We start from the raw sequence: 70705 nt of genomic DNA, 5'->3' as shown, positions 1-70705 counted from the left end.
GCATGTCTCAATTAGAAATGGGCGTGCCCCATGCAAAACTTCAAATTTCAACTCTTTGCCTCCTCAAAACACACTGACACGATCATGTCTCTGTGTGACAAGGGCATGTCTAGCTGGAGATTGGCTTTAAATGACTTCAACTTCAAACATTGGCCTTCTAAGTGAAATTACAAGCTATTATCAAGATCCGCAACTTCGTAAAACCTTCATATAGCCTCGTTAAATCCTGAAATACATTAAAAAAAAAAAAAACAACGAATCTATCCATAAAAGCATCATGTGATCACAACCAAACCAAATCAAGCCAAAATAAGCTATGAACAACTAATCTAGACTCGAAAACTACCTAAAAAGACTTTAAAAACACGCACAATACATGACTTATCAACATCCTTCCATGACCACACATGATCATAAAAGGTATCTTTTTAAATACACACATCTAAGTTCAGAATTTGTTCAAAATATTACACTAACAGATACTTGTTCACAAATATAATAGGCAAACTAATATAGCTTAAGGCAGCTGTAACATTACCACTACTTTTTGTTCTTCTTATTGGAGTTGGATGCTCTTGGCTTGTGAGCTGTTGTATGCAATGGTTGATGCTTGGCTGCAAAGGTTAGCTTCTGCTGTTTCTTGTGTAGCTCTCTCTGTAGTCGGCTTTATAGTAGCTACCTTTTTTTTATCTGCCTCTTCTTATGAGAATTTTTTGTTTCCAATGCTCCAAGGACCTGCACCTTCTGCAGTCTATTTGAGGGAAAAAACAAGTTAGATAATCACAAAACAAGTTAGATAATGACCAAACTGATACTCACCTTTCTCATAGCCCTCTCTTCCTTTTTCCTTCTTTATTCAATCTTCCATGGAATGTTTAGAATTGGCTTTCCTGATTTTTTGGGTTAGGAGGAAGGTTCTGGTACTTGAATTGCTTCATTGCCATAAGTCTTGGCATAATGACCAAACTGAGCACATCTCTTGCATCTTTTCTGATTCTTCTGGGGTTTAGACTACCTGTCATTGGGTTCTGGAGGTTCTACTGCACCCTCACCCCTTTCCAACTTCCTCCTTTTGGACTTAGGCCTCCCAGGAATAACTCTCACTGGTGGAGGTAGTGGCTCCCCCATCTGAATCTTCTCCCAGTGCTTAGGACCTGGCATAGGCTGCACTGTACTGCAAGTTTATATGCTTGTACATATTTCTTCCTTGTGTAATAAGAGTGTACATACTTATCTGGGTCCACTCTCTTGTCAAGTATGCATGCAAACCCATGAACACAAAGGATCCTTGTTAGCTGCCAATGAAAGCATGTACAAGTCTTGTTCTTGAGGTCCACATGTACTTGATCAGCATTAAGCTGGACCTCATATGAATCCCCCCTTGAGACTTGCATGATGTAGTGCCTAGCAACCTTCTCTATTCTGTCAAACACCTTTGTGACATAAGGCACTAACTTTCCTTCCATTTTTTGCACAGCTTCCCACTTGTCATTATTTCATTTTTATTAAATACCTTCTCATCCATTCCATTTGGGTTAGAATGGGTTTGTCCCTTGCATCCCTAATATCAGCATTGAATGTCTCACATATATTGTTTAAAATGATGTTTGACCTTTACTCAGTGGAGAAGGCATGTCTTGACCAATGCTTTGCAAGGATGTTAGCTAAATACTCAAATGCATCCTCAGACAGAAACTTAATGGACTCCATTGCAACTTCAAAATCAAACTACATAACATAGGACAACAATAATACATATTATGTCAATATACCAACTTGCACCAAGTACAATAGAAAACTAATACCATAATCACAACTAACTTATACACTAAGTTCAACATACAGAAAGATCAAGTTCATGTTTAACCATAACAACAACATTTACATAGCGAATTGCAGTAAGTTGAAGGTGACATACCAAAGTAGTGGCTCTAGCAGCATTCTAGAACAAGTCTTTAAAGGTTGAGCCACTAAACTGTAGCTTGAAATTGGCCCATATATGCCTCACACAAAACCTCTTTTCAGCAAGGGGCACCATCAACTCAAAAGCTTCAAGCAGCTAGACCCTAACAAGACAACATCATGCACACAGAAAGAAATGACACTAACCACTACAGAACATAGCATACCATATCATAATTAAATAGTTTACCTTTTGTTTGTCAGACATATAAGTACCCAACACCCTCAGCTAAATCATCAAGATCTTTCTTCAAGTATTATAGGAACTAGCACCAAGTTTCCTTATTTTCAACTTCAACAGTTGCCCAAGAAAATGGATAGATATTATTGTTTCCATCTTTCCCAACAGCAACAAAAATCTGCCTAGGGTAAGAACCGTTGAGATGACATCCATAAACCCATATAAGTGGTCTGCACCCATTCAAGAAAACTCTCTTCAGTAGGGCAAGGCAAATGTACATTCTCATGAACAGAGGTGGTTTTGGCCTGTCCATCTTGTCAACCACCACACAAACCCCACTCCCTGGGTTGTATTTGATCACTGTCTTGCCATAATCCCATACTCTGGCATACTGCTCATAGGCTGATCCATATATCATTAGCTTAGCCCTTGCTTTAGCTAGCCATGCTTTAAAATACCCAATATTAATCCCCAAATCACTCAAAACTCAATCCCTAAAACTCTTGATCTTCCAACTTGGGTTTCTTCTCCACTCCTCTACATATTTCTCAGCTAGAAACTCAGAATTCACCTTAGAATTCATCTTAGTCCTCATACACTTGTGCATCAGAATCAAATCCTAGATTTGCTAAGCATCACTGTTGAAAAGCTTCTTGGCAATCACCTTGAAGTTACACCTCTTCACTGCATCACTGCATTTACATATTAGCAATTTGCTTCTCTTTGGATCCTATGCACAGCCACGCCTCCTCTTACAGAAAGTGATAATTCTCTCCCCACCATTGTGCAAATAATAATATTTATTTCTATTCTCTATTGCATGAGTTCTTAAGGCTTTCCTAAGGACTATATTATTACTAAACTTGAGCTTGTTCACTAGCACAATTGGCTTCTTGAAATCTGTTTCTTCTTTGAACCATGGACTATCATCTTCCTCTTTATCAGACCCATGCAAACTCCTCAACTCATTTTCATCACTACCTTCTTCTTTAAGTTCAAGCTCCTTACAACCTAGATCTTTCACCAGTTGTTTCAACTTATCCTCACTCTTAACAAACCCCTGTTCTGAAACACCAGGATGTTGCATAACTGCCGCAAAATTTCTTTTAATTGCCCCTAGAATGTTGGTTTTTTGCACATCTCATACTTCATCTTCAGTAGCACACTCCTCCTCTTCTCTAGGCACTCAATCTATGTCTAAATCACTTAAATCTTCACTTGAAGACCTTGATCCAGACTCATCATCACTAAAAAGATTCCTTGTACACTTACCCTGTCCCTTTCCTTTTCCTTTAACTCTTCTCTTTCTCTTTCCAGCCTCTTAAATCAGTTCATCCAGACTCATCTTTATCTCTTCCAACTGATTGCAGCCTCACACAGTAAGAATCCAAGTACTTGTCTACCTGAGGCCTTTGATTTTATGGAGCTCATAATGCTTTAGCTATTATGTGTATTAAATTATTACAATTAATCAAAGTTAGGTAAATTCATGGTTAATTCCAAAGCTATATGTTATCTATTGTCAAATTGTATGACAATTGCCATTCTACTATGGATATTTATATAAAATATGAGTACATCTATATTCATGAGAAAGTATTTCTTCCGTTTGTTTTTATTTTCATTGTGCTTTTTTTCATTAGTTTGCTTTTTTTTCAAGGTTATGATGAGTACTAGATTCGGGTACCCTATCACCCAACCTAAGAAAATCGGGTACCCTAAACCAAGGTACCCGACTTTCTCAGGTCGGGACATGGGCCGATGTTTCAACTACCCGAAGATCTGGGTACCTGCTTTTTAGGGTACCCAAAAACCCGAGTACCCGGATCTAAACACCCTTACTAATGCCTGACTACATATTTCAGCAGGGTTAGTCGGAGTGGCTAAACTTAACCTAGGGCTCTTCCTTACTATTGCAGAACTGGGCTTTTCTAGAGTGTGTTTAGAATCTGATTTTTTTTTTTGTAGAGATGGGCTGATTCATGTGGTGGATTGGATCCAGTTTCAGAGACTGTTGTATGGGGTGGGTTGGACTTGGATCCAGTTTTAGTATTGTTGGGTTTAGATAGGTTTGATGTTGTGTTTGGGGCATCGACTTGAATTGATGTTTTATCAGCTTGGCTAGGAGGGTCTTCCCCTACTGTACAAAACAACTCTTGGTAGCCATCTTTGTGTTTGGCCTCAATAAACCCCCTAACTTCCTCTTCATTAACAATCTCCCTTTCCCTAGTCATCCAACTCATTCCCTTCTTCTTGTACCATATGTTAAATGTGTAGAGAACATCCCACTTTAAGCACATAAAAATCTTAAGTACTCTACTGTTATATATGACAGTGGTACTCCCATTCTCCAATACACAAAGCGAGCCTCATAAACTTGGCACCGACTCTCCCTTCTGTTCATAAACACAAAACCACCAAACAATCTTAGCTTAACATCAACATTATCATCACCTTCATCCATTTCTTAAATCTACAATGAATATAAAATACACAAATCAACCAATTAACCTACGCTAATAAGCATGTAACACAATCAAAGCAATTTCAAAAACCCAATCCCAGACCCTACCACTTGACTAATCTGAGTGCAGCTGGACAAAACAACAATTAATTAACAACACACAACCCTACCACATACTTTGTATAACTGTAGGGAATTTTTCAAACTCAACCTTTTGAGCCCCATTGTGTTCATGCTTTTAGGCATGGCGGAGCTCCAAGGGAAGGAAGCTAGAGATAAAAGAGTCACCAACAAGTTTTAGGAACTTGTAAACCGTTCATGGGTGCGAAGGTTACACCCCATTCACGATCACAAAGATCGCTAACTCCATAGTGGTCCGGAACCATGACTGGATGTTCGGGGATGATGGTACAAATCCAACCTAAAAAAGATTGAACTCGCCCTAAATAGGCCTCTACCCAATTCTTATGATATTCATGTGTGCTTTTCGATCAACATATATACATCAAGTTAATCCTAAACCTGTTTAATCTAAGTTGGTTGATTATTAATGCAGAATCAAATCAATTATTGGTGATCACTTGAATTAAAATCATATTAGCCTAAAATCAAATTATTATAAATTATCTTATTAAGCGTGATTTCAAGTACAAATTCCCTTTAAACCTGCAAAAAGGGCGTGATCAAGCAATAACAATCAATTATGAATAATCAAGCAACATATAATTAATTGACACAACAATCATCATCATAATCAAAATCATCAAAACATCAGTAGTAAGATCCTAGGCATGATACTAAACGCATTAATAACAAATCCTAACATGTCACTAATAATAATCATAATCAAAGCATTATCCTAAATATGATACTAGAAATTAAAATAACATCCTAACATGATACTGGGAATTAAATAACATCCTAACATGATAATAGGAATTAAAATAATATCCTAACATGATATTAGGAATTAAAATAACATCCTAACATGATACTAGGAATTAAAATAATATTAAGGGTAATTGAATTACTCACGTTGATGTTCCTCCCTTCTTGCTATTAAAACAATAAACACGTTAGTAACTTCAAGAAAGATTAATTCAACAAAGTAAATAAATCAAATAATAATTGAAATATAGATTTGGGACCAAACCCTCAGAACTATCAACCTTTCACGTCGAGGTCGAAGGCAACGTCGAGGAGCGCAAGGAGTATTCAAATTTTGCAAAGGAAGTATTGTGTTTGATTGAGGAGAGTATCAAGGATGTGTTTAAGCTAGGCTAAGAATATGAGAAATCGAGATAGAGAAAAAGAATATTAAAGAGGGGTATTGATGATGATTGTTGGTGATTGAAAACGAGGTGATACGACCTCTATTTATAGGGAAAAAAGAGAGTTGAAGCATCAGAAAAGAGTCATAATTCAAATCGGACTAAAACAAGTCTCATCGCGGTGCGATGGAACTATCGTGGCACGATGGTTCTGTCGCTCTACGATGATTTTGAAAAGATAGAATTTGTGCGAAATCCGATTTCCAATTGGATTGGGTCAATCAAATTTCCGTACGTACTCTATTTTGACCAGGATTAGGATCATCAAAAAAGAGATGTTTTATTCGATATCAAATTCTCAGATCTTTATCTTTAGAAAAACAGGATAGATTAGAACCTTCTAGAGAATTTTAGAATCTTATAACAAATCCTAATGGATTTAGGATGAAAACAACCTTCTAGAGGTCTCTAGAGCTTGTAATAAATCCTAATTAGTTTAGGAATGAGATTAAGGTAATTGGACCCTCCACATGATCATTGGACCGCAGGTAAGGCTTGGTTCGGGCTCGGATTAGTATTTTGGCCATAATTCCTTTGTTATAAGTCGGATTTGGACTTATAATATATCGTTGGAAAGCTCTTTTCAAAGCCCATCCATCTAAACAATAGTTGGACCAGAAATATGGACTAAAATAGACTGTTTTGGACGTTTTTATGAATTTGACATGAAATGAATGATTTTAGGGGACACGAAACGAATGATTTTGGTTTAAAACACTTAAGGAAAGGTTAGAAATGGTTATGGCTTGAAGGAAATTCACGAGACTTTTCAACCCTTCACCTAACTCGATAATCAAAGACGTTAAAGGTACTCATCACTGGGTTTGGTATTTGGGGAGACACAATCAGGTGTCTACAATAATATCCATCAGTTATTAATTAATTTTGTAAATATGCGTAAATTAAACCAAACACGGTAACCTAGGGTTTACTTCATTTTCTCCAAAAATACCCAAACTTGGCTATACAATAGCAAAAATATCAACATTTTAGGACCATTACAAATAGTTCAAGGAATCGTACCTTGTTGTTGTCAAAAGAATCTCCTACTTTTAACAATGGAGATGACGACTTAAAGCTCCTGGATTTTACTCTGCTGCTGCGTTGTTCCAATCAAAAGCTTCCACGCTCAAGTCAATTGCAGAAAAGTTGAGTGAAAAAAGAAAGATTAAGAGAGAGAAAAATTATGGTTCAAATTCAACAATGGAGTAAATGAATATGGTTGGGAGAATTGATAATGGAGGAAGAATGGAGTCAATGAGTTGAAATCGTGGAGAGAGAAGAGGTAAAAGGTGGGTAGTTAAGTGTATGGGACCTACTAACGGAAACAGTAATAGAAGTTGGACGGAGGTACCAAAACCTATATTTTTTAGATTTGATAGGTAGTAAAATAAAATAAAATTTTAGATGGGTACCAAAAGTCAGCAGAGACCATTTTCGAGGTACCAAAAGTCAAAATTTCCTCATCCTTATTTTTGTTTCCAAATCGCTTTAATATTTAAATACATGCTTCAAACTTTTCAAATCAATTTAAAAAAAAAATGGAAACCACTCATCAGATCAACCAACTCCTCCCTTATTAATGTTAGTCTTTTCTTATATTCAGCCATGTTTCATGCTTCAACCCTATCCATTCCCTATTCCACTTGTAGTCTCAAAAATTTCACGATCTCGATCAATTTCTTACTTTCCCTCTTGTTATATATTTTGTTCGTGGTCGCCCTATAAATCAAGTGACAGGGCGAACAAGGGAAGCTTCATAATATGGTCATATCATATTTGCTGGTTGGAATGCCTGGTCGGGCAAAGTCGCCCAGTGAGACCGGGTAGACAGGGTTATTCAATTCTCCGGGGGGGGTTCTCTTTCTCTACATGACAACTATTTGAATCATCGCCTCTCCTCTCCTCTTCTCTCCTCCTCTCTTCTAGGGTTTCTCCAAAATCTTGGCCGTTTAGGCCGGAAATAGTCTAATTTCTTTGGAAATTAATCTATTTCCGACCTTTTTCCCTTGATTTTCTTTAGTTTTGTAATTTAGGTTTCAATAAATCTACACGAGTAGTGTAGATATTCGTTTGTCTCCCTATGGTGGAGTGTCTCCCTATGTTGAGTCGTTAGTTTTTGTTAGTTTAGTTGTTTGTTTATGTTTAGGGTTTGTTTGTGTGTTAGGGTTTATCAAAAAGGTAATCATCTTTTGCCCTATTGTCAGTTCGTTGGTAAAGATTTGTTCGGGATCGCAGGTTGTCAAGTTTTCAAATGCGTTCAAGTGAATCAGATGAAAATCTTCCTTAAAGCTACAACAAATCGTTAAACCGTCTCTCCAAAAAGGTTATATATTCCAGCGATGTGTGCGAGAGATGTACCATAGTGCAAGATATTTTCAACGATTGTAGCTTTGATGAAGGAAACCCTAATTTGATTCAATTTTATGTATTTGTTAATTTAGATTTCATATATATATATATATATATATATATATATATATATATATATATATATATATATATATATATATATATATATATATATATATATATATATATATGTATTTAAGATACGCCTGGGGCCTACTCTATGGTTTTATTTGGGTATTCTTGTGTTATAAAAGGACCATTAGGTGATCAATTAGAGATCACACCTTTTGACACCTTTTTGAGCCATTAGGATTTAGGGCTACTTGTATATTCTCTCGTTCTTTCTCCATTATAATGAAAAAGCTCTCGAATCCCCCTCCCGTGGTAGTAGGTCTAATTTTATCAAACCACATAAATCTTTATGTTCCTTATTTATTTTCATCATTGTTTTTCTCGTTGAGGCAAACTAAACACAACTTTAATCTATAATGATTAGTAACTTAACGAGGCGAACTATACATAGCCTTAATCTTCTATGGCCAATAACTTTTTTTTGGTTTGGCCGTTTGGGGTGATGGAACAGCATACGAACTACATTAGTCTATAGTCTTTAGTCCTTATAACCTTTAAGTAAGCAATTAGTATATGGATCATATTCATAGCATCTTTGATAACAATGATTGAAAATCAAATCAACTCAACAAATTACAAACTGAAATGCGCGTGTAATAAAAAGGGGCGTGATATTAGGATTATGCTTAGACCAACACGTGGTAGGACCTAAAGCTTACCTTTTTATTTATTTTTTTTATTAACTTAAAATCCTAAATTCCTCAGATACTATATAAATCAGTTTTTTTAGTGGGGTCCACTTTTCTTTTTCTTTTTTTTAGAAGTTTGCAAATTAACCCACTCGCGCCTAACTCCCTCACTCTCTCTCTATCTTTCTCTCTCCTCCTCATCAAACAAACTGCAACTCCCCTTTAACTTTCTCTCTCCTTTTTTTTTTCTCTCTCTTTTTCGTGCTCAGCTGAAGTTCATCGTCAAATGTTGGGCGGAGGATAATCATTTTTTTTTGCCCTAAGTTTAACTGGTAATCTTGGTACTAATTTTGTGTGTTTTTTGTTTGATTTTTATTTAGTCGATGATTTTTAGGTTTTTTTTTTATCCGATGATGATTTTTGAATTTTTTTTTTATTGTGAAATTAGGGTTTTGCTGGTTTGTTTGTGGTTTTTGTTTTGTTTTATTGGGAGATGAACAACGAACGGCCGCCTGAGCCTTTAGATTTCTTCATCTGGACTGTTGAGGTATTGATTTCTGTGTTCAATTTCGCCAAATTTGGAGTTGGATCTTGATTTATATTTTTGTGTAATTTTTACTGTTCATAAAATTTCTCATGTTAATTCTTTATTTTATTGTGTATTTTGTTGCTAATTTCATTGCTTCATGAATCATGAGTACTACTTTGGACTCTGGCAAAATGTGACATGAAGTGTTGATTATGTTATATTTGATCATTTGGCTGATTTGCCTTTCTAAAGTAAAGATAATTCGAAGTTTTCCGAAGGAATTGGATGAAGAGTGCTATGAACTGTTCAGTAGTTGTTAGAATTTAGATTATGGAACATCTGGGTTGAGAATTGTATTATTGGTTAAGGGAGGCAATTGTTAAGCTTCAGTATGATCCGAGAAGGGAAATGAGGAACGTTAGTTGGCGCTTTCATGATTATGGCTCCATTAGGTGGAATGGAAGACTTGTTCAAAAATGAGAAGGGTTAAGTCATCCTTCCTAATGATGAAAACTAGCGGCAGTTCTTTGTCCTAGTAAATTACTTCTATTAGCTTTATTTCCTTCTGAGTATGGTCTATTCAGCTTGGACTTTTGGAGTAAAGGATATTACATTTGCAACTTGGAAGTCTCTTTCTGATTGGAGATGATCATTGGTTAGATAATGTCTATGTGCTATCATAGTTGCTGCTTTAATTCTTTGAATATTATTAGAGGTTTTTTTGGCTCTTCAAACTGGTGGTGTACTAGGCATATGTTGGATTGACTTTCCCAAGTTCAAATTTAGTTCAATTCTAGATCTTTCACCTCCCGAAATCATTTGGTAGACCTCCACTTGCTTGAATTTTTGCCAAGAGCATCGATGACTAACTCCAGAGCATGGAGCCATGGACACCCGTTAACTATTTACCAACCATCTTGCCTCTCCTTCCTTTGCTCAATTCGCCTTAGACTTTTAGGTCAATTTCATACATTTCCTTGTTTTTTAGCAACACGCTTCTGATTTCTTAGTTCTTTAAAGAGATTGTAGACCTGGAAACTTAATAACTGAATATGACTCATGACACACTTGCCCCACCTTTTTTATAAAAGAAAATCATTTCTTAACTTTTGGTGATTGTTGTGGATTTTGAGTGTCTGGTAAATCTACTGCATCAGAAATTGAGCTATCGGTTTTATCTCCTTCCATTATGGCTTTTGTTGTCATTAGTTTTTGTGGATGGGTTCACCCAGATAATCTTTTGGTAATATTTACTACTTTTTGTATGGGGTTTCACTCCGTGTTTGATTTCAGCTTTGCTAGGCATTGGTCTCATTGTATGTAATGTTATTACTTTTTGGGAAAAAAGGCTTATGTTTCTTTGACTAAATCATTGCACCATTTTACAAAAGCAGTATTATTTGTGTAGTCAATAGCATTTATGATTCTCATCATTGAACCGAAATTCTGATAATATTCACTATATTCATAAAACCTGTAAAAATGACATGTCCTGGTAACACCTGGTCAAAGTTTTGATTTTGGTTTGGCTTGATCCATTATCATTTGTTAAGCTGTGCTTTGTCTTTGTTCTTCATTGGAGTGTCATTGGTTTGATCACTTTAAGGATTTTTTGTGGCATGGTTTGATATTTGTGCTAATTCTTTATCGTTTTAATGCATGATTTCCTCTCCTTTGTTTGATTTTCTTGGAGTGTTCTCTTTTATTACGCACTGCTCTTTCACAGAGCTTCAATTGATAAGCTTTAGGAAATGCAAGGAATAAAGATAGTTTGAAGTATTTTGATGATTTACTGAGTTTGTTTCTAATGCTTACTCCCAATGTGCTGAATTTTGATGATGATTTCAACTGTGCACACCAAGTTGCTCTCAATATATATTTTTCTTTTTACTGGAGAGTATCTCAGTACTTCTTATACAGCTTATGTTTTCCTTTGCAGGATGTTGGTATGTGGTTGGAAGAAATAAATCTTGGTAGCTACCGCCAAATTTTCAAGGAAAATGGTGTTAATGGCGAGTACTTGGAGAGTATGTCCATGTTTACAACAGAACAAATACTTAGGTTTATTAGGCGCTGCCATATGAAATGGGGGGACTTCATCACACTTTGCAAGGAATTGAGGCGAATAAAAGGTTCAAACATCTTTTATCTTCCGTTTTTGTAAAGCACCTATTTTATTTCAGAGTGGGTAGGGGGGAGAGAGAGAGAGAGAGAGAGAGAGAGAGAGAGAGAAGCAACACAAAATGGTAACAATATCTTGCTTTTATGCATCAGAAGTCTGAAAACCAATCATGCGTTGGCTTCATGGTTTGAGGCAAAGAAGGCAAAAAAAAAAAGCATTTGCTAGTTGCCTGAGTAATTGAGGACAGCTCATCATAATTATAAAGTGGATATCTTTTAACTCTAGTTAAGTAAAGAATGCCTTCTCAGATATTCATAGTTTCCGTCAAAAAAAGGTCTCAACTTTTTAGAACTTTCTTTAAATTTTGACTAGCAGAAAACTGTAATGACAGTTTTCGTCATACTTGTCATCAAGTATAAATTATGATTATTTTTGCTTTACTCGATTTTTATCAGGTGCATGTTTTTCAAACCACATCATTAGATGTCTTGCACTTGCAAATTTAGGGTCAGTTGAATAATTACATCAGAAGATGTTTTGCACCTCTGCTTTGTCTTGGGGTTTTGGTACTGATGTTGAGAAGTAACTGTAGATCCATATGTGAGGAACAACATTAGTTGCTTTCTTCAGTTTGATTTAAAAGCATGTGAATCTAGATTATCATGTATGCTGTGAATTAGAGCACGTTTTTGGAACATTTCATGATTTAAATGCTGAAGCTCTATAATTATTACAAGAATACAAAATTCTTTTTAATATTAACTTAATATAGGATAACTAATTCATTATCAATGCTTTAAGTACAGGTTTATGTGCTGACTGCATGACGTTTTATATATTGTTCAGTGGCTTGCTTGAAAGGGGAGCAAAAGGTTCGTCGGCCATGGTGGGCCCCTTCCTGCTTGTCTGTAGTCTTTGTCAAGGCGGCTAAACGCAACAGACAGTCGCGTGTTGTATCACTAAAGCTCGAACCATGATAGTAGATGGTACATCTTGTACGTATATTTTACACATTTTGCTTAGTGAAAAAAGGATGAAGAACAAGGAAAATATCACCTTGATGTCTTCAAGTTGAGCATAGTGTTGCATCAGTTCTTCTTTGGGAATCACTTTCAAGGAAGTTCTCTATAAATGTTGGTGATTTGTAGATGTATCATTTGTATGTAACTAAAGAAGTATGATAATGGTTGCGAGGCTTCTCGATAAATCAAATGTAAACTCTCTGACGGAAGAAACCCATACTAGTTGGCCATACTATGGTGATTGTATTCCTTGCACTTGTGCCTTGGTCTATTGTTTTTTCTTTTGGTTCTATTTTTTGGATAAGATTGCATCTAGTTTCGTTGTCACATACCTAGGTGCATACTGCATAGCTTGAACCATGAGTCCATGCACCAAAGAATAAATTTAAGTACAAACTAATCATAAATCAAAATGACTGGTTATAGGTGTTAAAATAGCAATAAGTCGGCAAAGTGTTGTCTATTTGTACCTAATATATGTATGAGCAGTTGTCTTTTGTTTAGAAAAGTGAAGTTGTGATCGTGCTTTTGAAGCTTGCTGATACTCATGGTACTTTTGATTTGGTGTGTTGCTATGGAGGACTGATGATAGACTAATGCTTGCTGATATTCATGGTACTTTTGATTTGGTGTGTTACTATGGAGGACTGATGATAGACTAATACTCCCTAAGTTTTATATGCACCGTGCAGTGTTTAATGTCTGTGGTACAACACTAACTGTGAACTCAGACAAAACAAATCGCAAATCCTCATGATCAGGAAACCAGTTGGTTGATTCTGCAGTGTTGGACACCGTCAGCTGCACGAGCAAGTAACCACAATCGAAGATGCTCCAGTGCTTGATCTGGTGGTTGAGGTCTCTTCGTCCAAGTTTTTGGAAAGTCAATGTATTCACATGTCTAACTGGGATGCACCAGCTTGAAGATGACATTGTTACAATTGATTACTCTCTAACGCAATTGATGCGTTCATTTTTCCGACTCGTTAACACACGGGAAGTGATATTGACCTATCATAGTTTTCCTACTGTGTAGATGTATGCTGACTTAACTTATGTAGCCTGTTTATCTACCTCACATTCTACGCCCTAGAAACACCGCAATTTTTCTTCGTTCTTCAGGATTTTTAAGCTTCAACCATCTCAAAACACTAAGGCACATGAACTAGATTGGCTTTTTATATACTTCGTGTATCATACACTCCTACACATTTCACCTTCTTTCAAGTTTAGGGTGAAATATGACACAATAGCACAACCTAATGTTCAAAAGTACATGTTAAAACTCTTAATCAAACTCGCCTATCAACTGGTAGATAATTCTGCTCAAATATTACAATATTTGGTTAAAAATCAAACGTTCAACAACCAAGCAAGCACGCTCAGATTCCTCACAAACTATTCAAATACTTCGTCGTATCATACAGACAAACATTGTAAACAATTTTTAAGAGTGGAAAGAGCTACAATCACATAAAGCATATTATGACGTCAAAAACAGTAAATCAATGATTTTAGCTAGCCGCCAATTAACCACTTTGCTCAGCAGCTAACCATACAGATTACAGACACTAGTGGCTCAGTTGACTAGAATTTTCATTTTCAAGTCTCAAAGTTAAAAGCTGTTTTACAAGAACACACACTAAGGAATCCGATTGAAGACATCAATCAGCATGCAATATTGGGACTTTTTTCCTTCAATATTTCCATATCAAGAGCAGACATAATTAAACTATGTACTGAATTATAAGGCCATTCAGGTTCTTTTGTTTCAGGACGCCCAACTTGTTAAGAAGGGGTGTCCTAAACAAGTAGGTTCAACTAGAAATAGGTCCCTTCTGGAGGTTGAACAAGTTTCCGATTGTGGGGTGCAGCCATTTCTTTCCTCAGCTGAGTCAGAATGTCCTCCATAGTGTACTCTCTCTGCCAATTAACCAGCATTCCAAACTTCTTTGGTTCAACCTGCCACCCACAACATTACACATAAATGAATCCCCACAACTACAGGGCACAGGATAAATAATGGAGAAAATAACGAAATGTTATGGAGTAACAGAAATGACTCCATCTCATATTAACAGAAAGTCAGCCATCTACATGACAGATCATATGCATACATACTTTGGTTGAATGTACATACTTCTGATTTTTAAGAGGAGAACAACAAAAACTTCATATTGTTATGCTTATGCTTCTATAGCCTAAATATATTGGTTTCACAGTTTCACAAGGTGTCATAGGCTTGCAAAGACTACAGGTCCAATTATCTAAAACTAACGTTGAAGATTTATACCTTGATCTAATGAATAACATAAAACAAGCAATATGATAAAAGGCTTGGCTTGAGCAATTCGTTTCACCAAAGACCCAAGTCAGGTACATAAGGTACATGATATAAAAGGCAAAAGGTGGGAAATTAAGACATTTCCATTATTATTATAGAGATCGTATTGAGTGGTGATTAGGGGGGGGGGGGGGGGGAATTGGTGGTTGAGGAGGGTGTGTGAACACATGGAGATAGAGTCACATTATAATATGATTCCCAAGGTACAGACAATCAAACCAAAATTACAAGAGACCAGCTTCACTTTCCCCTGCTGCAAAGGACCTCATGATCTAGAAATATTATTTATCATAGAGAATACATAATCTTCAAAGGGACATCCTTGACAGGCAGTAAAAAGGAAAAAAGATATACATATTTCCACATAATCAGGTAGAACACTATAAACAGTTAAACATTACCATTCCACTCTCAGGATTCACACAAGTCATGTTGACCCTTGTGTGGAAGCGAACAGTTGGAGGTTTCTCTGGATAATCTTTGTCACAGAAAAGCTTCAACTGATAGATGCGGCCTTCATGTACACTCTGATAGAAAAATCAACACAAATCTCAAATAAACTACAACCACCAAAAATAAAAAAAAATAAATAAAAAGGCAAATGAACCATGAAGCACAGGCAATGCACATCCAACGGTTCACCACTAACTAAAACTCCTTTGATCAAGTGGTCAACAATACAAATCCAGCAATCCAAGGCCAAATGAACCCAAGAAAAGGGAAATGAATAAAGTTCGGAAAGTAAATAGCTCGAAACTAAACTGACTGCAGAACAAAACTGGTATGTAATAGCTAATTCTCACACCTGATGGGAATGGGGTTTAGGACTAGTAGTCTTTTTTTTTTTTTTAAATTAGGACTAGTAGTCTAGTAGAGCTTGAAAGAGAGAAAATTGAAGCTCATGGACAAGAGACTAAATTTCTTCCACAAGGAAGTTGAAAGCGCACATGAAACAATCTGGATTTCTCAATTAAATTAAATGACTTTAGAGAAATTATGAACACAATATTCGATCTTGACAGCTTAATTATATTACCCCAGCACTATAACTAAAGGAAAATTTGTTCTAGGTTCTATGCACAAAGCCAATCAGAAAAATTCTGTTCAACTATACTAAAGAAGAATAAAAGCGAGCTGAAATATTAGTCAATTATCCTAAAACAAAGTATCACTAGCAATAATGACGGGCTGCATCATACAAAATATTGATGTTATAAAGATGTACTCTTGTCCAAAAGCAGCAAAATAAACCAAGTAAAACACAACTCACATTGTGAGGGCCAATGATAGTTCCCGTCCAAGAGCGCATGTAAATATCATCACTGTCATCCATCCCATAGCTGACACTCCCATCTCCAATCCCTTTCTCACCACGTTCAAGTTCTTCCAGCAACCTGAAGTTTCTGGGAACTGCATAGCCAAATCAACAGAGTATAATTAGATATAAAAGCTTTTGCAGCTTTAAATGAAACATCAATTGATGTCTAAAAGCAACTTAAACCAGAATACTAGAAGACGAATCAATTGGAAATTGCAGGCTAACAAAAGATTAATATACAAAGTACTAAAATTCGAAAAAAGGACACATGCTCCCATTAAGATTCACTATCAGACTTGCCGGTAAAATTCACTATTGCCACTTTAGGCCTTCTTAGAGAAATGCAGAGTTCCCCGGCTCCTGGCCGCCTAGTAACCTGGTCTAGATATAGAAAGATTCATCTTCTGTTAAAAGAATTGATAAACTCCCCTAAACACTAACATTTCTAAGAGATTGACGAAGTCCAAAACATCGCGTTCATATTAAGCTTCTGTAATTCTATGCTACAGAAAGCTGGTTTCAAATGACCTAAATTCTCAAACCCATGGCTTCTCAAAAAAACAACAACAATCTATATAGTAAAGTCAACAAAGATTGCAAAACTTTAAAACCAATCTCCAATTCCATAAAGTCATCTCTTATAGTCTTATCCAAAACAAAACAACTCTACAAAATTTCAATACCCAAACATGAAGGGAAAAAAATGCCAATGATTGAATCATTCAAAATTGAACCAACCAATAATCTACGAACCCTAAATTGGATCCAAGAAAGCAAAACCGATGATATGATTAGATCCTTTAATATTTGAATCAATCAGAATAACAAAAAACCCACATGACAAATCAATCGATCAAGCATAAAAATAACATTCGAATACATGAAATCTTAAAAAACAAACATGAACCCTAAATGAAACAAGAAATACCCAATACAAAACCAAAAAAAATAATTGAAATTTCAACATGAAAAAAGGAAGGGAAGTAGAATCTACCAACGACGCTAGATCCTGCAGAACCAATCGTCATAATTGGAGAATAAAATCGAAAGGAAAAAAGGGTACTGAGAATTGACGCAAAGTGTGTGAGAAAGAGAGAGAAAATGGTGAAGACTGAAGAGGTGTTTTGTTTGGGGACAAAAGAGAGAGAAAGAGAAGAAATGGGGTGTTATAGGAAAGGCCACAGCCCACGGTCACGACTCACGAGATACGAGTAAAGAATCCCAGTATGTCACCGACCCATTTTCTTGCCCGAAGGCCCCGAATGACCAAATTGGTAAAAAAAAATAGTCGAGGACTCGAACATTTCTAATGACAAGCTAATTGTGCCATTTTGTAGCAAATAATTAACTAACCAATGATCAAGAACGGAGTTTATACTATTACATAAAACATATAGTGAGTGATATCTTGAAAGGATTATGAATAGAGTTGGTGTTGTTAAGAAATGAATGAGATCGAGGCAGATTCACAAACATAACTAATAGGGGAACTATTGCTCCACTATTAGAAAACTCCTCAACATGTTTTTAAAAGTAATGGTGTTCTTTGTAGCTAACAATTTTTAGTCAATGATCTATTAAAAGGATCGCGAACGTTTAAGAAGAAGCTAGTAAAAAATAAGGATTAATTATTGTAGCTATTGCAACTCCACTCTTAGAGTAATATTACAAATAAAGTTGTGATGCTATTTGATCTGGAGCAAGTGATCCCTAAACGCTTTCTATTTTATAAATATTAAAAGTGTGAATTATACATAATGAAATTTTCCAACATGTCAATGGACACACAATAAGACTAAGAAGATTCCTTTTAAATAAAATTATTCTAACTAAAAAGTGAGAATCTTTCCATAGTTAAGTATTCTAAGTTGATGGAACTTAAAATGTTTCCGATCCTTAATTACGGGTTACCACTCTCACACATGTCAAAATGTTAACCATCAATATTTTAATTTATACACAAGTACAAATAATTTATACAATTCAAATTTTAAAAGTGTATACCACATAACTATATTTTTCTTTACGTATAAATCATTTAAAGAGAAATTTATTTATAATTGCAAATGGTGCAATTGTATATGTATATGTACATGTATACAAAGAAATTAAAGTATGTAGTAAATAGCTTAATAACCACTACCATAAATCACTTCAAGTGGAGGTGATCAAATATTTGAGTCGGGTCGGACTTCAATATCAAATCTCATGGCCAAACCCGAAAAAAAAGTGGCAGACTTGTTGGATCAAAGCGTGCTTTTCGAGTTTTTTTTAAAATGCGGGTTTATAATAATTAAAAAAAACGTTTTTTGGCTTGTCCAAACCTGCCTTTTTTTCGGGCCGGGCCGTACATCAACTTTAACTTTAAGAAACACTTCTAATTCACAATAATCTACTCTTGAAAAATTATAGCTTTGTTAAGAAATCAAACAACCAGAATTTTTTGTTGTTTACGGTGGTTAATACTAAAATTAGGAAGCCAAGAAAAAATAATTAATAATTATATTACTAGTGTTATTATTTTGCAAAGTTCTTTTTTTTTTCTAATCTTGAAAATTGTTACTCATCAATCTAAAAAGTATTAAATATTTCTAGCCAGTAATCAGAGAAATAAATTTTTAATAATAATAATAATAATAATAATAATAATAATAATAATAAAAAGAGAAATCTAATGGACCTATGAAGGAGAAAAAAAAAAGGACATTTGTAGTAGTGCTAGAGGGAACTGAGTTATTTTGCAAAGTTTTTTTTTTCACAATGTTTGCCTCTCAATCTTGCATGCACCATTTAGGCCCTGTTCTTTTGAGCTTCTAGGCACAACAAAGTAGGGGTTAGCAGAGCAGATTTCAGCAGAGTAGAGCAGAGCAGAGCTTCCAACAATGCAGAGCAGAGCATAGTAGAGCAAAACAGCTCAAAAGAACAAGGCCTTAATGTTTAATTTGCTCCTATTTGTTTTCTCATTAAACGTGTAGGTTTCCATTGTGGAAATACATGGCTTCACAAAGCTACAACTCATTTAGCTCCACATTGATTAAACAACGAGCCCCATGCCCATCTACTAAAAAAAGTGCAAACAAAAGAGAAAATACAAGTTTCTCAACTTGGAAAAAAATTATATGTTTAATTTGGCATTTTCAATCAATAAGTTAGGTTAATGTTGTAATTTTGTCTAAAACATCTCTGTTTTCAAGCAAAATCAGAAGTATTCAATGGAGAACCGAACAACGTTAATGGAGAAACTAAGAAACTTCAATGGTAAATCAAACATGGCGAAGGTTTTCGATGGAGGCAACCCTGCCCTTCAGAGGTTAATCATACCCTTCTTTTCTCCTATTTTTGTCAGGGTAATAAGGTGATGAAAGTAGTGGTTCACGAGCTACTACAATGGAGGTGGAGGAAAACATGAAGAAGATGGAGGATGAAGAAAATGAAGCAAGCAAGAAGAAAAGGACAAAAAAAAGTACAAAAAAATATTTAAAACTTCATACAATTCCTCTTATTTACAAAAATATCGTTTCTCAAGTTGAAAATTTGAGGCTTCCTCTAAACAAAAACCTGAACCAACCAATAATTGTACAAAGGTTCTTTATTCACATTGCCAAAAGAAAAAAATAATAATGAAGTGTTATGAAATATATAAGAGAGGAAGGTAAGAGTAATATTAGACAAGATGTAGAATTACTACTTGTAAGCTTATGAGGGAGCCTTGGTATCTCAAATAGAGATTCGTTTTTTGTATCTCGAAATAACATTTTTGTAAATCAGAAGAAAAGTATGAATATTTTTTTGGTACTTCTTTTTTTTGTCCTTTTCTTCTTCTTCCTGCTCATCTTCTCCATCCTCCATCTTTTTCATGCTTTCTTCCATCTCCATTGTAGTTGCTTGTGAACCCACTACTTTCACCACCATATTTCGGCGACTTCATCGCCAAACTAAACTAAAACCCTAACATACTTGGGGGAAAAGAAGAGTGCGTCTAGGCGCATAGAGCCCATTTATTTAGCATGCACATAGGAGGGCAATCTGGGATTTTTCATTTGATGTTTCTCTTTTTTAATGGTACAGTGGTACATTTTTGTGTATTATTATGCATGCGTAATATACGATTAAAGTATAAGTTGTCTTTATAGTACTTTTTGTGTACTATTAGAGCATCAACACTCATAAGGATACATATATTTAAACCTGGGCACGGGCCGGGGTGGTCCGCGTGCCGCCCGGCACAACCCGACCCCAGGCCCGACACGACCACCGGATTGCGTGCCACGGACACGATCCTGGTTTTTCAGGCACGGCCCCGCACGAGCACGGTTGTGGCCCGGCGTGCTGGCCCGGCACGTGGCACGCTCACCAGGCACAGCCCGCCAAGCACGAGGCACGGCCCAGCACGGCACGGCCCGCGTGCCTAGCCTTAAAAACGGTAATATTACTGTTTGAAGCAACGACTATTAAAAAAAAACGGCTAGTTTTTTTTGCAAATCACTCCCGAAATTTCCTATAAATACCCACTTTCATCCACTTCCCAAATCACAAAATCACAATCTATTCTTCTTATCTCTTAATCTCTTATATTCTCTAAATCTCTAATAATCCTTAATCTCTTATATTCTCTAATAATTCTCTAATTATTCTCTTAAATTCTCTAATTATTTTCCTAATATCGAAAAAAATTAAAAAGTTCGTAATCGTAATTAGTGGAGCGTTGAAGCACGGTTGTAAGATCTAAACTAATCTTTAATTTATTATTGTTTTATTGTTATTATTAGAATAATCTTGTTTAATAATTATTGTTGTTAATTGTTATTGTTGTTGTTATAATTGTTGTTATTAATTATTATTATTGTTACAATTATTGTTATTATTTATTATTGTTACAATTATTGTTATTATTTATTATTGTTGTTATTGTTATTGTTATTGTTATAATTGTTGTTATTAATTATTATTATTGTTATTTTTATTGTTAAAATTGTTGTTATTAATTATTATTATTGTTAATCAGTTTTTATTAAAAATCTAATTGTTAATTATGGCATCGAACAACCCATCATCTAGGGGGTAAGGCCGACTTGGCCGTAGTAGTAGTTCTAGGGAACCACCTAATACAACGAGCCCCCAAATTCCGAGTCCAATCAATGACCCCGGTTACTTCCCCCCGGGCTACGAGCCATTTAGGCACGATAGTAGTTCCGGTTTTCAACCCTATAATATGTCGGGATTTCCACCACCACCACCACCACTAAACCAATTTTCACCATTAAACCAATTTCAAAATCCACAGCAATTCCCACAATTCGGTCAATTCCCACCTAATTATTTTGGTGATCAACAAAATTATTATTCTGGCCAAAGTAGCCAAGAAAGTACCCAAATTCCCTCCGGTTCTACCCCTTCTACTACTACTAACCAAAACACACATCATGAATGGTTAACCGAAACTGAGATGCTACTTTTGAAAAACCGAAAGAGTGATGTATGACGTTGTTTCCTCCTAAATAAACCCCAAACACATGCAAAATAAAACATGTAATGGTGTATTCTCGGCAATATCCAAATCCGGGACGGGACACTTAAGTAGACACATGAAAGCTTGTGCACAACCAGCTAGTGATCCAACCCAGCCAAAAATTTCCCAGTTCCATCCATACGGCTTTACCTACAACTATGAGAGGGATAGGGATGAACTAGGAAAAATGATAGTACACGCCGAACAACCTTTTCTTTTCTCGGAAAGTGACCCATTTAACACTTACATTAACAAAGCACTACAACCCCAACATAAAAGAATCTCTAGGAAAACCGTTCGTTCCGCCGCCATGAAAACCTTCCTAGAGTACAAATTGCGGTTACAAGCCGAATTGAGGGACCTTAACTGTAGAGTGTCTTTGACAGCCGATGCTTGGGATAGTGGTTATAAATATCACTATTTATGTGTGACTTGCCATTGGGTAGATGATCAATGGTTGTTACAAAAAAGAATAATACATTTCAAAATGCTTGAATACCCACACACCGGCATTAACATTGCTCACTATTTAATGCAAGCAATAGACGAATACAACCTTCAAGATAAAATGATGTCTATGACTTTTGATAATGCAACCTCTATGACATACACAACTAATCTAGTCAAACAAAATTTAACCGATGTAATATTAGACGGTGATGCTCTTCATACTAGATGTGTTTGCCATGTACTTAACTTATGTGTACAGGATGGAGTTCGGGAAATTGGCCCATACTACAACAAAATCAGAGATGCTATTATGTCTATTAATAGCTCAAACATGAGGTACCAAGAATGGAAGAGTTTTCTAAGACAACAAAAGATAAGGGCAATAAAAATCAAAACCGATTGCCCAACTAGGTGGAATTCCACCTATGACATGTTAACCAAGGCAATTGAGTACAAGGGCCCGTTAACAATATTTTACAACCAAAAATTTCCACAACTGCTTTATATGGTGATGATTGGTATAACTGTGAAAGATATATGCAATTTTTACAGTTATTATATAACATGACGTATTGTTTTTCTTCTGTTTACAATCCTTGTGCTCAAAACTTTCTTTCTAATGCATGTTTACTCGCCCAACTTTTCGCTGATCATCGCAACCAAAGTGATTATGATCAGTATCTTCCAGCAATGAAAACAAAGTGGCGTAAATATTATAGTGAAATTCCTTTGATTTATATTTTTGCATCCATATTAGATCCTAGGCAAAAGTATGAAAACACATTTATGTTAGTTGACATTTATTTTCAATGCATGCTTCTTGACGATAATGTAGAAATGTATAAAAGTAATGTGAAGGATCAGTATTTTGCTTTATATAGAGTCTATGAAGCCAAATATGGCACCGTTCCTTGCTCAGGGCCTTCCCAACCATCCAAAAACGTAAGTAAGAAGGCCAAACATTTATTTTCACAAGCTACTAACTTGATTTCAAGGTTTTCAGGTGATTCATCAATAAGGAGAACGCAAAGCGATGTCTCGGAGTTGCAGATGTACCTGAGTTACGACTTCACCAAAGGCATGGACGACGATGAGATAAACAGTCTCGACCTCCTTGCATGGTGGAAACAACAAAGCAGGAAGCATCCAACTTTGGCGGCAATGGCACGAGACATTCTTGGTATCCAAGTCTCCTCTGTTGCCTCCGAACGAGCTTTCAGCGCATCCGGAAGGGTTCTGGACGATAGAAGAACAAGTCCAAAACCCGAAACACTAGAAATGTGCGTGTGTTTCAAAGATTGGTTGGATGCGGAAAATCGCTCACAAGACCGTTCTTACGAGGACAACGACAACGATGAAGGAACCTCCGCTTCCGACCGTTCGGGTTCGGCTAGTTCCCAATCTTTCCAACTAGCCGATGAAGCCGAAGCCGAAGCCGACGACGAAGACGAGCAAGAAGAAGAAGAAGAATAAACAATTTTTGTATATTGTACGATTTTAATCATTATCAATATTATCATTTTCCAATTTTTGTTTAATACCATCATTGTACGACTTTTATCATTGTACAATTTTCTCAACTCAAGTAATAATAATATGAAGTACGCATTATTCACATCCAAAGTCCAATTTGCCTTTTTTCCCCATTTTGTTATAATTTGTAAATTCATATTAAAAAAAAAAATTATACCAATTACTAATACAAAATTATATTTAATAAATCATAAACATTAAATTTTAAAGTAATAGTATAAAGTAAATATATAAATATAAATATTGAATATACAAAATTATAAAACATAAATATTCAACTTAATTTATTTTATACCTTATAATTTTATAACTTATAACTTATAAAACTTATAATTATAATTTTATAATTTATAAGTTATAATTATAATTTTATAACTTATTAGTTATAAATTTTTATAACTTATAAGTTATAAATTTTTATAACTTATAAATTATAATTATAATTTTATATTTTTATAAATTATATACATTATAATATAAGTTATAATTTTATAACTTATTAAAAAAATAAAAATAAATAAATCTGGAAACTGCCCAGCCCGCAGCCAGCCTGCCAGGCCAGCACGCAGGCCGGCACGTGGTAGGCACGGCACGAGCCCGCCAGACACGAGGGCCGTGCCAGGTTGTGGGCTAGCCTGTGAAAATGGTCGGCATGGCACGACACGAGGTTTTGGGCACGACGACACGACCAGCACGACACGGCGTTGACTGTGGCCCGCCAGGCACGACACGATGCCCACCTTTACATATATTCTTTCCCATTTTCTCTCTTATTTCCCCCACTTGACACATCACACTCTCTTTCCTCCACATCACTTCCCACTATCTTCATCCTCTTATTCATCATCTTTCTTAAATATTTCTAACATCAATGAATATCCTTTCTCATTTTCTCTCTCCTACACCATATATTCCCTTTTTTATTAATACACTCAATTATTATTAAAGTATGTAAAAGATGTTAATAATAATAATAATAATAATAATAATAATAATAATAATAATAATTATTATTATTATTAAATGAACATAAAACACGTCAACTAATACTTTATCACATTAGCACATTAATATAAAATATTAGTAAAAAGATGAAATGCATGAATTAAAAACATGAAATACACGGATGAAAATGAGCAACGAAAATAACATACATAATTAAAAATTATTGAAATGCTAATTTTCAACCGAGCTCCTAGACCTTGCCTATAAACGCTCAACAAGTCGTTTCTTACTGTCACATGGACTTGTCTATTGCGAATCTCCCCTCTTGAAGCTATCAATCTATCGAAATTATCAGGATCATAATGCCCGGGAGTTATGGTAAATATTTTGCATTTCTAGTTGAGGACGACCCTAACATATTTTCAGGTTGTTCTTGGGCGACCTCAAGTGGATTTTTTTTTTTAATTTTTTTTTTAAATAAGTTACCGTTTAAAAGTTATAACCATTATAAAATTTATAACGACAAAAATTATTGCACCACCCAGCTTGTGACAAGTGGCACAACTTAACCCTTGCTTTTGCTTCCACTTGTTGCTACACGCTGCTTTTCATCAAGTTTCCCCCCCTTTTATTAATTAATTTGACACTTGGGACGAGGAGGTTACTTTTTTCCACAAAAAGGATTCCATGCAATCCTTATGGTAAAAGGATCCTCTTAGGATTTTCCTCATCCATGAGGATCCTTTTACCATAGCAAAAGTTGCTCTAAAAGGATGTATATCCTTACTGATGCTGGTGCTTTTATGCAAGTAGTGATACTTTTTACATCATATTTTTCCCCAAAATACTTTTCATCTAGCAATTTATTGACGGTCCACTTTCATGTGACAAACTTTAACTTAATTTCAACGAGGTCATCCTATATGTTAGTAACATATAGCACCTATGCGCTTATAGTTACTCGGAAAAGAAGCGTATGGTTAACCCATTGGAGTTTTTAAAATTCTCCGTTAACGTTCTTTATTTCTTTATTGAAAACTTCTGATTTTGCTTGAAAATAGAGATTTTAAAGACAAAATTACAACATTAACCCCACCATTACCACTCAAAAAGACCTCTATGTCCTATTGAGATGGTTCAGTGTATCTCTAGTTGAAATATATGAATTTTCTCATTAGCCTATTACTTTTTTGTGTTTGTGTACTTACTGGTATTGCATTATGAGCTACTATTTTAGGGGGTGACAAGGAGATTGACTAAACATTAATTACAAAGAAGAAATTGCATGGGCATTCACAATACATTGATAAATTAATCTACACCTTTAAGCACCATTCTTTAAAAAAAAAAAAAAAACAGGGTTTATGATACTCCGTAATGGACTTAAGCAGAAGTTGACGGAAAATTGCAAAAGATTCAAAAATCTTACTCCCATAGTCCCATTTTGAAATTACGCTCCATTACACAAAACATAAACCCTAAAAACCTCCAATAAACCCCTTTTACTCCCCTCAATTTCTCTGTAATTCAACCTTCCCCAAAAATGTTCTCCCCTGCTACTTCTACCAGGAAGAAATCCAGTTACAGAACTTCCAAAGATCATAATGTCGCCCAGATTAAGCCGCTTTCCTTCGATTCTTCGCCAATTACTCCGAATCGTACTTCGATTGCCGACGGTTCGATCCCTAATCGCCCCAATACCGGCACTCCTGCTCCTTGGGCTTCTCGCCTTTCTGTTCTTGCCAGGTTCCTTCTATTATCTTTAATTTCTGATTTTTAGTAGATTTTGTTATATTGTTAGTATCTGGTTTGATTATTGGAAAATTGGTAGATTTTTAACTCGCAAATAAGTGTGCTTTTGGTTGTTTTGTTGGTTATGGTAATGGAAATGTTATGGTATAGGTAATGACAGTAGATTACTATAGTTGGTGTTATAATGTCTAGTAACTGGTGCTTATAGACGATTCATGTTGGAATTGGTTAAGGGCATTGCGTTTCGTTTGGGCGCGATAGAGCAAAATAGTATATTGATGCTTTGGAAATGAGCATGGGCTTATTAGTATATTACAATTTGGAAAAGTTGAACTATGTGTTTGGGGAATGGGGTGCAATGGGATTGGGGTCTTGATAGAAATTCCGTATGAGACAAGTGCGTTATGTTTTGGTTGTAGATATGCTGAATTAGTTTGCAACTCGGCATGTCATGAATCGTTCAACTTTCAAACTTTTTTACGCTGTTACTTAAGCTGCACATTAGAGAAAGGCGATGCAATCGGTTGACAATCCGGTCACCATAGGAAATTGTGGATGTTGAATTTCACATCTCATACAGTTTGCATTTTCTTTTATCTTGGATTATATTTAATGCACCCTATCTATGTTGGAAGCCTTTTGCTTCCTATTGTGCTGTTAACAATCGTAGAATGTATTGTGCAAACACATGTACTCAATGGTGACTGGATTCTGAACAAAGATCAGAGTTAGTAATATTGTCTGATAATTTCTCTCCTATTATATTTTAAATCTTTGCATTTGTTTTGGGAGTATTCTTCTGTTCATGCTGAATTGTATCCTGTTTGAAATAAGCTGTATGATTGAGAATCCCTGATGACTTTTAGGTATGATGCTCGGATTCAGAATTGGACTTGAGAGTCACATGTTGAAAATTTTCAATTTAAATATTGGGATTAGGGACAGCATTTACGAGATAGACACAAGAGTAATGATACTTAAAATTCAACTCTCAATACCTGTGCATCACAAAAGTTGGTATAGGTGCTTACCTTTGAAAAGCATATTCTGTTCCTTAGCAGCAAACAAGCAATAATTTCAGCCTCTCTTTTTCTAACCCTAGTAATCCTTTTGATCCTTGAAATAGGGATCCGTTTGGGACTTTGGGTTGATTATCTTTGTGGCTTGCTAACTGCGTAGAGTTGTGCATCTTTAGAAATTCTAGTGAAGAAGTGACCACTTGCTAAAAAAAAAAAAACAATAATTGATGTCATGGAAGCAGGTCTAATGAAGGGGCTTGTATCTTGAAGCAGTTATTATAGCTGGACTCACTTTAGATAATACGCTTTACTAAATGTAGAATAATCATTTAGCTTATAGAAGGGAAACTTATTTGTTTAATGGCTCGTATGTTGAGGCTTTTTGAATTCAATCCTTCTTCATCATCATCTCTTATCTACCTCCTCCGTTTTTTTAGATGCATCACTTTTCTTTTTAGTTAATAACTTCTCTCTATTTCTCTCCTATCACATGAGTCCCCCCTTTCCTTTCTCTCAATCTCTCTCATCTCCGAAAATTGTCTAGGAGTCCGTGATTCCTAAAGTGATGCATCTAAAAAAAAAAAGGCAGTAAAAATTCTCTGCCGTTGTATTAATCTGCCATTTTCATTGCCTGTTTGAAGTTAGGAGACAGAGGTAGTGTTGCAAGTTCTTATTTGCTATTCCACTGAATTAATGTTATGTGTCTTTTTTTTTGGCCAGAATCCCCCCAGCAAAGAAAAGTGAAGACAATAGAGAACCATCAGAACCTGTGTATGTTGGAGACTTTCCACAAGCTGTTCATGATGAACAAGCTACTTTTCTGCGGAAGACTGTCCCAGGTTAAAGTTACTATTATTATTATTATTTTCATTTTTCTATACAACAACCTTGACCTTTTTCTGGCTACCTGTTGGGAAATTGAACCCTGTTTTTTTTTCCTGAACGGGACACTGTTGGAATTGTTGTGGCAGGTGAAGCGTGCATTGCTGGTGGGATGGACAAGGAAACTGGTTTGTCATGGATGATTTGTGGAAGTAAACTTTTTATATGGAGTTACCTATCACCTGCTGCTTCGAAGAAATGTGTGGTTCTTGATCTTCCTGCAGATATTTCTGAAATTAGCAGTAGAAATGCATACCTTGGTGATACTTGGTTGCTTTGTATCATAAATTGGGACAATGTTCATCAGAGTAGCAGTATAGTAAAGCAGTTGAACTCAGCTGGAGTTGTTTTATGCAATCAAAGAAGTCGAGCTATTGTATATTGGCCTGATATATATTCAAATGACAGGGCTACTTCTGGAATCAGCCTTGCTTCTTCTGAAGAGCTAGGGATCATTTCTTCAATGGAAAATGTTAAGAGTCCTCCAAGTCGACTGCAATCAGACAATAGGCTAGAACGCCTTTCAGCTAATTCTAATTCTTTTACCTCCTTTATCGCCTCTGCCATCCCTTCCTATCACCATGCTTGTGTTGCACTTGCCACTAGCTCCAATGGTGAACTCTGGCAGTTTATCTGCAGACCTGCTGGAATTCTGCGTCAGAATGTTAGTAATATCTTGTCAACTTCTGTTAGTGGCTATAGTCAACCGTCAGGGAGCAAGGGGTATCCTAGATCTCTTTTATGGCGATTTCCATCCCTCCTGACTGGAGAAGCTTCTAGACAGTTTTTCTTGTTGACTGATCATGAAATACAATGTTTCAGCATTCAACTGTCACCTAATCCAACTTTGTTGAAAGTCTGGTCCCATGAAATCATCGGCACTGATACTGATCTAGGAATTAAGGACTTGGCTGGTCAGAAGAGAATATGGCCTTTGGATATTCAGGTAGATGAACGTGGTAAAGAAATAACCATTCTTGTTGCTATATTCTGTAAGGATCGTTTAAGCAGTTCAAGCTACACACAATATTCTCTTTTGACTATGCAATATAAATCTGGTTTAGATGAAGCATTAAATAACTTTACAAATGTAAAGGTGTTAGAGAAGAAGTCTCCTGTACAGGTTATTATTCCCAAAGCAAGAGTGGAAGAAGAGGAATTCTTATTTTCAATGAGATTGAGAGTTGGGGGAAAGCCTTCAGGATCTGCTGTCATACTCTCTGGAGATGGAACCGCAACTGTCTCCTACTTTTGGAGAAACTCAACCATGCTTTACCAATTTGATCTGCCGTATGATGCTGGAAAAGTTATTGATGCTTCAATTTTCCCTTCTACTGATGATACAGAAGAGGGTGCCTGGGTTGTACTGACTGAGAAAGCTGGTGTCTGGGCAATACCGGAGAAGGCGGTTTTGTCTGGTGGAGTTGAACCTCCAGAGCGAAGCTTGTCACGCAAAGGAAGCTCAAATGAAAAGTCTGGTGCAGAAGAAAATAAAAAACTTCTGTTTTCAGCTAGTGTTTCTCCTACAAAAGCTGGTGTAGATGCTCGAGATATTGGTGGCATGCAGAAGGCTGGTTTTACAAAGGTTGTTGGCAGGAATGCTCAAGATGAAGAAGCAGAGGCTTTACTCAATCGTCTGTTTCATGATTATCTCTTGTCAGGCCAGGTTGATGGGTCTCTTGAAAAACTGAAGAATTCTAGGGCATTTGAAAGGGATGGAGAAACTAATGCGTTTGTTCGTGCAAGCAAATCGATTGTTGATTCCCTGGCTAAGCATTGGACAACTACCAGAGGTGCCGAAATTGTTTCTTTGGCTGTTGTATCGAACCAACTAATAGAGAAGCAACAAAAACATGAAAATTTTCTTCAGTTTCTGGCTATATCCAAGTGTCATGAAGAGTTATGTGTGAAACAAAGTAAGTACATTTCTTATGACATACATACATTGTTGTTTTCTTTCTTCTTGTTTGTCTATATATTATTCTAGTTCATGAGTAAGGAAGGGAAGTTATTCATCATCTGTGTCTCCTTTTGATTGGATTCCAGAGTTGCATGGCCCCTATAATTTTTCTTTCTTCCTAACTGGTTAAGAGCAAGACTGAGATTGTGTATGTGGAAAGTTTAAATATTATGAAGTCCTTGGCTAAAAACATCTTGTTTGTGGGCCATAAAATTTTGAGGAAGGAACACATAGTTTTCCGTCATTAACTTTTAGGCATTTCACAGAGATCCACTCACAAGTAATGGTGGATTCTTTCACTTTGACCATGGAGGTTTTCTCTTCTTTTTTTAAGTTATAAAGGAAATTTGGAAAACCGACAATATTATACATTTTTTTTTCCAATATTCCACTCACTGGATCTGAAATTACTATATGCATTTTTGGTTTGAATATGCCTGGCGTTTTGGTCATCCTATCCCTAAGTATTGGGAGATGAAGCATAATTGCATGAAGTTACTATAGCCTGTATCAATGGTTTGTTTTGTACTTCCTATTAGTCAAAAAACCAATTAAGTTGTTGCATATTCTACTGAGATTTGTGGCCCTTGGTTCCTACTCTTAAGCTCGAAAGAATTCTTATCCAATTATTTCTGTTCTTTATCTGACTGCTTAAATAATCTTGAATTTCCATTTGCAGATGGACTCCTTATATAGTGATATGCTGTAATATTTGTTTTATTGTAGTGTTAGTGGGATAGAATTACTCTCCATTTTTATCGTTGGTGGATGAAAATGAAGTAGTTGATTGAATTCTTGCATGTCTTCCTTGCTTTCTTTGTTTGACTAAAGAGCTCCTTGGTTCACCTGTCATCCCTAGCAGAGTTGTCTTGATGGAATAAAATTCAGACAAGATTCACAAGAATCACTAGCCTTAACTTAAAGCCTGGAAGGCACTCTATTCCTTGTTGACTCTGCTGGCCTCTGGATAATGTAATTAGGGGATGTGAAGAAATCAGGGAATTTAAGTAATGGCAACATGGTAAATCAACTTGCAATTATTGTAGGTTGTAAATGTTTTTGGATTGATAGAATTTTTTTTGAGTATGTAAGATAAATCAGAACGCACATGTTTTGAGGTTGGTTTTGTGGAATTCATTTTCATTTTATGACTGTTATAAGTTATCATCTAAAAAGGACTGCCATTAGTAAAATATCATAGAGATCAATGGTATGTGTACTTAAGTTTTGAACTAACCTAATGCTTTACAATGTCAGCAATTCCTTATCACTCTCTTCTTTTGTATTGTTGCTTTTGGTGATTAGATACTTCGTAAAATATGCTAAAGTGACAACCCATGGGCCATGGTTATATTTCATACAACTAGGCAAATTAGAGATTAAGTTCTAGAACCTATACTTGGATGAAAAGCTAGATTTCAATTTTTATAAAAATGATAATGTATGTGTTCAAAAATATCTCTTAGGTGATTGAAAACTACTGCTGTGCCTTGGTCTTTTTTCTCTGTTTTGTCGCATCTCTTCTGTGTTTGGGGTTTATTAATATGTGAATTACTTGTTTTTTCCTTTCCTCTCCTCTTCTTTGGGTATCAAAGTGCCAACTCTGCATGGTCTCTGTCTTCTCAACTGACAATTGCATCATTAATCTGGCGTAATTCTGTTTTCTAGGATATGCTCTCCAAATTATATTGGAAGATGGTGAAAAGCTGGCTGGTATGATACAGCTAAGGGAACTGCAAAACATGATCAGTCAGAGCCGTTCAGTTGGAGTCAGCTCCCAGCATTCAAGTGCCAACGGGGAAGTTTCAGGTTCTTTATGGGATTTGATTCAGATAGTTGGTGAGAGAGCCCGCAGAAACACAGTTCTTTTGATGGATAGGGATAATGCTGAAGTGTTCTACAGTAAGATTTCTAATCTGGAAGAAGTATTTTATTGCTTGGACAGGCACTTGGATCACATTATAAATGTCGGCCAGCCATTTAAGGCTCAGGTCCAGCGAGTTTGTGAACTGTCAAAAGCATGTGTGACTTTACTCCGCAGTGCTGTGCACTATAGAAATGAGCATCATATGTGGTATCCACCTCCTGAAGGCTTGATGCCTTGGTATAGCCAGCCTGTTGTTCGTGATGGGCTCTGGAGTGTTGCTTCTTTTATGATTAAAATTTTGGATGATTCATCTGGAATTGATTTGTCTTCTAAGTCAGATATATGTTCTCATCTGGAGGTGCTAGCTGATGTAGTATTAGAGGCATACGTTGGTGCCATCACTGCGAAAATTGAGCGTGGGGAAGAGCATAAAGGCCTTTCAGATGAGTACTGGAGAAAAAGGGATGCTCTTCTTGACTCTCTCTATCAGCAGATTAAGGTCTTTGTGAATGCTAGATTCCAGGTTTGTTCTCTGTTCATTAAATATCTAGTGAATATTATTGCAAGACTTAGCTTTATTATATGCCTAGTTCCACTTGTTTCTTCTCAGAATTATATTTATCATTTGTGTTAACGAATATTTTTATAAATCAGAAAATGGATAAGTTATGGAGTACCTCTGTCTCTTTTACTAAAAAATGTCTAAGAAGACTACAATTCTACAAATGACCAGCAAAAGATGTGTACTCCATCTTTTCTTGGCTTTCTTCTTAAAAAGGATTGTGAATCAGTAGATTTGGATGGTGGTTTCTTTTGGTAGCCCAATATGCTTAGACGTTTCTCTTCCATTATGACTTGTTCTATTTTATTATGCTCGCTCACATTGCATCCCTAATTCTCCTGTCTCAAAGTGATCCTCTGTCTCTTTTTTTGTCCCAATTATTGTTCCTATACCTTAATTGTGCTACTACACCTTTATTCATCATTAATTTGAAACATTATATACCAAGATGGTGATTTTCTATTATTTCGAGAGGTTGGGTACAAGATAGTACATATGATAAATGTTTAGGAATATAAATAAGTATAAAGTTCTTGGTTTGGACGTTCTATAAAAATATTCCGCTGCGATCTTATTTGAATTAGTCATTATGATGGTAGAATCTCTAGAGGGGACCTTCTTTGATTGATTCAAATTATACAATGAGTGGGTGATAGAGTGATTAGATTACCAAAAAAACATGTGAAACTTGAGTTGGCAACTCCACTATTGATATGCTTGGTCCACTTTTTGAAGATGTCCCCTAAAATGCCTAAATGTCAGATATTTTGGAATAGCTCAAGTTGGCAATTTTGCTCAAATTTGATACTCCCTTCATCCCTACATAGAGTCACATTCACATTTTGCACACCATTTTTAGGAAAGTGAAAAGAAAAAAAATAAGATTATGGGAGTTTGGTTGATCAAAGGTTAATATAAAAATAAGATAGTGGTTTTTGTTGATTTAAAGTGAATAAAAAGAGAGAGATAGTAAGGTTTGGTTGATTATAAATGTAAAAGATATGAATAGATAAAGGTGAAATGGGACATTCATGTGGGACTATACTATAGAAATTGATAAGGCAAGGAGATTTGTTTATTTTTGTTGTCAAATCTCCACTTTCTTCCCAATTGAGCCAGTTCTTGTGTGTTAGAAGAGAAGAAAATATAAGTGAAGTTTAGGTATAGCTTAAATTTGCATATTCTTGTTGACTCACCATTAACTTGGGTATAAGCCTTTTAGCATAAAGCCTCTGATGAAAGCACTCTTCTTATGTTGTGACTATGGTGTATGCTTGAGAACTTTGGTATCATAGTTTGTTTCAGTAAATGCTTGTTGTAAAGGGTTCCGTAGAAGTTGACTGAAGTGAAGATAGGTTGTGATGAAGTCTCTGTTTTATAAATTTTTTGGCCCAGATAGGCATGGTTGGTTGGTTCTCCCACCCCCCCACCCCCCACCCCCACACACACCCCTCCTCTTTTGGAAATTGTTAGTGTCAAGACTGCAGATTTAATATTGTATAACTTTGTAATTTTGTAGGATTCAGCTGATGAGAAAGAACAGAAAGAAGTTGTTCTTAAAGAATTGTCATCAAATTTGTTGTCTGTTGCAAGGCGGCATGAAGCCTATCGGACTCTTTGGAACATTTGCTGTGACCTCAATGATTCCAATCTTCTTAAAGAGCTTATGGTATGGTCTTTATTCTGTTACAGTGGAAAATTTTGTGTTAAATTGCCGAATCTTTGCATCTTTTGCAGTACTTCCTTTTGCTTCTTAATATATCCATTGCTAAACATTTTCCTGATCTAGAAGGTATCTATGGCAAAATTTCACCATGATTATGCTTTGTTAGAAGTAGCTGAGTGGGATGCTCTTTTTCTTTCGTTAATTTATTTATATTTAATTCAAAGGAAATTCTTGCTACTTTATTTATTCATTTTTAATTTTTTCTTACTTTTATTTAAAAAAAAAATGTAATTATGTCATTCAAATTGTAACTTTAAATCTAGAGAATTATTGTGGCTCGATTACCCTTGCACGCTACTCTATGTATTGACTCTCCCAGTATGTTTATCTTTCTTGTAGAGTTTCTAACTGCATAATTTTCATTCTATTCCTCAACATTTTGTTGGTCAATCATTACAGATTTACAGCATTTTGTTACTTGTTTACTAGCCTAGTGGACAATCAATCTTTCTGAAGTACATCTAGCATTTCAAACTTTCTATGTGCTCAAAAGGATGTTGCAGTCTGTAAAATTTTGTTGAAATTACAAGTGTTTGACCAACCTAAAGAAGAACTCTTTTGCCTTCAAAGATGTGAGGATGAAAATTTGAAACTTGACCAGAATGCTGTTGGAAGTCCAAACTTTGGCACAAACTTATGTTCTTGGAAGGATCATAGCATTAAATTACATGCAATGATGCCTGGATCTTTTCTCGCTGCTTCACTTGTGTATGCACAACAGGACTTGTTATGTCCGAAGAACGTATCTGACCTGGCAAAAGACAAGAGGATTTTCCTATTCTCACTAAACTAGAAACCAAATCTTTATATAAATCATAATTACAGCCTCTGATCTGTCTTTTGATGACTCAAAGAAGATGAATATGATTGAAGTTCATTTGGAAAGTTGCATGAACTTGATCTTATGGATCTTCAAGTTTATGCATTAATTTACAAGTAAAGAGAATAAAAATTAAAGCATTGGGTTTTATAAGAGAGGCGATCATTGCTGTGTTGCTGTCGTCACCAACCTGTTTCCAGGGGTGGTCATTGGCTTGCAGAGAGAAAGTAGTCATTGAGTTGTGTCTTGTACACGTGGAAGTCAATGCTGTTTTTCTCTCTCTGGGTGCATTTTATTGCGGGACTTGACTTTTGCCATCAAAATTCTTTCAGTGTATTGTGCTTATGCTCCTTTTTCATTTTAATATGATAGACTGCTACTAATCGAGGAAATCCAAAGGCAGAAGAGAGAGGTCTAATAGAAATAGTGGGTGAGTGCAAAAGAATAGCAAAAGAGAATTTTTTAAGGGGACTTTTTTTTTTTTTTTATATATATTTATTTCTTCATCTTATATCTTAGTAATATCTTGAGATAGAAAACACAGAGTCTGAGAAGAAGAATAATTATATACCGAGAGGAAAAGAGAATAACAGAACCATGGTTCTATGCACAGAAGTGTCAATAAAAAGTTTAAATCATAAGAATATCCATGCCCTTGTGTCCATAACCTCATCTATTAAAATTGGGCATTATTAAGTGGTTATTGTCTCTACAAGTTAAAATTTTCCACTTTGGACTCTAGGAGTTGAATCCATACCCTAGTCCAACATCAGCTTGAGTCTGAGCATCATAGTAAAGATTAAAGGAATGTGTTTATTAATCCCAAATCTTTTCTGGAATACCAAGACATCTGATGAGAGTCTTCATGTGTTCTGCGTTCTTTTGACAATCAATATTTCATTTATAGGCTGTTTGTTTACTTTAAACAAGTGATTGTATGTAGAGCAGCCTCACCTTCCAATTTGCTGAACATCTGCCTTGTGCATTTTGATGTTGATTTATCTGTTTGCTACTCCACCAACTCTCTGAAGTTTGGAATTACAACTGCTGTGATGTTGCTTTATGGGGACTGAATTGCTATTAAACAGATATTTAGTGTTTGAATATATATGGCCCTGAACAAAAACTTTTATCTTGTTAAACAATTTTCATCTTCAATCTGTTGCATCTAGTGTTTGTGTCAGATGCCTTACACCTTGATATTGTTTTTTGCTGTGCAGCATGAAAGCATGGGACCCAGAGGAGGGTTTAGTTATTTTGTTTTTGAGCAATTGTATGAGAATGGACAATTTCCAAAACTTCTGAGGCTAGGGGAAGAGTTTACTCAGGAACTTGTAATTTTTTTGAAGGATCACCCGGATCTTCTGTGGCTTCATGAAATTTTTCTTCATCAATATTCTGGTGCTTCGAAAACTCTTCATGGTTTGGCACTCTCTGGAGATGAAAGATTGTTTTCAGCTTCTGAAAAGGAGACAGAACTAGATTCTAGAAAAACAGACTTAACATTGTCCGAAAGGAAGCGTCTCTTGCATTTATCAAAGATAGCTGCAATTGCAGGTTTGACTCACTGCCTTTCATTGTGCAACACTTTGCTCTTATTTTTATTAAAATTTTAAGTGCACTGCTCCTTTCAATTGCTTATTATCTATTAAAACTGTTTAAACTGATTCTATGTGCTGTACTTCCATCTGTGCTCTGGGAAGATTCAGAATTTGCAATTTTGAAATTGAAGTGGTTTTATATCAACAACTTTATCCTTATATGAGTGTATGAAGGGGGAGTTATATCGGGAGGATTGGAGGAGAGGAAGGGATGGGAAAAACAGCTGTTAAGCTCGTAGTCTTTGCCGTATTCCTTATCTTGTGTCTTCATGAGGCCTACATTTGACTACAGGCTTGCTATCTAGTTCTGCACAAAGTAGATCATTCTTGAGATACTTTTTATCAATGTATTGTAATTTTTGATTGACATAGGTGTTTTAGCCTTTATTTATTGAGTAGTATGGTCTTGCTTCAATTAAAGGTAGAGATTGTGATCAATATCAAGCCATTAAACCTGTGATACACTTGACTGACAGAACTTTGGCACTTTATCTGAATAATGGACTGCACTCACAAATACCTGTGCTGTAATTCATTTTCTTTTTATGCATGTCATGGACTAAGCTACCTGGATTGTTCGATTTCTGGTCCTATCCATGTCAACATCCATGACACAGATCTCAACACTAAATTTGTGACCCTCCAATTTCGGGTCAGAAGTGAACCTGGAGGTAAAGGAAGATAGCTTGATAGGAGAGTTGGAGTAAAGAATAAAAATTAGGTGTGATTTGTAGAGATGTGAATCTTACATACAAGCTTGAGGATTTTGAAGAAATGAAAATAGTATCAGAATATGAAGTTTAATGGGTGATCAAAGATAATACTAGTTCTAGGCTCATTTATGAATTAATGAATGGAGTGCGGATGGTTTGCATTAAAAATTCAGACAAAGAGAAAAATGCGATCCTATTAGACTTCTATAGAAGACATGGTAGGGACTAGCATTGAAGGTTTTGTCAAAAACTTAATTCTTTCACAGATGGATGCAAGTTTAGGGAGGCCATTGAAAAAGTAGGGAACGTGGGCTGAACTCTTGATGGGATTAGTAGGCACTTGGCTCTGCTAGTGAAGTTCCATTTTTTTGAGGTTATTGTGAAAGCATAAACTCCAGCTACATATCTCTTGTTTTCAAGCATCAATCTATTAAGGTTGGGGATTATTCAACATTTTTTTTGCTTGAGCTTTTGAGATTGTCATGAAACTGCTGGTTGATAAGTTTAAGGGTGTTGCTCTTCTATTGTGTTTTTGTGGGGGAACACAGATCTTGGATGTGTTTCTTGAGGTTTTAGATAAGTTTTGTTGGAATGTAATGAGCATGGTTGTGTTTTGAGAGGCTGAGTTGGGCCTTTCTTGATATGGTGCATGGTGGGGGTGGTCTGGTCATATGGTGAGCATTAGATGTGCTAGACAGAAAGGTTGCTCTTCTAATATTTACTTTGTCCTACCCAAAATTCTCTTCTCTTGGGCATATATTTTAAGGGTTCAAGGGTTGGTGTCTTGGAATGTCTTTCTTATTAGAAACTGTCCTCAGTCCTATTAACATTGGGTATCAAGAGAAATTATGGGTTGTTTGGAGGTGGGTGCAATGCTTTTATCTCTTAGGAAATTCTGTCTTTTACTCTGTTGGGTGAATTTAGGATAAGAAATGGTCAGTGAATTAGTTTTTCCTCCATTGTTTCTCTTGATGGAACTTTGTTCACTTTGTTGTGTAAGCATTAAGTCTTCATGGATTGATGGGACAATAATTTTGGAGGAAGTTGTTTGTGGGAGTCTTGGTCTGTCTTTTGGAAATGTTATAGATACTCTTGGGGGTTTTGTAGGCGCCAAGTTGAAGTCATGGTGCAATTATTAAAGGTCATACTGTGGTGCATTTGGCAAGATAGAAATACAAGAATCATATTGGGCCCTTTTTACAGCGCAATTTGCTGTGATAGGGTCTGTTCAGAATTTTTACTGCTACTACTGAATCAAGTGTCCTGTACAAACCCTCTAATGTAAGACTTAACATTTACAATTTGGCAGGCAAAGATGCAGTCTATGAAGCAGAAATAGAACGTATTGATGCGGACCTGAAGATCTTGAAGTCACAGGTATCTTTAGATAGAACATGTTTACTTGGACATTTCTGATAAAATGTTGGTGCTTGTTTTGTAAGGCTTGATGAGCCCAATGCTTTTATGTTTCTAATTCTATTGAACGTGAACTAAATTCAATGTGTGACTCTTGGTTGACCATATCCTTGTGAAAGCTGTTTCTATCGTGTTTCAAAATGTAGGACATGATTAGTTCTAATCTTAATTTCACAACGTAAAACTCTCAAACAGGTATATTCCTTCCATTCCATATTAACTATCGTCTAAGATTAGACACATTTTTTAGAGTTGTTAGTTATGGCATTGATAAAAAATACTCCATTGTGAATTGGTGCTTTCAACAAACATATCATAGTGCATTGATGACAGACAGTATGGATTATGGAACAATAAGGTTAGTTATTGTAGAATAGAGTGAGTTTCATTTAAAGCCTATAATTACAACTTTTTTCCTAACCTGTAGCCATTTAATATGATGTGCTAATGACATACCCGTCAAATGGGATTCTCTTCTTTTTAATTTATCGATTATTTAATCTCTTCGCAAGTTTTAAATGCCCTTTGATTTAAGTGGAGGTCGCTTTTTTATTGTGCAAAATTTGGTTCATTCTCAAGTGTTCTTTAATCAAATTCATATCCTTACCAAAAATTGAGGTATGTACTGAGCGGGTTGATACCAAACTCGTGATTTAGTAATCTTCCTTGTCACCATACTTTGATGTTTCATCATTGTCATCTATATGCTGAAACCTGCTATTTGCATCGCTGTCAAGTCTGTCATAGTATCATCTCCCTATCCTTGTTAGTTATTGGCTGCTTGATAACTTCCTGTCATCTTCCTATCCTTCCAAAAACTAAGGAACTGAATAAAGTTTTTTTCACGCATAGTTAGATCTGGGACATCTTATCTTTCTACTTTGTGCTTGTGCTTCATCCTTTAATTAGTTAAGATTGCCTATGGCAGGAAGATATCTTGGAACTATATCCTGATGACATAGAGAAGCAGAAAATTGGACAACGACTCCTCCCTCCTTGGGATCTTATCAAACTGTGCCTCAAAGGTCAAACACCAGAGCTGTTGTTAAGGGCTTTTGATGTGTTTGCCTGGACTAGTTCTTCCTTCCGAAAATCCAATAAATCACTTCTAGTAGATTGCTGGAAAAGTGCAGTTGATCAGGATGACTGGGAAAAGCTCTATCAATTTTCCATCACGGAAGGATGGAGTGATGAGGACACAATGCGGGTTCTGCAGAAGACTATGCTTTTCCTGGCAGCAAGGAGGTGTTATGGACCGGAATCAGACATTTACGAAGGAAGTTTTGATGAAGTGTTGCCATTGAGGCAAGAGAGCAGTGAGCTGTCAAGTTTGAAAGATTCTAGCTGTTCCGTTGAAGCAATCTTGATGCAGCATAAAGACTTCTCAGATGCTGGCAAGCTAATGCTAACTGCTCTGATGTCAGGAAGTGCTCAAGTAGATACTAGCAGGGCCGATGGGCCAATCCCCATGGAGTAGCAGCAGTTGGATGATTGTGATGATGTAAGGGAATAATTTAGTATGCTGTAACTGAGGGTTAACATCCCTTCTAAAAGATTAGCGAAAGAATATTCGATTTAACATAGCTTTTACTGTACATATGAAAACTCTCTAGACCAGATTTTTGAAAGGTCTTATGGAGTTACGGATGTACAATTTTGCTAGAATCTATCGACAACAAATTTAGAATGTGTTGAAATTATGTTTATGGAGCAAACATTAGTTATTCCCTAAAAATGATCCAGATGCATACTGTACTGATTCAGCCTTTAGAGACACCTGGTTTGGTGGGTAGCGGCTGAATGCAAGAATGGTTTGGTTGATAGTTCGATAGTGATTGACTTAATAAAGTTCTGCATTTTTCCTTTTGCCAAGCTGTGTTATGGTGTTTTTTGCATAATCCATTCATATTGGAGTGTATGATTTCCATGAAATCGGTTGAACTGTTGAATATATGAAGTTTTCAAATGTATTAGTGAGTACTTACTTTTTATCATTCTCATACAATATTCTCTACTTTTATTATTTCCATAAAATATTTACTACTTTTATCTTTTCCATGTGATATTCCTCAACTATTCTCATCCTTCTTAATTCTCGTGTTTTTTTTAAGAAATAAGCTTGTAATTAAGTGAAAGAGGGAATACAATGTTTTACAAATCTTGATAATTGGAATGAGATTAATTTTTTTATAATATATATATTTTTTTGATAAAAAAAGGTAGTTGAATTGTGATTACTCCATATAGGAAGAAAAGTTAAGTTAGTGCATTGGACTATATAGATATCTATTGAATTGCCCCTTAAGACCTTAGTTTTGAATTTTCAAGTCGGGTTCGGGTTCATATTACGGAGTTCATAGTCATATTCTTAAACTTTAAATTGGGATTCAACTTTGTCATCTCTTACAAAAACCCTCTTTCAGGCGAAAGTAACAAGAGAAAGAAAACTGAACGAATGTGTATTTGTTGAACTCGCAGCCTAAATGGTCTGGATTTTTTTTCCAATTTATTTATTTCATTAAAATTAGGTTAAGTGAAAATGGATTCAATGTGATTTGTTTATTAAAATGATAAATGACAGCAATGGCGCTCACCTTACAACGTTATACTTATTCATTTGATCGGAAAACAGATCGGAATTGCCTCTTCAATCAAAGGTGATATTTTTGCATCTTTATATCCCTAATTTATTTTTTTGAATTTTGGAAATTGTGCCTGCTTTTAAAATTTTAATTTTGTGGTAATGACATTTGCATATTTAATATTCATTTTTGGGCAGCCTTGGAATTCATTTTATAAAATTTGGCAAAATTAGATCATAAATTGTTTATTTTTTCGAGAGAAATCCTATATTGTTAGAGAAATTTTGATTTTTAACACCATAAAACCAAAATTGTTTTTTAACACTATAGAAACAAAATTCATTCTTCGGGGTTTTTTTTGCAGTGTTAAAGATTTTTTTTAGTGTTAAAAAAACATTTTTAAGGTTTTTTGTGGGGTTAAAAATCAAAATTTTCTATTTTTAATGATATATTTTATAGGGGTTTAGGACACTAAAAATAATTGATGAGTGATTGAATACTAATGTTGGTTAATCGCGATCATGTAGAAACGAATTTGAACATGAGAGGACAATGGTAGGTGCAACTGATGATAGAGGTGGTTTGCCTAAAGATTTGTTGATAGAGATATTGTCTAGGCTGCCTGTGACAGACCTGTCGCGATACAAGTGTGTGTGCAATTCTTGGTATTCTCTTATTTCGTGTTCTGATTTCATATCCAAGCACCTAAAAAACTACAATCATAAAGACCATAGTTGACATGGTTGTCTCCTCGCCGTGTATCCTAATCCTGTATGCATGGCTGGACTTGATACGTTTCGGTTATCAATAGATGAAACACCTAAGGTTGTGTTTGGATACACTTATTTCATTTCAAATAGTTAAATTCAATTCTAGAATTTCAATTGTTAGAATTTAATTCCAAGTCCTATGTTTGGGAAAGTTAATAATTTACAATTTTGAATTTCAAATTCTAAAAGTTGTTTGGTAAGACAAGGAATTTCAAATCCTGAATATCAAATTCTAATAGCTGTTTGGAAATACGAGGAATTTCAAATCCTGAATTTCAAACCTAGGTACATTTTGCTAAGAAACTCTAAACAAAAAAACAACATATCAACATCTAGCTAGTAGTTTTAGTTCACAATCTAAATAAAGATGCTAATCATTAATACATAATAAAACTCAATCTAAATTTTCCCCTTCTGGTAGATTTTTTAACATTTCAAACTCATCAACCATCCCATTCATGAACCTTTTCATAGCTTTTAGGACTTGGTGACGCGAGATCCCAAGTACACTCGAGACTACCTCGTAGATCTCTTGTGAACTTGGTTTCGGTGACCCTTGCGCTCTGCTCACATACTCCTTGAACGATTCTGCAAAACAACTCACTGCATCTGCAAGACGATCTCTCTTGAGCCTCTTGTTTGATCCTCCGGAAGAAGTCTCAGAGGTACTAACCCCTTCAATTTTGGTGTCCATTGCAGCAGCAGCCTCATCATGATGCTCAGCTCCGTCACCAGTTGCTCTATCCGAAGCAAACAAAGTACAAATATCATCCCAATTCTCAATGAATTTGTCTGATATGCAGTGGCTTGACCAATAATCAAAATCAATGTAAGGCAAACTATAAGCAAAAAATGAAAGATCCAGACATAATGAATATAGGTTAGAGTTTCTTGTGACGTTGAAGTTCTGTATTTTGAACAACAACTCTGTATTTTGTATAATCAGCTGCATTGCCTAATCAGTGTAACATAATTGGGACTCAATTTATTACAAGAGGTAGGAAGCAGCCCCACGATAGCAAAATAGGTATAAGTTAAATCTAAACACCAAAAGAAAATGAGCAGACTGATCAACTACCTCAATTTATTAACCAAAGCTAACACAGTAAACAAGTGCCCCACTATAATTTGTTGGAGTGTTTCCCCGCCACAAATTTAAATGATAACAGGTCCCTTTGTAAGGAGATAAAAATCCCTCACAGTTTGAAAAGCCCAAATCCACAAGAAAGTATTTGTATGCATAATCAAATATTAGATTAGTCATATAAGATTCAATATAAAATAACTAAGTTATGAGAAAAAAGATCTAAACACTTACTTCTTGGTATTTTAAGCCCATTAGGCCTCCTTAACGCATCACGAAGCACACGAGGATCTGATGCGGATCCTTCCCAACCGGGTAAGACATATGTGAAACGAATATTTGTATCACAAGTCGCTAAGACATTAGTACTAATGTCACCTTTCCTATCTCGATAGCGAGGACGATCCTCAATAGGGATGGTCATCTTAATGTGTGTCCCATCAAGAGCTCCAACAACACCCTAGCATTAAATTTCACAATAGATAACTTAGCCTAATAAAAAGAAATCTATATCGTTAAAACTATAGGTCATATTGATTTTACCTCAAACCATTTCCACTTTGTTGACCCTTTTGGTTTTGATGGATAAACTGACAAACTTGACTAATGAGTGTTTTAAATCTTTGGTGAATGAAAGGTTCAAGCAACAAAGTCCGTTCCGAGTAGGAACATAAACTAAAGAATGTGGAGCAGCATTCATGAAAACACCTCATACAATTTCTCATTCTAGATTAATTGTAAGCACTTACAATATAAATTGTTATGGAACTTAGTAAGGCACATTATTAAGATTAAAATAAACAACGTTAAACTGGAGTATAAAAATTGTTTTTGAGAATTATGATAAAACTTTTTTTGATAAGTTTTTGAAAAGGATATTTTATATTAGTCTACTGTTTTAATAAAATTGGATATTATTGTCTTATAAATAAATTAATAAAATTAATTTATTATCTTTGAAACAAAAATATCTTTTCTACTGATTCATTAATTAAATAAATAAAATTGTATTATTATCCTTTTAGTTTAATTATCTTCTTTATCTTAGTATTTAAATAAAGTATTTTATAAATATTCTTTTAACAAATTATCTTCTTAATAAATATTATTTTGAAGAAGTCAACAACGGTTTTATTGTTCTCTTTATACGGTTTTCTCAAAGTTAATATCTAGCAAGTTGTTGAGATAGTGGATTGGTGAGCAAGGCTAGGAAACCTCCATCATGATCACCATTTGTCACAATTACTCCACAATACGTTGGTGGGGTGTTGACATGTGTACGTGATTATAGTGGGAGGTTAATGACTAAAGCCTTCTCTATAAATACTCATACAATCTATCTCAGCAACGTACACTTTCTTGAGCATAATATTCCAGTGAGTAATAACGAGAAGAGAGTTCCATACTTCTTATATTAAGTGCATTAGGTATTGTATTACTTGCTGTAATTAAGATCTTGGGGATTGTGAGAGTTGTAATCTGTGAGGTGAAGGAAATTTCATAGTCGAAATTTCTGAGAGAGTTGGGAACAAGTTCCGTTCTTGTGGAACTTGTTACGGGTTTATTATTCACTTGTAAAAGAGTTTGATTTACATAGTGGAAATTCAGAAAAACCCATATCATCTGTCTCTCTTGTTTTATATTGTCTAAATTCCACAAAAAGTTCATAACTTCACCTATTCTACAATTCACCCCCCCTCTTGTAGTGGCCATCTAGACTTTCACACTTGTTATCCTCGACAAAAATAGTGGTTTGGTCAACTTGCTTGATGTAATACTTTCCAATTTTCAAAATAGATCGGAGGACTATATGGAATTGACGACTCACGGTCTCTCCAGAACGAGCAAAGATAGCTTGAATTGTTCTATTTTTCAAATCATGGGCAAGAATATGGAGAAACAATGCAACTATCTCTTTTACCGTGACATTTCTTGTTGTCTCTAAACCTCCCTTAGTTTGCAATATATGACATAATTTATTAAAACAACTTATGTCAAGCCTTAACTACTCTCGACAAATCCTATCATTTTTTAAAGTGTTCACCCAAGTAGCTCTAGTTAGGCACGCTCATGCTCATTCCAAGTTACCTCCTTAAGCCTATACTTTTGACCATACCATGCACCTACTACTATCATAATAAAACCTATAACTACGACAATAAACTCCATATCTTCGTCATCATCCCTTACACGTTTCAGCGCCTCCCGAATAGAGACTTCATCTGACATCTTTTTAATTAGGAGCTGGAAGAATAAACAATACCCAAACTCAAACTCTGCTTATCTTAAGCTAAGCTAACTCAATAGTATCATTAATAACTTGTAAGCAATAACATTTTAATCAACCATAAAAGTATAAAACAAATAGAAGATACAAAAAACGTGTCATCATCCCCAAAAACAAACCACCTGACACCAACAAATCAAAGCACAAAATCACATTGCACATTACCAAACAGGCCATAAAGTATTTGCATCTGAGACCATTGATCTCAGGCCTATTTGTGGTCCTTGTGATGACATATATTATCTATATTCAATATGATTTTGTTATTAATTGTTATTGGCCTGAAGACTATGAAGCTGAAACTGTCACTGTACCTGCATCCGTCTTTGTCTACTCATTGCGGACTGATTCTTGGACTTATTGTGGAGATTTATCCCAAATTTATGAGTTTGAATTGGATACGAATCAATGTTACAAATTTCTTGATGGAAGCTATTACTGGTTGTTGTCTAGTGGACCTAAGGACGAAAATGATTGTGTCATTTCATTTGACATGGCCACTGATACATTTCAAGAGATACATACACCCATTTATGAAAAGCCGGCATCTAGGAGTCTTGCAATCTATCATAATTCTGTTGCTTATCTAACTCTTCATGAGATCGACGAGTCTTTTGTTGTATGGATGTTGAATGAGGGGTTGTGGACCAAGAAATTCAGTATAGGACCTCTGTCGGGTATTCGATGCCCACTTGGTCATTGGAAGGATGATAAGCTTATATTGGATTCTGATGATGGTAGACTAATCCTATGCGATCCTGTCACTCAAGAAACAAGGGATCTTGGATTTCACCATGGTCTTTGGTGTAGAGGTATTTTTGTTTACAGGGAAAGCTTGGTTTCACTCAAGGACAGCAGCCAATCACATCAATGTCATGATGAAGCTGAAGCAGAAAACGTCCAACCTTAGACTTTAAGACATTAATCACTACTCCACAAAGATGTCATGGTTGATTATCTATGTAGTGTTTCTTGGCGAAAGTATTCTGTATGCTTGTGCTGCTTTTCTGAGAGTGGAATAAGTCAGAAGCTGTAATGGATGTTATACAACGTTATTTTTGTTAACTTTTCAAGGATGTGATCGAATAAAAACCAGACTTGATGTATTGTGTTGTATCATCAAAGAATACAAACTAGACTGCTTTTCTCCTGGTTTTTCTGAAGTTTTACTGTATCTATTAAACATTCATATCTACATACATCGAACTGTCTTTGTACGTATGTCTAACATATACAGTTAAAAACTTTGGAGATATGTTCATATACATATATACGAGGAAACTCGTAGGCCAATTTTTAGCTGATCAACAAAAAGGCGGCTGATAATCAACATTATCTCCTCATGATCTACTATTAGAACCTAAAGCAGACTTTTTACATGGCAGAGCAATACTCTGTAAACACATCAGTTTATTTTCTGCATGTGTTCCGGTGAATCTGAGAACTTTGGTTTGTTGCAATTGCATCACAATTGTTTGCTTTCGTTTCCATCTTTAGATGATTTAGCATTAGCAAGTCTTCAAGGTTGACAGTGAGAAACTTTTGACATTGGTCATTACTCTATTTCTAGGATTACTTTGGAAACCAATGTATGCTTTGCAGAGCTTAGTAAACTTTAACCATGTCCTTCTTCTTCTTCTCTTATTTATTAATTATAAAAAAACTACAGTCATGCGGGTTTATTGGATAAGCAGGGAATGATGCAGATGCAGGATCTACTCATATCATGCTGCCTCGAAAATTTTAAGTGAAAGCTCCAACAGAATACAATATTTCAATAAACAGGCTTATTGGATTGTAGAATTATAACAAACCATGTTAAACTTTAACTTACAGCATAATAAGGAAGAACAAATCAAAAGCATCTAAGTTTTTATTCTAATCACATGATTTTGACATTGCATATGGTATTTCTAAAGTACAATTGATTCTGAACCTAAATAATAACACAACAGTCCCATGTCTGGAGCAATTTCTTCTACTGTATCCACCTTCCAGGGTTTATCACTTGCATCCCTCAAAGTAATTGGAGACTTAATTTTCCATCCTTTGAATCTGTGATTGCTTTTGTGATTGCTAACCAATTATTCTCCAGATTCAACACCTTGTAATCTGGAGTAAAACCCTGCAAGTTTTGGATTAGCTTTTGTTCAATATACTTGAACCTGGCTGCTTCTGATATCATTTGAACTGATAGAAGAAGAAATATTGCCTCTTTTTTCTCATCTATTTCTTGGTTGTTGATTGCAGTAATTGAATTCTTCCATTTTCCGATACCCAAACCAGCCTTTCTTCTATTGATTCCAGTTTTTTTTTCAATTGCTTCATATCTAGAACTGTAGTGAAGAGTGAAACGAAAGGTGTTTTTGCCTCTTTGAACTGATCATTAATGGCATTAAGAGGGGCATCATTAAGAAAATGTGCTCTGTAGTTTCCCTCAAACTGATCACAGTATCCTACCACATATAAATTGCTTTTGTTCAGAGCAACTTTTACTGATACATCGTCAGAAACTTTCAGCTCCACTATGTGGTATGCTGGAGGGGAAGGAGGAGGTGGCATCTCTTAAGTTTTGCATCTGAAGCTTCTCTTCGTACTTCTTTTATAAAGTTGGCATATATGTCTGCAGTTGGAGTTTGCAGCTGATTAACTCTGACGAGACTTGTAGAAGCCATATTGATATAATTATATATGCAACTGATAATTTCATTTTGAACCTATGCACAGAATGTCAGAATTTGAAGAAATTGAAAAGGCAAACTTGTTTCTTTCTTGGATAACCACTTCATTAAAAAAAAAAAAAAAAAAAATTAAAATTTGAAAATTGTATAAACATAAATCTCAATACCTCCCCTCTATTACTTTTGAAATTATTACTCCCCTTTCGTTCATTTCCTATCTGTTATATGGGGGAACGAAGTAAAGAAAATGGTAATTGCTATGAAGAAGAAGCAATCAAATACATATAATTTTTCTATTAGGGGAAATCAGATTGCATGAAGTGGTGTATGTGCTCATAAATTGCTATGTTAAACAACCAATCACAATGTAAACATGCACTATACACACATTCTCAACTTTCCACAATGTAGTAACCAATCACAAGGCATAAATGCAGTGTACACACATTTTCAACTTTCCCTAACATAACAGCCATCCCCTTATAGCATTATCTTATTGCAGACGGTTCAGAAAAGTTAAAAACAAGCGAGATAAAAAGAACAGCTTAAAGCATGCCAAACATACTGCACAAGTGAGATAATGAAAATCATAATAGACAATGCCCTAACAGCTGCAGCATGCATACTTCTTCGAAAACAAAAGAGATGAGTCTTTTCAACCATAGCAGCTAAATTTTGATGGGTTAGCAACTTACCATAGTACCAGATTACATCAGATTTGAAAGAATATTTGTATCTACTCTTATATCAGAAAGTATTTGATTTTTAAACTAATCCTACATCCACAACCATATTACATGAAAATCTTAATGTAAGTTGTGGCGTTATAAGCATTAAAGATTAAACTTGAATGAAATAGTTCTGGAGTTGAAATCACAGCACACTAATTTGAAGATGCATGCCATTTCCTTTTTTTTTTTCTTTTGCTATTCCACAGGATAACAAGCAAAATTTTTCTAACACTAGTATACTTTATGTTGTATTGTCCCCAGATTCCCTTAAACTTTGGGTAATTTAGAGATGGTGAGTCCATATTTACCAAGCCAAGTTTATCACTACTCATATAATTTGAGGTATCTATTCTCTTTGTAGTTTAGAAGCAAAATTGATACGTAATATCTTTTTACAACAGAAGCAGAACACGATTTGCAAGCTGATCTACCCAAGTTAAGACCTTCAATCTAACATGAAATATAGTGCAAAGGAAGCTATTTACTCTTGTAAACTTGTTAAATCATCACATAAAAGCATAAAACAAAACTTTTGGTTTAAGAGAGCAAGGAGCTTGCACATATTTTTTAATCTCTATATTCCTCTCAGATATGAATAGCAAAACATAACTTCCAATGGTAAAGGTGAAGTGTAAAAACTGTAAATAGTGATAAACCCATTGATTCACAAATTCTCAATACTATAAAATTTCAGTGATTTAAAACCAAAATCCTATCTTTTTAATATTCAATCAGACAAACTTAAAGCAGAAATTCTCAATAAATCATAAACTCCACTTCGATTAAATCAAAACATAAATTCTAAAGCCATAAAAGCAACAACAACGATATGCAAGAGGAACGCTAGAAGACTACATCACATGGGCTAAAACATGATAATGCACAAATCAACATCCTAAGCATGAACATTACTTAAATATCTTACATCCTAGAATAAATGTAAGCACAAAATAGACACACATCTCATGCAGATAGCTAAAAAGATTACAGACAGTAGAAACATTGATTACAAGCAAAAGTAAAGTAGTCAGCTATTCGCGCATGCAGATTAAACATAGAATTCATAAGCACTTAGACTTGATACAAGCGAAATGAGTTCCAATTGCCAAAATAGAGTTTACAACACACCTGTTTAGGTTCTCCATTTTGGCCCCCAATTGTAGTTGAAATAATGTGTCCAGTGACAGCACCATTGCCATCTACTATTGTTGAAGCCAGCACCATTGCTATTATATGTTGCACTTCTGTTCTGCATCATCTGTCACTCAATACTGATGGTTTATCTATTACCTTACCTACAGTATGGTCACAATTTGCAACAAGCAATAAGGACTAAGAGTTGAAGGAAATGTATTTATTCCTGAATTGAGCTTTTGAGAATAAAATCCTAAAGTTGAGTGTTCCATGCAAAATTCATACGAATTACTTCATCAAAAGTAATCTGATCGAAATAAAGTTCAACAGTTCTGCTTGGGATCTTGATCTCAACTACATATATATCAAAGCTGATGTACTCATGGTCTCGAGGATCATATGAAAGTGCACTTTTGTTAGGAAATTTACATAAGAAGCTTTCAAATTACAATTTGACATACACCTTTCAGAGTGTCTAAGCACGTAATGCTAGCTTTTAGATATACAATTGCCTGAGGGACTTTTCATGTATAGTGTATACACACAGACTAATTACCTTGGGACTCTGTACAATCGATCAACCATTTTTAATATAAACAAATTTCCTTTGTCTCCTCTAGATACTCTGCAAAAGCAAAGGGGAAAAAAAAAATTGCATCTTTCATGAGTGACATATCCATCAATAGAGCAGGTCTTTCAATTTACTTGATTATAAAACTAATCATATCAGTCCAAAGTAAAAAAAATACAGAAATTCCTCAACATGAATTCATGAAAATGAAATGCCTACAAAAACCTATACTACATATAATGATAGGTGTTTATTTGCAATGTTTAATCAGTTAGAGGTAGCTAGCTTCCTTTAGATGCTACAAAACTTGAGGGTGAGCTATTACTGACATGCATTTGTTCCTCCTCCTCTCGCGCACATTCTTACTTCCTTTTTCAGATACATCAGTACATATTGTCACATTGTTGCATTCCATGATCACATACACTGAGAAATTTATACACTATAATAAATCCTGATGGAGCAGGCTTTTCATCTTCATTAAAAAACCTTCTGATTACATTAAGTACTTATTATTATGTAACAACGAAATTTAGAATTCAATTAATAAAGAAGGTAAAACAAAAATAAATTTCTTAAGTCCCTAGGATTTCCATTTATATACTACAGAGTATTGATGAAGAATACTGTGGATAGTTTGGACTGAAGATATCTCATTAGCTATTTAACTAACACTACAATGTAAATCAAGAGTACCATGTACAATGTAAATCAAGTCTGATAGAATAGTCAGTCTGGAATCGAGGATACATACTATGGACCTAAAATTTACTGGAGATAATATAGAGGTGAATGATTTCAGATACAATAATTCCCTTGAACAAAACATACCGCAAATCCTCATCCAAGTAAGTAATATCCAGAGAGCCATACTGAGTTCTTTCTGGTGCCTTCACAGGTATCTACAAAAGTGAAGCCGTGCTATAAACACACTTCATGGTAAATATTGTACATCAACTAATCATCATAAAGGCACAAATTTATCCAAATAACTAATATGAAGTAATTCATGATATGGAAACTAGTACTCATGATAATGGACTCCTCATACAAGTATCACTCTAGTCAATTTTATTTACTTGAACATCATATAATCAAGTATAAATTATAGATTAAGAAGATTACCAGTCCCAGTATTTTGAAATAATCAAATTTCACAGCCACCTTTCTTGAATTTATCGGCAAGAGATCTGCTGTTACCTGAAAACCATCCAATGTAAACACAAGGGTGATTCAACAGAACGGATGAACATCTGTTTAACCTACCCTTTTCATTCACTAAGGCAAGAAATTACTATAACAAATTAACAATATCAAAAAGAATATCTAAATAGAAGCACTCATGATCAGTAGCCAATTCTAAGTAAAGGTCGACGAAAATGAGCTTAAGGACAGTAAACAAGATGGCATTGCAGGCTACATATTAAGCAAGAATTATGTAGTTAATAACTACATTATTGATTAAAGTATGCTTGTTACAAAATGTCTACAAGAATCCAATCAACTTAACCTGGTTAAAGAATGGCCAAGTCTCCATATTTTGGGCTCGAAGAGTGTCCAGATTAATGGCTTGGTAATTAACCCTTGATCTCAAGAACTTGGGTCTCTGTCAAAAAAGAAAACAATCCTAAATATAATTGTTCATCATTGCCTAAAACCAAACTTGCAGAATTTATCAAGTAGAAAGATTTAAGACAATAAATTACCTCATTTTGTAAAATTGATTTAGAGGTAGTGTAAATGAGCTCCCATTTCCCATTAAGTAAATCAGACTTCAGTGGCTCTTTCGTTGGGTTTACTGCTTCCAGCTTCCGCGTAAGCTTATAAAAACAAAAGGTTAACGTATAATTAGAGAAAAATTACAAATAAATTACATTTTCCATTGCAAACCAATGAGGTCTTAGATTGAGGGACCGTGTACAATATAGGTCATAGGTTCGAATCTCCCATCCATCATTTGTAATTTGTAACGCCCTTGTGACTCATTCGGACAAATATCAATTCAAAGACGTCCAAACTGAGCAAACAAGAGAGAACCAACCAACCAACCTGATCAATCCAAAGCTGGTCATCAGGGGTGGCATCAGCTCCCCTATCAAGAGGCTCAATGGCCATAAGAAGCTCCTCCTTTAATTTTAAAGCTTTGGAATCTTTTCTGTTGGTCAAAAAACCAGGAAAAAAGGATACTTTTGTTTTGGTGCTTGTTCTGCTGCACTTTTCTGCAGGAAGTGGATTATGTGAGAGATGTTTGAAGGTGGGTTTGCTTGGAAAATGAAGATTTGATGAGGAAGAAGGAAGAAATAGAGGAAATTTTGTGATATGATCATTTGCAAGCATAATTTTGGAGAGAGAATTAGAAGATGAGGCCATACTGATACTTGTTTCAGAAGGTTGTAGGAGTACAAAATTGATGGTGGGGATGTGTAACTTTTGTCTTGAAAATAGCTGTTCTTCTAGATTTTTTTTTAAGAGAGCTATGAGGGCGGAGATGAGAATCGATCTCAAGATTGATAAGTCTATTTTATATATATATTTTTATTCCCCGTTTTACGGTCATATTTGTGTTTATTTGAGCTATGCAAAGCTATTTTTATTACTAATATACGTTTTTTTAGTGTTTTTGTAGAGTTGGTATTATTTTGCAGGAATTTGCAGATTTATGATAATTCTCGTGCTTATTGAGCCACTACGAAGATATTGGAGTTTGATCGTATTTTATGACCATATATTTAAAGCCCAAGGTCGAGCTAATTAATTTGGTTTGGTGATTAAGGGCTCGATTCATTTGGAGTACTAATTTTATTACAAGTCCAATACTTGAATATCAAGAAGAAGGAAATTGGCCAATTAATATAAAAGCACAAGTTGCAAATCCAAGATTAAAAAAAAAGGCCCAGACACAATAAACTTCAAAACCCAAGAGAATATTGCTGGGCCAATCACCTGATCGGGCCCGATCGGGCGGTAGATGGCCCATCCGGGCGAGTGACTATTGCTGCTATGATTCGGTTGGGCCTTGTTGCAAAACAAGCCCAATAGCTTTAGTTTGTGAGGCGGTTAATTGGCTGATATTAAGCCTTGTTTACTAGCTTTTAAGGATTTGTTTTTAACTAATGGGATAATTTTTAGTGGGGTTAGAAATTGAGTTGGAATAAAATTCCTTTGGACTTTCTTATAAAGGGGGTAGTAGTAGTAGTACGTAGGGAGTTTTTTTTAGTTCTCTTTTCTTTTAGTTTTTTTTTCAGTTTTATTTTCTTTTAGTTTTATTTTCTACTTTCATATCATATGAATATTTATTATTTTATTTTAATACTATAATTCTTCTTATTTTAATTATTGCTTTTATTATGTTTTTTTTAATTGTCTTGCTTAGTTTAGATTTAAATATGTGTGAGTAGTTTTATTTCTAGGGTTGTGGGGATCTATAAATAATATGAAGGGGTAATTTATTATTATTGATTATTGATGATTGATTAATTTCCTATTGATTGATTTAATGCTATGCAATTAGATTAGGCCTGGTTTAATTGTATGAGTTATGCAATATTGATTTGAGATTCGACATATGAGAATTGATGTTTAGGTTTAGTTTCAATAGGCATGTTAATATATTAATGGTTAGGTCGAGATTCGAGAGATGAGATTTGATACCAGTAGATTAACGATGTGATTATAATACGTAGCGACAACCCTTTATAATCTGGTTAATTCATGCATTGATAATTGATAGTTGTGTTTACCCTGAAGTATTATTTATTGGTGAATCTATACCATAGAGCTTTTTATTATTGATTATTCCCTTAGTTAATTTGCTTAGTTGATTATTAGATTCATTTATACAAATACACATTGGTTACCTGATAATTTAGATTATAATAATTAATTAGGAGTAAAAGAATATTGTTTCCCTGTGGATTCGACCCTACTTCCGTATCTACTGTATTTAGAGGACTTAGGAATTATTTTTGATTAGGTGATACGACTAAATCCTGTCAAAGATCGACTACCTGAACTACACTCAATGTTCTTCTAGATTATTAAGGAGTAGTACGTCTTTGTTCCGAAAGGTTGCAAAGTTAGATCTAAAAGAATTCATGATAATGTTAAGACTAAAGAGGAGGTACTATGAGGGTAAATTGAGCAGGACTAAGTCGAGTCACCGATGTTGCGCTTGATGGGGCGGGTTACTCGGGTTCAATCATTAACATTACATGGTTACTCCCATATCTCAACACACTAGACCTCTCAGGCAACTCTCTATCAGGCTCACTGCCTGAATCCCTTTCCAACCTGATTCACCTTCGACGACTTAGTCTATCTAAGAACGCATTTTCTAACTCCATTCCAACCTCTATTGGCTCCTTACCTTACTTAGAAGAGCTTTATCTAGATGACAATCAACTCAGCGGGTCAATCCCGCCAAGTTTAAACAAGCTAAGTCACCTTATAGACTTTGCAGTACAACAGAATCAGCTTTCTGGTGAATTCCTTTTTTTAGGTTCTTTGAAAAATTTGTACAACTTTGATGCAAGTGACAATAACATTTCTTCTTTTGGTACGACTAATCCACTTTCTCTTCCTATTTTCCTCATTTCCTTATCAATGAGAAACAACAGTTTAAGAGGAGAAATGCCTAGAAATTTCTTCCACATGCAAGACCTCGAAGTCTTAGATCTTAGTTACAATGAGATAGATGGTACAATTACAAGGGAAGTTTTTGATCTTCCATCACTTCAACAACTCAATCTGTCTCATAATCAGTTCTCAGCCGTCAATTCGCCGAATGGTAAAGGGAAAAAAAGAGGGAATGTGTTGGCTGTTGATCTCAGCTACAATAAGATAAATGGGTTATTGCCAAAAATTTTGGCTGAGTTGCCAAATCTATCAGCATTGTCATTGGAGCATAACATGTTTACAGGGATGATACCCCCAGTGTATGCCCTCAGGGTTGTAACGGCGTCGTTTCAACGTCTTTTGCTCGGCGGGAACTACTTATTCGGGCCGATACCAGACCCGTTAAAGCGGGTGGAGCCTGGTTCGGCGACAGTGAGTTTGGTTGATAATTGCTTGTATACTTGCCCTGTTACTTTGTTCTTTTGTCAAGGTGGTGAGCAGAAAACACTGATTCAGTGCAAAAGTTTAAGGCATAGGATTCCTTAGGAGTTTAGTTTGGTAAATCATTTGGCATAATTGAGATGTGCATAATATGTGCATGATCTAAGTAATCCTTTTAAAAAGAAAATTGGGTAAGGCTTTTTAGAGGATTATGAAAATGGATACACAAAAAGAAGTAATTAGAAGCAAAAAAATGCATATTATGTTATGCGAGCTAGGTTGATACATTTGCTCCCTATAAAATTGTGGAGTTTTTAAAAATTGTTATTCTGCTAATGATATCAACTAGTATTTACTATTTTGTTGTGTTTGTTTTTGGGCTCTTAACCATAAAATCTTTGTTTTGTACTTCGCACAGTTTTTTTTTTTTGGGTACAAACTTTTTTTTTTTTTTTAATGAACAAGAAAACTCATAATAACTCTTAAACTTATAAAAATAGTTCCACCACAAAATCACAAGATATAATAATGTTAACATTGATTTAAATACAAGTAGTTTTAAATATTAGCAGGTGTATTCCCATAAATGTCGTTCGGATGTTGATCTTGTCAACACAGCTTTGAAAGCAGGATACTTAAAAGCGTATTCTAACTGCCATAATTTTCTACTGCGTTTTCGACAATGTGATGATTCTTCATTGAATCAACTACCACCAATCGCCACCTTCCCATGCTCGCTGAACACAGCTCAGTCCATCCAAGGGCTCCAATGGCAGTCATCAGAGTTTTCCTATTGTTGCAGCTCGTTTTCACTACCCAACACAACCTTGTTTTAATGCTTATGAATTTCAAGAAGTGAAGAGCCATCAAATGACCAACAGCACAAAAACAAAAAATATCTGAGTCGGGTAAAAAGAAAAGAATGGGCTGCCTAAAAATACATCTACAAAAAGAATGATTGACAAAATTGTAAAGATACAATGAATTGTCAAAACAGAAGATATGAACAAATAAGTAGTTTCAAGTTTTCTGGTCTTTAAGTACACCATGTTTATCCCCCTAGCAAAAATTGGGGTCTAAGAAGTTATGTAAACAACGTGACCACATCTTTCCTGTATCCTCTTACAATTAAAAGCCTCGGAATGTTTTCCACCAAAAGATCCAAGTATTCCATATAAAATATAGATGGGTGATGGAGAGGTGGTGGTGGTAAGCTAACAAGTACCACAGCGGCCATTCTTGAGTATCTTAGCATTGTTGAATTCAACTTCAAGGTAGTGTAAAGAAACTTCTCCACCTGTTGCTCATTCACAACTACAGGTTTACCATCAGCCATCAAAGGAGTGCCTTCCCTCTCAGCTGTTTCTTTCATCTTTGACATGTAATCAGCAACTCGACGTTGTGCAGCTGTAAATGCTTCGATTGACTCATCCTGTGCGGATCCACCATCTACTTGTACATCCCATGTTTTTATTGTAATAACAATTACTTCTGCCTGCATACGGAGATCATAAAGAAACTTCTTTACATCTCCTTTGAGGCCTTCAGCATCAGTTTCCTCCTCTGCTATGCAAAAGACTTGAATCTTGCAATTCTCAAAGCTCTCCTTGGTCAAGAGAAGCTGGGAGAGAAGAAGCATGAGACCTCCATCCCGTACAATCCAATATAGATCGATTGTGCCAAACTGCCGTTGGAATACATTGGGCCATTCCTCAAGACCCTTGACAATGACAACAGCCTTGTTTGCTACAATGCAGTCGTTGATTATTCCAACAAAGGTGGATGGAATTTCAATTAGGTTTTCACGCCGCCAAATTTCAGGGTACCGCATTACCACAATGTTAGGTTTGAGATTTCCAAGGCCCATGGTTTGGACTATGCCACGGAAGCCAGCAGACATGTCAGGAGCGACCACTACTTCTGCAACACCCTCACACTGCTTGTATTCAATGTACGTACTCAACTGCTGGCAGGCAATTTTAGCATCTTCAGCACATTCAAGATAGTCCCCATCAAGGATAGAGACAAAGATTGACATTCCACGACCTTTCTTTTTCACACAATTTGCAAAATCTGCAAGTTTGGGGTGACATGGTACATTTTCTGGTAGCTTGCCCCAAGGCCGGCAGAAGATCAATGGAATAGGATACCAGTTCTTTGCATGCACCTGATTTGCTGAAATTGCAATAAAGTTAGGCACATGGTACAAATAGATTTATTTTTTTGGCAACGGTACAAATAGATTACTTAAATGAAATTAAAAAGGTATAAATAAAGTCTCACTTCTTAATAAAACCAATTGCACAATCTTACATTGATCTAAATTGGTCTAGATATAAAGAAGTAATTCACAGATATGTAAACAATCATATTGAGATTATGACCCTCAACTGTAACCATCACCCTACAAAGTCAAGCACCATAGCTAGTGGACAATTCTGACTGTCAGCAGGTTTGAACAAAACCAAAAGCATCAATGCTGCCTATGATGATATGATCTTAAAACAAGTGTTGGGTGATTGTAAATTAAGTTTCAAACAGCTGACTGGTACTAAAAACATTCTAAAGCACCATATATGCTTAGCCTATGATCAATGTCCAAATTTTGTACAAATTTTACCTATACACAAACATAGATCTTTGACAAGAAAATGATAGCATTAGCAACAAAAATTAGAATCCTTAAATCAATACCTCCAAGAGAACGAAGACTTCGAAGGGCAAGTTGAAAATAAGCACTCTTGAAACCATCACCCCAATCTCCTGCTTTTCCTTTGATGCACACATATTTGTATATAAGGCATGCAAGGGCAAGAGATACAATTGTGAATGACCACGAGATCAAGAACATGATCACTGCAATACAAACCCTGAAGTCAATCAAAATTTTCCCAAAATGAAATCAACCAAGATTACCACGCAAATTCATTAGTTTGGAACAGCAAGAAGCCTTAAATGAATCAGATAACTGAGAAGACGGGGGAATGAAACATTGCAAAAACCATGTCGGTGTCTATGCAATCTAACAAGAAGAGTCTTGTTTGGCGCAAATGCGCACCATTAGTATTAGTTAGAGTAGCCAGTACAGGATTGCATAGATACCGGCACAAGTGCCCAGCCTCTCAGCATAAAATATTCTGGGTAACATCATTCATTTTAGTTAGTTCCTCACTTCCACTTCTAGTCCCTTTCCTTCCTCTTATAATGCTCCAAACCTCTCTTAATGAGATGGAACTTTATTTGTTCGCTTTCGTCCCTCATCTTTTACCAAATATATATTTCTCTCACATCCATAAGATGTAGAATATTCTATGGTGGCAACTAAAGCACCCCAAAGCATGTTTTCGTGCAGCCTAGATGCCTTTTAAATTAGAAATGTACAAGTTCCTAATCAACCTTTTCAGAGTAACAATTACCAAAAGATGCCAGATCATGAGTAAATTTAATACTAATAATAATTAAAATAACCATACCTATGCAAATAGTTGCTCCAATAAGTGAGAGGCTCCAATGATGAAATTTCCACCGCGGACGCCAGCTGGGAGCATCAAGAAGGTCCAGAAGGAAGCAGGATAAGTTCACACCCGCATAGCACAGTAGGTAAAACATAGTGATTGTGGGAGAAATAAGATCCAGATTCCCAATCACGACACACCCAAGACAAATGAAGGCAGTAAAGAGGGTAGCAATATAAGGCTCACCCCCATCAACTACTTTGAAGTAATTAAGAACAGGTAAAATATCATCATTTGCAATTGCGGCCAACAAGCGTGGAGCACCAGTCAAACTCTGAAGAGCAGCCCCCAAAGTTGACAAAATAATTCCCACATAAATTATTACTGGAAAAGGCCAAGCAACTGTTGCTGTAAGTAACCTGCATAATATAAGCAGTTATGCAACAAAGCAGTGAAAAATGTCAACACCCTATAACAGAGTAAACAGATATGCAACAAAGCAATAAGAGATGTCAAAACCCTATTATAGAGTAAGGTTCAAGAATCCTTTAACACTGGGATTATAAACATCTATATGTACCGGTGGAAATATATAAGATAAAATAAAATATGATTCTTTTGTGAATGTTTCTAGCTCGTAGACAAAAGGCAACTAGAATTCGTATGCATCTTAATCCCTCCACAAGAAGTCATGTAAAGTTGACATCAATCTCCTCGCAATGTCTAAATTATAGTTGTCTGCATACAGGATAAATAATTTTAGTCATTCCTTAACTTTGATTTTCTGTCCTAAATCCTAATACTACTGCTCAGAGGTGCTTTTCATCAATTAATTAAAAACCTAATTTCACAATCAAGCAATACAATCTATAAGGATAAATCCATTATCATTTCACAGCAAGGCTCCTCTGTGGCTTCTTAATTCCTAGGTGAAAAAACAATACACGAAATAAATAAGATAAATAAAGTAGGTGAGTGTATAGCACATGTTCACAAAAAGAAGCAGAGTTTTATTTAACACATAAGAACCTCCAAAATTGCCTAATTCAACCCTGTGACTATGGCTGGTTCAGATAACAATGAAAAAGAGCAAAAGCCAGACAAAGTTCAGAATCACACACCTGTCTGTCAGAAGTTTTTCCCTAGTTGCAAAAGCACCAAATACCAAAACTGAGATTAGATAGAGACCAGTGGTTGTGAGTTGTGAAGCCAATGTTCCAACAGGGATTGAATGCTGTGTATCTTTCAGAGAGGCAGAGCGATTTGAACCAGCCATGATACCGGTTACAGCAGGAAAGAAAAGGCCAACCAATGCACTGCATAGTCAGAGTGTATATCGAAACACAAATTATACAGCAGTTCACAAATTAACAATATTCCCTAAACTAGAATGGGTAAAGGAGAAAAGGGGAGCAGTTAATGATGACATAACATGCAAAGCAGCAAAGTAAAGGCCAACCAATGCACTGCATAGTCAGAGTGTATATCGAAAAACAAATTATACAGCAGTTCACAAATTAACAATATTCTCTAAACTAGAATGGGTAAAGGAGAAAAGGGGAGCAGTTAATGATGACATAACATGCAAAGCAGCAAAGTACCAATTTTTAAAGAGGCAGAAGTTTGCTAAACATATTTTGTGCCTTAAAGAGCAAGATTGCTAAAATAAGGCATGTATGGGATGAACTAGGTTCATCATAGTTATATGAAAGATTCTCTTGTAGCCAGAAGGGAAGAAAAACTCTAGAAGCCAAAGTGTGAAAGACAGTTCCGTTGGCAATTTGGTGGTGCATTCTGAGGAAATAGATTCCCCTTGTAAAAGTTTCAATTTCAAATTGTTAAGGCATTAGTATAGCTGGAATCAAGTATTACTTCTGATCATTAGTTGACTCTTCTTGGTATTTAAAATACTACGTAAATTGTATCATGATAACCTGAAGGCATGGGATTTTATTAACCTTAGCCCTTCTTTTGTATATGGGATTGAACCATTAATAAATCTAACCGAAAATAAACCTTCCAATAATCCCCTAACTTCTTGACCCTGATACTAACGTTTTAAACAAATAATCCCTTAGTCCCAATCGATACACCTTGAATTATGCACTACTCATCTACTCATGTACTAGTCTTAACCATATTTGTTATACTAATATGTAACATGTTGGAATTGTCTCAATGCATATTGATACAATTTTTAAACAAAAAAAAAATAATAAAATTATTTGACTATTATATATTTGAATATATTAATGATCAAAGTTGTGCATTGGAAAATTGTGAAGGTCAAACTGTGGCTATTAAATAATGGAAAAGGTTGTACTAAATACTCCCTGTGTTCCCAAAAGATATTCTCATATAGAATACAGGATACCAATGTAAAGGCTATATGACGGGAATCTTACACCCTCTCTCCTAGAATGTGCATGTGATGAAAAGGGAACAAAATTGAGGGTAGATGGGTCAATATCTTAGGGTGGCTAGTAAAGGAAGATGGTGGGTCCAATAATGAGGATACAATGGGGATTAAACCATTTTCATGAGGGTAAATTGGGGAGAAAAATCTGCCAAACATGGCAAAGAATCCAAAAGGAAACATCTTTTGAAACACCCAAATAAAAGATGGAAACAACTTTTAAGAACGGAGGGAGTACTACTTGTAAATATTTGTTGCCTTTACGGGAATTATATAAACAAAAGCATCCATAAATAGTAGAATTCCATATCTTACAGAAACTCTACAAGTATATAATTATATATGATTGTAAGATTAGTATCAATAAAACTATTGCAGTATTGCGACTAAAATTTTAAGATTCCATATCATTTAAAATAGTTATAGGAGAGGGGGTGGGGCCGTGGGGGGTATATATGATTGTAAGATTGGTCAAAGTTGGCTGACTACTTTCAACATAGAAATTCTTATTACCAGAAATTTCCTACTATACCAAGGATAACTTTAACTTTCGATTTTTTTCTATAATGATTTTTATTTGATTTACAATAAAGCCTTTAATAAAACCAAAAACACACAAATCACCTTCAATCAATAGTACTACACAGCTTTTTGTACATCCATCCATCAAAAAGCAGTAGCTAACCATCATAGGAATTCTACGGCTTCTCTTCTTTTGCAGTTATGCATACACAATTTTCCATTGAATTATTTAGGCAATGGAACAACAAATACCTGATGAGCTAAGAAGTAATAAGCTAGCTCTGTGCAAAACTCACACATTTAACAACACAGCAACAAGCACTATAGATTCTGCTTAAAGCTTATTACCTTTAACCACTCATAAGTTGAATGACTGTTGAAAATACACTTACTAAGCTATAAAATAATCTATCTAGAATTCCATTCTGGGAAACTAAATAATTGCGATTCTGCATGATTTGCTTTGATTTTTAAGAATCTGAACCACAAGTTTTCCTATAATGACCATATACAAAACATGCTTATTACATGGAAAGTTCCACATGGGGCGTCAGTAAGCAACAATAATCACAGTCCAAAGGCTCCCTTGTAATCACATGCGAACCATATCAACCAAAATTTATATACATCATACAATGTTAGGTTGAAGTATTTACCATGTGAATACAAACAAGAATGCAAAAGAAACAAGAAAAAAGAAGCATCATAAAACATACTTGAAATTCCAGTAGGCCGATCCAAGAGGATCAGGTATGCCAGCTTCATTAGTCATTTGGTAAGCAGAACTCCAGTTGTCTTTGAATGTTGTTAATCTCATGCCAGTTATTCCCTCTGTGTAAAGCAATTTAAGGGCCCGATTCCCCAAGCAAAGAAAAACAAAAGGAAGCTCCGTAAGCTAAGTAATTCTTCAATGTTGCAAGGACATCCACATGTCCATGCACCCGCACTGCATATAAGTGCAAACATATAGACAATTCACACAGACTGCATCTTTTAGACAACAAACATGCATATGTAACATATTATTTCCACATGCAAAAGTTTCAACAATCACTGAAGCAAGCTTTAATGCATTGCATTGCAGTTTGCCAGGTTACGAATCAGTACACAAGCAAAGCAGGTACGTAAATCAACTCAATACAACCATCAAAAGAAAATTCACATCTTGGAAATCTAATAAAAGAGTATTGCCAGATCTAATTGCAGAATTGGTGTCACACTAATTATATAGTTTAATTATCTTGATTCAGCCTAACAGAGCAAGAATATTTAATTTGCAAACACAAGAAGAATGTAAAAGCACACGCACCAACAGGCTTGTCTTTTCCAGATGCAAATATTCCAACAAATATGCAGAAAATTGAGAGCAAAACTGGAATGAGGAAAGCAGGTGCAACTCGGTTGATCATTTTCACACCACCAAATACTATAAAACAGAGGATGATGGTCACAACAATCCCATAAATTTGTAGATCCTGAACACTTGGTTGATGTATGGGGCTGACTGTTGTACCATTCACCTTTGTAATGGTCTCTGCACAAAAAAACCACAGAAGAAATATCTAATTCAGGAAAAAAGAAATTGCAGAAACAAAAATGGCAAGGACACTCGAACACGAGAGGTAATACTTTGTCTAAGATTGAACATGAATGCTGGCACAAAGATGTAAATTGCTATAATGATGCCAGTTTGTTTCTATTGCACACCCCTTAATTTTCTCCATCTAAGAACGGGGAGATTGAAGGAAGTTGAGGTGAGTTTTTTTTTTTTTTTTTTTTTTTCTTTTTACATGTTATGCTTATATGCTTTCATGTTAGATATTATCAAAGATTTATATAATGCATGCATCTCTAGTAAAATTTCCAGCCTGTTGCTATAAAATAGAGATATTAGGGGTTAAATTATATTATAGGTAATACTGTTATCAAGTCAAGTTTGTGTCAAAGCCTCAAAGGTTGCAGACAACCAAAATTTGTGCCATTTGAGACAATTTTCCCTGACCACAAACAAAGCATAAAAAAGACCAGCTAATAAAGGTATTTATGGATGCAAACTACTGAAAGTCAGGTCTAGGCTATCTAAAGCCCCAAAACCTCCCACCACGAAATCCCCAGGAGCACACAAGCTTTGATCCTGGCTCAAAGTCTGCTTCCCCATGATTCCAACATCAGGTCTTCTAGAAAACCAGAATAACCCACATAAAGACAAACATATCAAGCACAGGCATGCAAGGTACGTTCACCTCTTAATATTTCCAAAGTAACATATCATCTCCTAATTAGTACCTGTAAAAATACCAGCACTTGGCACAGCACTAAGGAATGTTTCAACAGCTCCCAATACGTAACTGGGGACAAAACAGAGAAACATGTAAAATAAGTCACGATAAACATTGCTTGCAAGTCATTTTAGGTATCACTGTCGCAACCCCCCCACCCCTCCAAAAAAAAATAAGAAAAAAAAACAACAAAAAATAAAGATCTAAGGTGAGCACTCACAGAGATGCAGCGACTGCAGTTCCTAGAAAAAAACAAAGTCCAATGCTGACACCAACTTCTGGACCAAGAGCACGGCCAATGAGATAATATGGCCCCCCACCCTGTAATGCACAAATACAAATTTATTTCATTTCATACTAGACAAATATATGTATTGATTTCACACTATAAAAAAATGATTCCCTAAAATACATGCAATTTTTCACATATACAAAGTACATGTCTCCATAATTGCATGAAAGCTAACAAACATCAAGAGATCTTATTACCAAATTGATTTTGGACAAAAGGGAAAAATACAGATCGTATATCATATATAATATAATACATAAAATAAACCATTGCTCACAACAAATTCAGACCCAGCAAACTGGTAGATCAAAAATTCAAATTGGATTCAAGTTGGGTCACCATTCAATCTCCTACCAGGTCATAACTGATTTATGCTACATTACTGATTAGGTACAGTCTCTCAATTCAACCCATTTAAGGTTAAAGTACAGGTCGTAGATTGATTAGTCTTACAAGGTCGACGGGTAATAATTGGATCAATATAGTATTGCTTTTCAATAACATGCAGCCAGGTAAGTATTTATTTGGCTTAATGGTAGTTCAGCCCAACAACTAAATTTGCATATGCAAACAGATTACCTTTGCATACAATCATCATCTGCTATCAAACAACACAAACTAGTTAGAGTAGTCACTGCTAAGTTTACCTTCATTGCACCATTTGTTGCAATTGCACTTAATGATACCGCTGTCAAGAACGTACACATACAGCAGAACGACACGAGAAATAAGGACTGGCCTATGCCTGCCATACCAACAATCCTGTAAAATGTACAAAATAAAGCAAAAGGAAAAATGGCTCAAATAATTAAAAGCAACCAAGGTGGAGAAAGATAAGAAAAGAAATTTAAATAGCTTAAAAATTAGAAATCTAATAGTAGTAGTTAAATTAGTCAGACTTTAAAAGAAAAGACATGATATCCAAGCCCTGCCCGTGTAGCTATTGAGTTTTCATCGAAATCAAAGTACAAAAGAAGCAAATTACCAGGTAAACCGGATGTAGTATATGATTCCCAATATATTTTGCAAGCATGGCAAAAATACTCCCATCAAGGTTCCCAATTTGACATCAGCATCCTGAATAATAATTACACATCAACATGTTGCAAAATGTAATCAGGATTTTTGCTATAATAACTTACACAGAGGATAATAATAATCAAAACAAAGGCAACTATTTTTAGACCAAAGTTTAACATACATAAAAACAAAATATTCTTGTTTCTAGTAACTACCCACAAGAAAGATCTGAGCCCACAATCAAAAGAGTAGCTTCTTAAGTACAACGAACATATAGGTCCACTTGTGTAAAGATACATTCTGTACCATATCTCTAAATGACTTAAGAAAGCCCGCCAAAGTACGAAGGCAGCTTGAATATAAAGTGCTATTAAGAGTTCAAAATAGTGGGACTCCAAAATGCCACCTCATGAAAAGGGTGAGACCGTGAGAGCAACCAAAACAAATGTTTGATCCTACATGTCCCAACTAAATTGTACCTTGTCAAGTACAGGGCAAGCAAACTGGATCAATAAGAAAGATGCATCCAATAGTTTATGCTGGACAGTGGAAGAACACCAAAGGATAGAGGACAGACAGGAAAACTATCTGTGACAGCAAGCATATTAGGAAGATTGAGCAGTTGAGAGGTCGCAAATTTGAGGAGTATTTGACTATTTCTGATTTCCCAGTGCACCCTATAAAATTTATAGATATATGTCTATAACTCTATAAGAGGAGCAATCCTAATTTCTTATATCTGAGTAGTTTTGATGCCATTATTAAGCTATGTTATCATTATAGATGTCTTCAAAGTTGACCACTGTTCCTTGGCACTACTTCACATGATTTCTTTAAAATAAACAACAAAGGAATACTTGGCAAAACAAAAAGTGTAGAGGCTTCATGTATAGATAGCATCACAAAGGAAAAGAAAATAATGGGCTGCCTAAGACTCCCTTTTCATCTTGTCTTACTATTCCCTCATTACAAAAGGTGTAGAGGCTCGCTATATAGATAACGTCACAAAGGAAAAGAAAATCATGGGCTGCCTACAACTCCCTCTTCATCTTCTCTTATTATTCCCACATTGTTCATGTTGTCCTTTTATTCTTATTTATCCCTTTCACTCAATGACAAAGTTAATAACTACAAACTGAAAGATATGAAAAGGCATAAAAAGTGCAGACAAACTAGAAGTGACAGAAAAATTGCTAGATAAAATACCAAAATACCTTTGGACGCTCAAGCATAATAGACACATCCTCCCCATCTCTAGGACTAGACGGGGCATGACTCTGCTCTCCAGTCATACTGAAAAAATAAATCACCAAGGCACAAATCAAGGTTCCATTACAATAAGCTACCAAGAGAAATTAGGCCTATCTTCTGTCAGAGGAAATCAAGAAAATCTAGTTTAGTAAAAGTGCCAGCTATAGGCATGACCACATGAGCACCTTGAGCAACAGCTTTGAAGGGCCCCACATCTTTTTTTATTCTTTTTTAAATTTTGATTTATAAAAAATAAAATAGACAAAATTTATATAAAATTCATGCAACACCATGTTTTTGTAATTTTGATGAACTTTTTAAATAAAATGTATGAAATATTTTGTCGATGTATCACCTATGAAATATGACTACTGTTTAGGGGCCATTTTTTAGTTTTCGCTTTGGGCCACAAAATTGTTTGAGACGGCACTATTAAGTACCTCCATGTCACCAATAACAAAGTTGTTTTAGTAATTGAACTTTGTTTGCAACATGCGGTTGGGATGGTTTTTTTATCGTAAGAAAACAGGAACAACAAACTATAATAAAACACAACAGTTAAACTAAACTGCATATTCCCATTGCTAAGCTAGGCCAAACCAAACCAAACCAAAATGATACAGCTTGTAATTTAAACAACAACATGGGGACACCTATACTTCCAATCTTTATTTCATCATATTGAAGCCTGAAGTAAAGGATAGTCTTTGATAGTCAAACAATAGGCTGTTAAAATTTAAACCACATATTAAAACTGGGAATGGGAAAGCAAGTCCATTTTGCAGCTCCTTTACAATAGCCTCATACAACTAAACTGCAAAAATAATGAAATAAAATGAAGATCCAGATAAAAGAGGAAAAAACAAAAAAAAAAAAAAAACCAAAGGGAGACACTTTGTACCTTCTAAGGCCTAAAATATTCACAAGAGAATCAAAACCAAACAATTCCAGTTTTGACTCCCTGTGAGTACCATTTACATCAGCATGTGAAGCTGACGAGCTTTCACTCCCATCTGGCCGCATGTCTTCCTCTGTGCTGACATTCATTTTTCTGCCAAAAACAACAAAATGGCAAGAAACGCTATAAAGCATATACTAGTTGAAGCTTTCATCTAAATTCACTCAATATTACATTTGTGCAATGTTATCAATATATGCTTCAGCATGGTACAGTAAACATCAATAGAATGACAAATCAGAAAACTATCAACAAACTAAAACATGCACTATGATTCACGTGAGCAAACAACAATGAGGCACAACACTATAATCTAACGAAAAGATCCCGCTTACCGGGGACAGTTAACAATCCAAATTTTTGTTAAGCAAATTAAATTGTGTTAATTGTTGAAATGAAAGATCTCCTTGCATTAATAAAAGGACAGGAACTCGACTCCTAAAGATCCAACACAACAGCTGAGAGTAATTTGGCTGGCTCATCGAGGTGCATATGGAAGCATATGGTGCAAGATATAGGCATATAGCATCATTAGAAGTGTTATGTGTGCCCAAGTCCAACAAAGAAGTCTACCCTTAACCCAAAAACTATTAATCCAACTTAGTATTAATTTAAAATTCGACCTGATCCCAAAGCCAACACATATCTGACCTGACTTGAACAGCAAATTTTATAACTCAATACCGACTGAAAAGATTCAATTTTCAAGTGAGCTACTTACGTTGTAATCAGCAAAGGTGCTACATAAAGGTAATAATCAAGTCAATCCACCTCCATAGACAAAGTGCAATCTAGCTTTTCTGTATCTTAATTGAAACTAAATGGGAAGCCTTAAATTGAACGCAAATACAGCTAATACTAGCAATACACACCCACTAGAGTAGGAAAGGGCGGGAATTCAACTCATCTTGTGCTCCGATTACAGAACAAAGATAAGCAAATGGATCTTGGATTGGACATTACTATACCAAATCATCACAAATCTTATACAGCTATCTCGAGCTCAATTCAAGACCATCCCTCCATTAATACGAATCAATTCATAAAACCTCGTCCCTTAAATAGTGTATTAAATTACCACATTTCAATAAAATCAACCAAATCCAAGCAATTACAATTCAATCAACAAAATTAACAGTAATAATCTAGCTCAAATGAAAATATGAAATGTATACATATCATCAACATAATTTAGCTCAATATACTTGACCAAATATAAAATTCAATCATTCCAATTCCAATGACCAAAATTAAAGAAAGAAGCAATAAAAAATTCAAACCTTGAATTGATTGCAAATATATTCTGGGAAATTGAAGCCAAAATTCAAGATCGTAGATCTAGGGCAACAACAATTAGTAGAAAAACCTTATTCAAATTACAAAAACCAATAATTGAATCTCAAATTGAAAGAATACAATATAATGTGGTTGAATCATAGTTTAATTGAAGAAAAATCTTACCCGTGAACAAATTTGACTATTTAACAAAAATACACAAAGAATTTAGCGAAATGTGATGGAGATCGAAGAAAAATTCAATTCAAAGGTCAAAACATCTTCAACCCAACTAAGATTATTCAATTTAAATGAGTTGATCAAATTCTCTCATTTGGTCTGCTTGAAATTGAAGAAATGTAGAAATCTCAGAAATATTTTATTTTATTTTTTTATTTTGTTTTTGGAAAATGGATGTAATCCTTCCCTTTAATTGGTCATGTTATATGTTGTACGGAGTACTTTATTTTTTAGGTATAGGCGCTCTTTTTTTTTTTAAAGAAACGTTAGTCAAGTTCCGTCAAAGTTGTGAAAGTTTGAGGAAAATTTACGGTCCATACAATACAAAACACGACTCACTAACATTACGTATAGCTACTAAATGTGCTAGATTATTACCCGCCCAACGCACATGACAACAAATAAAAGACTCAAACTCGACTTTCAATCTCTCTCGATATCCTCGTAGAACAACATCAAAGGAGAATAGCCCAATGTCTCGTTGTTTATGGTCTACACAACCGTAAGAGCATCACACTCAAGTTCGATCTTTGTGAAGCCTAGCCGACGAGCAATCTGGACACCAAATTTAGCAGCAGCCACCTCAGCTTGTTCCACTTGCCACCTGACCTTCACTCTTTGCGTAGCAGCAGCCACCAACGTCCCAAATTCATTCCTCAACGTCATATTAAGGTTTCGATGGTAATATTAAGGTTTCGTTTCTGTCAAAAAAAAATTAAGGTTTCGTTTATTAGTTACTTCGTACAAATTTACAATCGATATGTTTGTATAAACCACTTCATAGCTATTGACTGTGTTTGGTGAAAAGCTGAAAGCTGAAACTGATTATGTTAGTTGATTTTGACTAGCTGATTGTATTACTTGATTTGACTAACTTATTTTATTAACTAGCTGATTATATAAAAGTGTTTGGTAAATAGCTGATTGCTTAAAGTTGTTTGAATATGTGAAATGACCAATA

At 35.3% G+C, this 70705-nt stretch overlaps 8 protein-coding genes across 11 annotated transcripts; 4 read left to right on the top strand and 4 right to left on the bottom strand.

Annotated features, from left to right (window-relative positions):
- Positions 1-9215: 9215 nt before the first annotated feature.
- On the top strand, positions 9216-13014 carry LOC110691851. Its single transcript, XM_021868815.1, has 4 exons — positions 9216-9383; positions 9500-9598; positions 11520-11712; positions 12549-13014. Exons 2-4 carry the CDS (start codon positions 9545-9547, stop codon positions 12677-12679), a joined length of 378 nt encoding a protein of 125 aa, XP_021724507.1. The 5' UTR covers positions 9216-9383; positions 9500-9544; the 3' UTR covers positions 12680-13014.
- Positions 13015-14084: 1070 nt separating this feature from the next.
- LOC110691850 (ubiquitin-conjugating enzyme E2 variant 1D-like) lies at positions 14085-17551 on the bottom strand. 2 transcript variants are annotated; one of them, XM_021868813.1, is made up of 5 exons: positions 17381-17551; positions 16687-16767; positions 16339-16478; positions 15470-15595; positions 14085-14686 (listed from the first exon to the last, which is right to left on the bottom strand). In XM_021868813.1, exons 1-5 carry the CDS (start codon positions 17412-17414, stop codon positions 14546-14548), a joined length of 522 nt encoding a protein of 173 aa, XP_021724505.1. In that variant the 5' UTR covers positions 17415-17551; the 3' UTR covers positions 14085-14545. The 2 variants fall into 2 exon arrangements, with proteins under 2 accessions (XP_021724505.1, XP_021724506.1); XM_021868814.1 differs by lacking the exon at positions 16687-16767 and having other exon boundaries at positions 17381-17546.
- An 8672-nt stretch (positions 17552-26223) lies between these two features.
- On the top strand, positions 26224-41013 carry LOC110691849 (nuclear pore complex protein NUP133-like). The gene is made up of 8 exons (XM_021868812.1): positions 26224-26569; positions 28315-28433; positions 28566-30392; positions 32105-32826; positions 34385-34534; positions 36632-36968; positions 39035-39102; positions 40070-41013. Exons 1-8 carry the CDS (start codon positions 26367-26369, stop codon positions 40616-40618), a joined length of 3975 nt encoding a protein of 1324 aa, XP_021724504.1. The 5' UTR covers positions 26224-26366; the 3' UTR covers positions 40619-41013.
- Positions 41014-46093: 5080 nt separating this feature from the next.
- Positions 46094-46774, top strand: LOC110691718. Its single transcript, XM_021868651.1, has one exon. It carries the CDS (start codon positions 46094-46096, stop codon positions 46772-46774), a length of 681 nt encoding a protein of 226 aa, XP_021724343.1.
- Positions 46775-47612: 838 nt separating this feature from the next.
- Positions 47613-53498, bottom strand: LOC110691847 (probable plastid-lipid-associated protein 4, chloroplastic). The gene is made up of 8 exons (XM_021868810.1): positions 53031-53498; positions 52688-52801; positions 52492-52587; positions 52107-52181; positions 51813-51883; positions 50967-51035; positions 50405-50571; positions 47613-48487 (listed from the first exon to the last, which is right to left on the bottom strand). The coding sequence occupies exons 1-7, from the start codon at positions 53349-53351 to the stop codon at positions 50568-50570; spliced, it is 750 nt and encodes a 249-aa protein (XP_021724502.1). The 5' UTR covers positions 53352-53498; the 3' UTR covers positions 47613-48487; positions 50405-50567.
- Positions 47882-48426, bottom strand: LOC110691717 (ribosome-inactivating protein PD-L1/PD-L2-like). Its single transcript, XM_021868650.1, has 2 exons — positions 48148-48426; positions 47882-47989 (listed from the first exon to the last, which is right to left on the bottom strand). The coding sequence occupies exons 1-2, from the start codon at positions 48424-48426 to the stop codon at positions 47882-47884; spliced, it is 387 nt and encodes a 128-aa protein (XP_021724342.1).
- Positions 53499-54618: 1120 nt separating the features above from the next.
- LOC110691716 (receptor-like protein 12) lies at positions 54619-56885 on the top strand. The gene is made up of 2 exons (XM_021868649.1): positions 54619-54634; positions 55126-56885. Exons 1-2 carry the CDS (start codon positions 54619-54621, stop codon positions 56139-56141), a joined length of 1032 nt encoding a protein of 343 aa, XP_021724341.1. The 3' UTR covers positions 56142-56885.
- A 93-nt stretch (positions 56886-56978) lies between these two features.
- On the bottom strand, positions 56979-69987 carry LOC110691846 (cation-chloride cotransporter 1-like). 3 transcript variants are annotated; one of them, XM_021868807.1, is made up of 14 exons: positions 69691-69987; positions 69510-69567; positions 68173-68322; positions 67235-67313; positions 65986-66077; positions 65648-65762; positions 64929-65029; positions 64716-64777; positions 63739-63963; positions 63146-63260; positions 60613-60807; positions 59510-59910; positions 58731-58892; positions 56979-58211 (listed from the first exon to the last, which is right to left on the bottom strand). In XM_021868807.1, the coding sequence occupies exons 3-14, from the start codon at positions 68316-68318 to the stop codon at positions 57121-57123; spliced, it is 2784 nt and encodes a 927-aa protein (XP_021724499.1). In that variant the 5' UTR covers positions 68319-68322; positions 69510-69567; positions 69691-69987; the 3' UTR covers positions 56979-57120. The 3 variants fall into 3 exon arrangements, with proteins under 3 accessions (XP_021724499.1, XP_021724500.1, XP_021724501.1); XM_021868808.1 differs by lacking the exon at positions 69510-69567; XM_021868809.1 differs by lacking the exons at positions 68173-68322; positions 69510-69567; positions 69691-69987 and adding an exon at positions 67457-67517.
- Between the last annotated feature and the right edge of the window lie 718 nt (positions 69988-70705).

This window comes from Chenopodium quinoa, unplaced genomic scaffold (assembly GCF_001683475.1).
Source record: "Chenopodium quinoa cultivar QQ74 unplaced genomic scaffold, ASM168347v1, whole genome shotgun sequence".
Lineage (NCBI taxonomy): Eukaryota > Viridiplantae > Streptophyta > Magnoliopsida > Caryophyllales > Amaranthaceae > Chenopodium > Chenopodium quinoa.
Note: the sequence above shows the minus strand (reverse complement) of the source record. Positions and strands in the feature narration are given on the sequence as shown.

Bases quoted from the DNA above. Each gene is read 5' to 3' on its own strand.
- LOC110691718 (XM_021868651.1), top strand. From the start codon at position 46,094: ATGACATATATTATCTATATTCAATATGATTTTGTTATTAATTGTTAT.
- LOC110691849 (XM_021868812.1), top strand. From the start codon at position 26,367: ATGTTCTCCCCTGCTACTTCTACCAGGAAGAAATCCAGTTACAGAACT. The intron at 30,393-32,104 runs GTAAGTACATTT...TCTGTTTTCTAG, and splicing joins AGAGTTATGTGTGAAACAAA to GATATGCTCTCCAAATTATA. The intron at 32,827-34,384 runs GTTTGTTCTCTG...GTAATTTTGTAG, and splicing joins TTGTGAATGCTAGATTCCAG to GATTCAGCTGATGAGAAAGA.
- LOC110691847 (XM_021868810.1), bottom strand. From the start codon at position 53,351: ATGGCCTCATCTTCTAATTCTCTCTCCAAAATTATGCTTGCAAATGAT. The intron at 51,884-52,106 runs GTAATCTTCTTA...TCACTTTTGTAG, and splicing joins ATTTCAAAATACTGGGACTG to ATACCTGTGAAGGCACCAGA. The intron at 51,036-51,812 runs GTATGTTTTGTT...TTGCTTTTGCAG, and splicing joins TACTTGGATGAGGATTTGCG to AGTATCTAGAGGAGACAAAG.
- LOC110691850 (XM_021868813.1), bottom strand. From the start codon at position 17,414: ATGACGATTGGTTCTGCAGGATCTAGCGTCGTTG. The intron at 16,768-17,380 runs GTAGATTCTACT...TTCTATATCTAG, and splicing joins TGCAGGATCTAGCGTCGTTG to ACCAGGTTACTAGGCGGCCA. The intron at 14,687-15,469 runs GTAATGTTTAAC...TGTGGGTGGCAG, and splicing joins TGAATCCTGAGAGTGGAATG to GTTGAACCAAAGAAGTTTGG.
- LOC110691851 (XM_021868815.1), top strand. From the start codon at position 9,545: ATGAACAACGAACGGCCGCCTGAGCCTTTAGATTTCTTCATCTGGACT. The intron at 9,599-11,519 runs GTATTGATTTCT...TTTCCTTTGCAG, and splicing joins TCTTCATCTGGACTGTTGAG to GATGTTGGTATGTGGTTGGA. The intron at 11,713-12,548 runs GTTCAAACATCT...TATATTGTTCAG, and splicing joins GGAATTGAGGCGAATAAAAG to TGGCTTGCTTGAAAGGGGAG.
- LOC110691846 (XM_021868807.1), bottom strand. From the start codon at position 68,318: ATGAATGTCAGCACAGAGGAAGACATGCGGCCAGATGGGAGTGAAAGC. The intron at 66,078-67,234 runs GTATTTTGGTAT...ATTATTATTCAG, and splicing joins TTATGCTTGAGCGTCCAAAG to GATGCTGATGTCAAATTGGG. The intron at 59,911-60,612 runs GTGTGTGATTCT...TATATTATGCAG, and splicing joins GAAAAACTTCTGACAGACAG to GTTACTTACAGCAACAGTTG.
- LOC110691717 (XM_021868650.1), bottom strand. From the start codon at position 48,426: ATGCCACCTCCTCCTTCCCCTCCAGCATACCACATAGTGGAGCTGAAA. The intron at 47,990-48,147 runs GTTTGGGTATCG...CAAAACTTGCAG, and splicing joins AATCAATAGAAGAAAGGCTG to GGTTTTACTCCAGATTACAA.